Source organism: Dermacentor variabilis, chromosome 2 (genome assembly GCF_050947875.1).
Source record: "Dermacentor variabilis isolate Ectoservices chromosome 2, ASM5094787v1, whole genome shotgun sequence".
Taxonomy (NCBI): Eukaryota; Metazoa; Arthropoda; class Arachnida; order Ixodida; family Ixodidae; genus Dermacentor; species Dermacentor variabilis.
The window spans coordinates 161,204,122-161,276,210 of NC_134569.1; the positions used below are offsets into that span (position 1 = coordinate 161,204,122).

The following is a 72,089-nucleotide window of genomic DNA, read 5'->3' on the forward strand; positions in this document are numbered from 1 at the left end:
GCAATATGAAGTCCGCCACTTCTGCGCTCTTGATATTCCTCTTGGTTTGTACTATTGGTGAGTAAATGCCACTCTCGCTGCTATGTCTTGTGTTACTTATAGTGTGAATTGCATACACTGCCTATGGTGGCACATCGAGTATTTATGCGACTTCTGATCCCTCTTTATGTGCTATATTTACAGATGGAGCTCCTCCTGAAATGTGAGTATGAAGAAATTCTGTCTCTTGAAATTGGTCGAGGTGCTCTCACGCGTCTTTCTTCTAGAAGCTTTTACGACACCATGCCCATAATGACAGCATGCAGGTTGGGACATCAACACGTTTATGCAGATTATAGAACGTGCAGGCAATGCCAATCGAGAGCTTGCAAATGACAACACCGCAGTGAATTTGAAGTTGTTTCGAGAGCAAAGATCGCTTGCGTGCGGTTGGATGCAATCTGAGAAATTTCTTCGCCCACAATGTTTTTAAGATCACTTTGTATAAGCAAAGTCCCTACGGAGCAAAATTTTGCCTTGAACTGCCTTAAAATTTCCCCAGCGTATTCGCAGTCGCGGTAAACCACTATGCATGTTGTGGCCCTGCGTCAAACTTGTTACGCGGTTCATTAGCTCGAGGTAAACAGTGTGCTGACTGATTTGTGTCCTGTTTACACTTCCGGTCCCGACAATCCACGGTGGTTTCTCAACGACAATGTCATTGTGCTGCTGAGAGCGAGGTCGCGGGTTTCATCCCAATCGCGGCGGTCGATTTCCGATGGCGGCGGATTGCAAAAACGCTTGTGTGCCGTGCATTAAGTGCCCGCGAAAGAGCCCCATGTCGCCAAAATTATTCAAGCCTGTCCCCAGGTACGGCGTGCCTTAAAGTCAGACCACGATTTTGGCAAGTAAAATGCCTAGAATTTCTTCATGTGTTTTTTTTTCACGCTTCAAACGCCATGCATTAGGGCGGTACGGCGACTGTGTTCAATCGGTATCTAGGTACTTCATGCGTATCATCTTTTGGCGCCGAAGCGTTTGCACGCGTGCGCAACCACTGTACTTATTGGTCACGAGAAGAGGCAGAAAGTCCGAGAAGCATCGCGAAATGGTCTCTTACACTCCACTGATCCTGGGATTTCCGTGAAATAGCCAGTGCTTTTGAAAGACGAAGTAGATTTGCAAAGACGGCAAGCAAGAAATCACGAAAGAAAATTTCAACTAAATGTCATTCTCTTGCTATTTGAGGCCCCCTGACAAGAAGCATACAGTAGTAAATATTCGCAACAGGGTAAGACATGTGCCTGTTGCAGCAAAACTCCGAAGACGACTCAGATGGCTTTGCACGCACCGTTCCGGCAGAGAGCCTGCAGCCCCAGGAGAGGAACTTGCAGTCACCTTACTATGCCTAGAAAGAACGTGTGTAGTCAATTGTGAAACTCATGCTACTCGATCCCCTTGCGATGTAAGAGGGGTCTGTCTTGACGTTTTTAACTAAAAGAAAGTCAAGACTACTATGGGCATAATTTTTGTAACTTTTGTAAGCAGGATTGACTTGTAAAATTGTCATCCCCTGCAATGTAAAAATGTGTTTGAAATTGAGGGCGTGATGTTTTGACGCAGTGATGTTTTGCGTGGTTGCTTTTCTTCCCTCGATATTGTCACTTTGCGTCACAGGACTAAACGGGAAGCGGTACTGGGCTTCTGTTTGTAATCAACGAAAGCTGAGAAGTGTGTATGCGACCGGTGTCCAAGCAGGTAATGTATCGAGCGGTCGTGCTGAGAGCCTGAGTTTTTATTCTTTCATTAGACATGTGGTTCTTTTAAACCATTTTCTTTCATACGCTCGTCGCCATCCCATTGTCATCACGCGGTTGTTGTCGCATCGCCTTCGTCTTTCGATCAATGTAGTTCCTTTTTCCTTATTCCATCGTAATCGTGCTGTCGTCATGGAATCCTGCTTACGATTTTGTTATCGTGTCACGGACGTTTTACTGACACCGTCATACCTTCATTGTGATATATTTGTCATAATACCGTCGTGGGCGTTCCGTCATCGTCATTCGAAATTCTTCATCCAATTTTCTACGTCACGCTATCAAGTCGTCACGCTATCTTCCCGCCATTGTCGTGGTTATACAGTTGTGGTCGCACAGCCGTCTAATACAGTTGTCTTCACGCCATCGTCGCCCCTGCACTAGCCATCATCCCAACGCCCTCATGCTATTGTGATCACGGTGTTGTGGTTTCACTTTCGTCTCCATTTCGGAATCGTCATCCTGTTCTCCTCAAGTCTTCGCCAATAAAACGCATCCGTTTGTGCCAGTGTATGCTTAGAAAGTCGGCAAGCTTTCCATTATCGGGCAGGAGCGTAGTAGTTTAAACGAGAATGCTATAAGATATACTTTACGCTGAAATGTCATGGTAGATGCAGAACGTTCACCCCCTCAATCGGTTCGGTGAATTAGAGATTGTGGGCTAAAGCGCCTAGCTCAAACAAACGCCCCATTAAAGCCTAAACATTCTTATTACACACTCGTAAATGTCCTGTGTCTGTTTGCTTTATTCAAGATGCGCGAACCAAGGTGACTTACTTACCTACAACAAAGTGTCTCGTATGAGGTAAATGATTCTACGTATTATGTAGCGACTGACGCGACCATAGTGTGTGCAGTAGCCACTCACCCGTTCCCAGCCGCTTTACCTGCTTAGGTAGCTAAGCAGACATGGCCAAAGGCAAACTACAAGCCTTGTCTCCTGGTCGCCATGAAAAACTGCTTTTCGCATCTCGCGCGATCCGACCAAGCACATGTTTATCGGAAAATGACTAAACTTAGTAACCTAGTTATGATTTTGTGAATCGTGTTATATATGAAACATGGCGATAAATTCCTAAGCACTGTGCGCAAGTGCAGCTCGACGGCCAACGTGCGTGAGCTTCCGTGGTCGTACAGGTGCACAGGTATCGGCTCGTAGCTAAGGGAATGTTCATGCATTGACCTAAAACACCAAGGTCTGCTTATCGCGATGACACAAATATTTCTGACTCAACTGATGGTGCTTTATCTTTTTGGGCCAGAAGTACACACGGCCTGCAGCTGACAAATTCCACATGTGTCTGTTTGTTGTAGACGTACGACGGGGCATCTTGGTGGAAAACGGAAAGGGATTTGTGCCAACTACTGAGAAAGCGAAATTTCAGCATACCGAAATACCTTGCAACATTGCTAATAGCAAAAATGCTTTAACAACGCTTCGTGTAACGTTAGATATTCCACACATGATAAGCGCACGCTTGAGTCCTATTTGCGTTGACCGTCGGATAGAATTTATGTTGTTTAACGTACCGCAAATATATATACATACTTGGTTAAAACGGACCTTTAGTAAAGGGCTCCTCAGAAGATTCGACCACATGAGGCTACTCAACGGGCATTCAAATCAGGGCACGCAAGCATTATTGCATATGCGGCTGTGAATTGAATCGTCAACTTCGTGCTCAGCAACGCAACGTCAAAGCAACTAAGCCAGGTCGGCGGGTACGTTCGTCACTTTTTGCTTTGTAGATAAATGATGGCGCCCAGTTTTGTATCTTCCTGAAAAATTATCGCTACAAGTCTACGCAGAAATTACACAGGGATTTCTGTCAAGTAAAGAAGTATGGGGTTTCATGCGCCAAAAGCACAATCTGATCATGAGGAAAGCCACAATAGGTGACTAGGGATAAATTTTGACCACCTTGGGTTCATTATCATGCACGTAAATCTAAGTGCATCGGTGTTGTTGCATTGCACCTCATCACAATTCGGCCGCCGGGGCCGAGATTTCATCCCACGACCTTGTGGTTAGCAGAGTTAGTCAAGTACGTATATACCTTCAGATATGTACATACACTAGAGAGACAAGGGGATTATGGGTAAAAGAGGGGGGGGGGGAGGGGTGCGTGATCATCCCCTTGAGACGGCTCAACAGACTGTTTCATGTTCTTTTCTAGCGTATTTTTAAAAAGACAAGGTCGTCTTAGGAGACTTTGGATTTTTTGGGACCTCGGTGGTTGTCCACTTTATCACGTCAAACTAGACAATTTGAAGATTTCTTGAGCATGTAGGACACCAAAGAAAGGGTCACATGAAGTTTGAAAGAAAACGGATGCACGAAGTTAGCGTACAGCTACGTCCGCAGCAGTAATAATGCATTATTTAGCACAAAAAGGACGAAATTAAAGGCAGATGTGGTCTTTCAAACTGCGCACACCTAGAACCAAGACAACCGGAACTGTGGCCTAACAACAGAAACAGTATCGGCCCATCCTGGCGATAATGTCTAAAAATGTGCACCAATTTGCAATGTAGTGCAGCGTAAACAATAAACTCCATGGTACATAAGTGTCCCAAATAAGACGTTATCTTTATTCGTGACAACCGCTGTTGACTCGGATTTTTTTATAATACTGATTGGGCTCTCGCAATGACTGTCATTCATTGAACAATAGTTATTCATCAGGAATTGACCGTCTCCTTTGACCTACTCCACTTCTGTGGTTAAACGGCGCCATGTTAAATGCATCTCGTCTCATGAACGAGCTGTTTATATTCGCACTTAAAGTGGGTATTTCTTTCAGTTAGTTGCATGCATATATGAACACATACCGGGGATTTCAGCTAAAACTTTCGAAAATTCTTAAAAACTGGCAGTGGCAGATCGGACAATACTAGCGCTTGAGCTTGTCTACTTGAAGAGGCAGACATAATTTGCATGATAAAATGAAATCTATAGTCGAACAACTCCCAAAGGCGTACTATTAAGGTCTTAACTAATTACCTTAGTGCTCATATTGCGATTTACAAATTCCAGTTGTGGAGTTTGCAAGGCGGATCACTTGGAACACATTCTCGGCATGACACCAGTTTCGAGATATTATTTGTAGTGATACCAGAGCATCATTGGGAAAAGGCGATAAGGAAGCAGCAGCTGCGAAGAAGAAGAGCTAGGAATATGAACAAGACCTAATAAATCATTCAAGGCGTATTGTTTTTGCCGGTACTTTATATTTGGTGCAGCTGATAACAGTAACCAGAAGACGTGGGTAACCATCTACCCCACACAACCAGACGGCCATTCACTGATCGCAGGCAACGAGCTCTTGACGGTGAGAACTTTCGTTACAACACCGAAAGAGATGACTACCCCTGGTCGCATCGACGCCATCTCGGCGAGCGACAAAGAGCCGATCAACGACGTCATCACTAGAGGTACTGTGAGGGTCAACATAGCGCTCTCGGATTTTGAAACCTGCACGAAACAAAACGTCCATAAGGATTATCTTTCAAGCCATAATGATGCCAGCACATAAACGTCAAGTTCGTCAGAGACGTTAACCCAGTTGGCTTCATTGCAAAAGCATCAACTAGAGCAGCAGCGAGCATTGCTGACGGTACTTGCATCGGACAGGGCTAATCGCATAGCAGTAAGCCAGGACATCTTCGATGGTAGTTCGTCCATTGTAGACGATTAGTTCAACGTATTTTAATAGCATGTGAACAAAACCGCTGCTACAGAGACTCCGACAAAATATTCAAGATGCGAGCCTACCTGTCTGGAAATTCCAAAAAAGTGGTTCGACTTGCGTTTTGCCTAACTCATGGAACGCATGGAAGTCATGCAAAAAAAAAAGCTGTCTCAGTGCTTTCACAAAATAAAGTTCATTGTCTGTCTGTCAGTGCTTTCAGAAAGAACCCAGTAGAACTCTGGAACAAATCCGTTATGTATAAGCAAAAAGACGTTGATATATTTGATTATTTCTACGAGAAGCAACAACTGCTCTACAATGGGGAACCACCGCTTCCAGATTCATGCATCGCGCGTCGAATCGTACATGGAATGAAGAAAGGCTACCAAAAGCAAATACAAATAAAGGCTTCCTTAACTTCTGAGGAGCTGCTTCATTGTTTGAGGTACGTAAAAACCGAGTCCACAACTGAAGTCGTGTTGGAACAAGAAGGGTAATCCAAGCCAAATGAAACAGGGCCACTTAGAGAATTTCTGCCTTACGCGAATTACCATGCAACAAATCAACCTCAACATCAATCAAGTGAAAGGCACACATTGTCTCAAGAGCAGTCTTATTATTCACAGGGGCATATAATTAAAGAACAAGAGACTGTATTTACTGTAAGCCCAAACATACTTTTCGTTCCCATGGTTGTAAACAGTTGCAACGTCTCAGCGCTAATTGACACTAATGCTTCACTTAGCCTAATCAATGAGGAGATGGTCGGTAACGATGACAACATTCCAGGAAAACTAAACAGGGATTGCAGCTGGATGGAACTTGCACGGATTTCACGAAATGGATGGCGGCAGAAGTTACCTACAGAGACCAAGTAGAGCGTGTGAAGAGCCTCATAATGCCTTGTGTCAATTCTGTGTTCCTGTTATCCGACCCCACATGAAACTTTTAAAGTGAACATACTGTGGAATGATGTCACCACAACTAATAACACAGAAAGATTCTCTAATATTAGTGAAAAACCACCCAAAATGGTCACGTGTGCTGATGTAGTGACGTTGTAGTATCCTGAACTCATCTCTGTTGGCACCCATCCATCAGCTACCATGATAGAAGTGCCCTTTGAACTGCTAGACAAAAGTGTCCTCAGAAAGATGTCATATGTCACGAAACACGAGAACCAGATTTGGCTGAAACAGGATCTTCAAGGAATGCTGGACGCCATCATTAGACGGTCCACATCATCGTTTGCCTCACGGATTACGATCGTACCTACCGAAGATGAATCTTTGCGCTTGTGTACGTATAACCGGATCATAAACAGGGAAACCAACCTCTTTTCCTTTCCAATGCCAATAATTGACGAGATAATTGATAAAACCGGTTGGTGCGAATGGTTTTTAAGAATGTATTTGTGTAAAGGATATTGGCAAGTAGCCTTAAAGAAGGGGCAGAAAATGCATTCGTGACACCTTTTGACGTGTATGAATATATCGGCTCTCGTTCGATGAAAAAACTCAACCGCATGGTTTCAGAAGATGATGAGTGGTAAAAGATTTGATTGGGAACTTCTGCAATGAATACGCAGGCGACAATCTAGTTTATTCAAGGACCAGAGCTAACCACGTAGCTCACCTTTCAGTAGTACTGGAAACACTAAGCAATGCACGGCTGATGATTCACTCGAAGAAGGGTGAATGATTTTGTTGGATTGGGGTATTTCTCGACAGATGATTTAATGGAAAATCCGAGAGTACTAAGGAATTACGTGTGCAGCAGATCAGGTGTCTTGCGAAGCTTCACGACGTTCATTCTCTGCGGGTATCTTAGACCTCGCCGGGCACTTCCGGGCGTTTACTAAAGCCCATGATAAGAATATAAAGTGTCCAACAGCCTTAACTCAAAATGTCGTTTAATTCTTTTGGTCTGACGAACGCGAACGCTGTTCTTAGGAGATATTTAACGTCATCCCGTCTAACCCTGTTAACACTTCCCGACTTCATTTTGCCTTTTCAACTATCACTTAAGCTTTGCACTGTTGAACTGGGCCTGTTCTTCACCAGGTTGATGCCAAGGAGCCGACGGACAGACAATTACGAGTAATAGGAAATTTTTGTACACGTCTAGAAGGCCCATTTGAGCTACTGCACCACGGAAGAATATCGTTGGTAGTTGTCATGGCCTTGAGATATTTCTCAATATACTTGGAGGGCAGATGTTCCAAATCATTTACGGACAACAAGGCTTTGACTCATCTCCATGTCTCGCAGCCAAAGGGGAGAGTTTCAAGCTTAGAACGACAGAAAGCTGAGCTAGTTGGTAAGGATTCATTATGCAGAATAGAAGTGAGGCGTGCAGGCAGGACACAAGAGTAGAAAAGTGGACAACACGAACGCCGGCGTTCGCGTTGTCAACTTCTCTACTCTTGTGTCCTCTCTGCACGCCTCACTTCTATTTTGCATAATGAGAGTTTCAAGGTGGATCAGTGAGATGCAGCACTACACCTTCGAGGAATATTATCATTCTGGACATCACCAGGATGCAGATCCATTGTCCAAACTTCAAATACCTCTAGAGACTGGATCAGGGCATGTGAACCTCTTAAGCTCTCAGAAAAAACACAAGAATTGCTGTTAAAGAATGATAAGGTGCATGTGCTTGAAACAAAAGTGCGAAATATTCTAAGGCTCTACCAGAATAGCCCGAAATCTGGAGGACATGATGGATTTTGGAAGCCGTATAGAAAGCTTAGACAAAGATTCGCTTGGACGAACGAGAAGGCAGATGTCGCTAACTACATTAAAACGTGACACGATTGTCAGATCTACAAAGCGAAGTTCAGGGCACGAGGAAATAGAACGGTGATGCCTATGTATCCGGATGTAGCGTTCGAAGGGCTGCGCCTTGATCTTGTGGAAATTAAGGACAAGGGTGAAGGCGTAAGAAAAGCCCAAGCATTTTTTGTTGCTGTGGATGAATTCACACGATATGTGCATGCTAAAGCTTGCCATGAAGATGTAAACTGCGTAATTTCGATTCTCGAACGAAGCGTGTTCAAAGATGTCAAGGCCATTATTGCTGATAATGGACCCGCTTGCCGCAGTCTGAAGTTTCGAGAGTGGGCCGAACAAAAAGGCATCAAACTCCGCCTTCCAATGCCATGCCACCATGAAGCTGATGCCATAGCAGAAAAACTGTTGAATACCTGAAGACGTTCCCTTCCTTCTATCGAGACATCACAGGCGGATGAAAATGCGCCATCGAGGCAGCCGTGTCTCATCACAATCGCTCATATACAGCAGGACTTGTATTCGGCCCCACCTTTTAGGGCTTCCGGGAAAGCATGTTGGTTGCCAGCAGAGAAGAAATTGACTTAGTTGACATAGCTATCCTGAAAGAAAATCCTATAGCGGACGAACACAAGGAAATATATCGGCAAACAATCAAGATGAACCTTGATAAGCGTCACCGTACAGCCTGGAAACATGGCTTTTGTGCACAGGGGCCTTAATTCGAAGCCTCCATTCACAGGCCCTTACTTCGTCATGTAGGTCGCGACAGAGCTGAGATACTAGAGGCCGTCTATAACCAGGAACCCCGTGGCAAGGTCGAAGAGGCGTCGCTTACGTATGTACTCCGTGATGAAAACAGGTGCCCTGGAAGATGTAGTTACCCCAGAGAATCAGCGGGGAAAGCCGATAAAGAAGCAACAGCTCCGAAGAAGAGCTAGGAACATGAACAGGTCCTAATAAATGGCTGAATTCGTATTATTTTTATCCATACTTTATAATAATTTCCGAACTTAGCGAAGAAATACATTGGCGGTCCAGTTACCTTTGTGCTTCTATGCAGAAAACGACGTTTTGTTAAGAAACTAAAGTGGAACGACTCCACTTGTACTGTAAGTTTGATTGCGAATATCTTGAAAATAGTGTCATCTGCACAACTTTTTATGTGACCTTGCGGCGACACCGGCTACAATTTTTAAATTGCAATATGTGCCATAAGGTAAATAGGTAACAACTTAATTAGTCAATTTTGTCATTTACCTATTGTGCAAATCAATTTATCACTTAAATAAAGTCCGCCTCTTCGAGTAGTCCAGATCAAGGGCTAGAATAGTGCTATCTGTCAAAGGCAATTTGTAAGAATTTTGAAATTATTCGCTGTACCACCCCGTATATCACGGCTCCGGTCTATAGAGGCACTGTGCCCGCATAAAACACATAATGCATTTCATGAAAATATGCATCTCTTACGTACAACAACCATGCGTGGGAGAGTAACTCGTGTTATACAGATGTACCAATGCATTCTTTAGATGTATTTCACGTAGCGCACAAAGCATATTTGGTAATTAGCTATTAGTATTTATTATGTTACAAGCAGAAGAAAGAAACAATGTTTAAACACAGGTAGAAGAGTAGCTAGTCCAAGATGGCCTAGAGTGCAAGTACCTTTGAATGATTACTGCCCCGGAATGTCGCTTGTCCAATGAGCATGATAGAGAAGGCTGTTTATTTATAGAAGTTCAATGCCCCGAATTTACACAGACTTTTGAGGCACGTCATAGTGGATGGCTCCGAGAAGATTTTGATACCCTTACTTCTCTAGATACACTGAAAGGACGGTTAAACATCGTTGTTGTGTTTCCAATTTCTTGTACTCTACCACCAACATCGTGGTGTAGGCTTCAGTAGCTAATTGTCATGGTCACTAGTCACCGCATATAACGGCGCACTGTGCTGACCGAAAATAAAATCTTGGTATACACGGAGCGCATTTGACGTTGCAGTGGATTGCGTTACCATGCTTATATGCGCAAACTTGTGCTTCCATGCAATTTATAACTCCAACAGCTTTCTAATCCCAATATACCTGAAATAATGTATTTTATATTTACTATATTTCAGGCGACCAGAGGAGAAAAGTGATGGTGAGTTTATGATTTCTTTCATCATAGCAAATTTGAAATTGCTAACAAGAAACATTGACATTCTAAAGCAACACTGTGGTTCGTAAGGTGTGCCACTGAGTAGCGTGTCGCATAAATTTTGCACATGATTACTAGTCCTTAATTTTTTTAATTTACCTTCACTCAGTATCAAATTACCATCTTCCAAAAGGAAATATTCCGTCCTGGGGTGCTGTGCGTCCTGGAAAGCAATTTATTATGAGCTAACATTACCATAACGATATCGGTGGGTATGCTTGCGACACACATAACTTTAGTCCTTAATTGGCACCGACAATATTTATCATTATACAGTAAACTCTCAGTTGTACGAACGTCAGTTTATCGAATATTTCAGAATAACGAACTTTTTAAAAATCCCCGGCTGTTTTCTTATAGATTCTATGCAAATATGTTTCACTTCAACGAATTTCGGAACAGTCAATATTTGAGTTTAACGAACTCGCTCAGAGGACCAAGGCTTATTTTTACGATCAGAACCGATGCCCGCCCTCATCAAACCGCCGCTCCAGCGGTAATGTAACGCCGCTGGCACTACAGCGACCCTGCAAAGGCGAGGAAAACGAAGAAGAAATGAAGGAGAGGCGAAGAAGACGAAGAGACGAAGAAGAGGCAACTGCCGAGCCAGTTTGAAGCCCTATAACTCTAGCTGAGGTTGTATGGTACATTGGAAAGCAAAGAATTTGTGTCTCAAAAGCAAGTTGTGCCAGAAGAAGCGTACAAAAACATTGACTCTTTGGACAGTTTTCTTACTTCCTGTGCTTTAAAAGTACAAGTGCAAAAGCAGATTACAGATTTTTTTTCTAAGTGAGAAAGGCAGCATTATAACTGTTATGAACCTTGTGCTTGTTGATATGTACAAATTCCATTTCACACATTTCTAGGACTCTGGATGCCATGTCTTTTGCTCCATGAATTGTATTTCAAACTTTTGGCTCTGTATGCCATGTCTTATGTTAGTCTAGTGAATATTCAGTTTAGTGAACTTTCAGTTAAGTGAACTATTTCCTTTAGTCCCTTGAAGTTCACTCAAGTGAGAATTCACTGTAGAAGAAATCAAAGCGTAGTAGTATACGAAATTGTGACAAATGTTGGACCTAAATCAGATCAAAATCTTATATGAGTTTCCGTCTCGCGTCTGTCAGGGCTTCACTCATCGATTATTCTAGTTCGCCAAATACTCATTGTGGTACGTTCAAGTGTTGTGAATCATAAAGCCCTAATACTTTTGTTAAGTAGGTGCTATGAGCCGGTATCGTGGCCAGACCTTATGGCTATGTGCCTGCCCATGCGCTCTCAACTTAGCGCCAGGTTACGGTGTGCTTATTGCGTATGTGATTACTCTCGGTTCATAGTTAAGCAGCTTCAATGAAAGTCTGAGCCATATGACAGCCCTATACGACATAGTTCTCCTTAGTGAAGTTACAAACGACATTCCAGCGTGAGGCCAGTGAGAATGGAAATGAGAATCGTTGCTTCGCATATCACAGTGAGACATTATCTAAATAACAAGCATTCAACAACTACTGACCTTGGCGATATAAGCCCTAACACAGTTTATAACATTGGTGTTGAAATTATTGCCGCAGGGCAGAGACGCATGATGGATGTTTCGGGAAAACTTTAAGGTGTACCTATAATCCTTTTCATACATAACGTGCAACGCTACGATGGCTAGATGGACTTCTCTAACTTAAAGCATTGGAGATTAAAAAATAATAAATCATTTATGAAATAAAAAGGCACTGTAATGCGTCCCGTCATTCGATGTAAGTGTAAGTACTGAACCTTTATGTAACAAAATGTAGTGTATTTACAAGATGGAATGCACCGCAGATCTAAAGCTATCACCGAATTGAGGGGGGGGGGACACTTTTCTGCACTAGCGGTGACAGTGAAATCTTGGTGCTGACGTCTCAAAATAGTGCGGCGCATGCCGACAGCAGCAAAATGCAAATAATAAGTGACGAGACGACCTGACGTCGAAAAAGTTGCATTTTTGAAATCTGAAGAAGTTATTCAGTAAAAAGAGTTACAATTAAAACTCTACGACTGGGCGAAACGCGCGCTCCGAGACTTGTATGGCCAGGCTACTTGCACAGTTTCCGTGGCGTTGCGTGCTAAGAAACGGAGCAACCTTTCCCTTACTGCAAGTACTACATCCTTTAATTTATGATTATATAAACAATTATAATATACACATACTGAACACACACATGCACTCACCTATATACATATATCACGTACTTGTGACGCCTCCGGCAGAAAGGATGTTCCACATCCGCCGCAAAGGTTTGTGAGTGGTGGCGCTGGCTAACACTCCCGAGGCTTGTTCTAGTAGTAAAACATAAATGCCCAAGAAAGTGAATGGGAAAACAGCACCGCGGTAGCACAGTTGGTTAAAGCATCCCACGCGTAATGTGATGACGCTGGATCATTCACCATCTGCGGCAAGTTGTTTTTTTATGCCGTTTCAGTGTCATTTATTTATAATTTCGTTAGTTCAGTTAGTAAGAACAAGTAAAATTCGTTATGATGCCCTTGGTGTCTTTCTTTGTTGCCTTCTTATGATAAGACTAATGAAAAATAAATCGGGCCCATGGGTTAGCCTGCTTTCTTCTCACTCACACACATGCACGCATACATACGTACATACATACATACATACATACATACATACATACATACATACATACATACATACATACATACATACATACATACATACATACATACATACATAAATACATACATACATAAAAGCCTTTGACGTTGTCGCAGATCGCCGTGGGATTTCGAAGTATTCTCCTCAATTAGATTCTCTTACACTAACAGGGATTCGCAATGTCCTATGAATCGTCAGCATTTCGAACTAGCTAATAATTATTCCACTCGTGTTTCACACATTTACTTCAGGTGCGCCACAAGGCAGCGTTGTTCGATCGTTACTATTTCCAATATACCTTGATGACTTACCCAATAACATTTCCTCACGTGTGCAAATTTTTGCTGACGATTTTATTCTTCATCGTTTCAGTAAGCGTGCTGATGATGGACTAATCTTCTAAAAAGATTCAAAACTTATTTTCTTTTGGTGTAACACTTGGCTAGTAAAGGTTAATATTTTTGAATCTAAAGTTAACTCTTTTAGCGTCAAGCACACAAACTGTTGCTGATTTATCACATGAATAAACGACTATTTTGCATGATACTCAATACAGATATTTTAGTGCTAAGCTAACTTCGACGCCTTCGTGGTCAACTCACATTGCAAACATATGGGCCATCCCTTGCAGATCACTAGGGTACATACGCTGCAACTTACATAATTCCACTAAAGATACAAGTATTCGTAAACTAGCTTACCTAACATTTGTTTGACCTCAGCTCGAATACGCAGCATCCGGCTTATCTCCCCATCAGAATTATTTGATCGAAAAATTCGAAGCTAATAAGAATAGGGGTACATGTTTTATATAACGCTTTTACGACGATAACAAACGCATAACACAAATTAAAGTCGACCTCTCACTACAGCTTTCGCGTAAACGTCGTGATATAGCCCAGCTATAGTTATTTCGTAAACACGTCCATTAACACAGAGTCATCAGTTTTGCTTCTTGAAACTCCTCATTACAGGCCTCTGCGTCAGTACAACTGGTTCAATTTTATTCGCATCTATGCAAAGACTAAAGCATTTATCTGTTGTGCTCTTCCAAGAGTCATTTCCCTTTGGAACGGCGTTCGTAACTCCATAGTTTTTAAGAGTGAGTAAGAAAATCTCCGGCTTCTTCCAGCAACGTATTATCAAACTCAATGTAACCTAACGTATTAATTGTTCGATTGCCTTTCACGTTAATAATGTGTAACTGCGCGTTAAAAACTGTTCTGTTACAGTCTAATTATGTCCCGCTCGGTCTGTAATTCTATTGATTATATTTTACTGTTGAAAAATTTATCGTTCAATGAGCTGTTGCGTTGAAAAGCGAGCGGTTAGTTCGTTTGCACACATTGTAAGAATATATTACTACATATTACTGCATTTCTGACTCTATATTTCTTATTAGTATTCACGTATGTATTGTAGTTGCATACGTTACAACGAATGCTTGAGTGTGCTCTCCTCCCTTACACAATACCCCTTAGGGCCTGCAAGGTATCTTTAAATGAACATACATACATACATACATACATACATACATACATACATACATACATACATACATACATACATACATACATACATACATACATACATACATACATACATACATACATGCATACATTGTATATACACAGGGTGTCCCAGCTAACTTGGACCAAGATTTTAAAGATACCCAAGAGCTCTAGAGAAATTGTCCCGACTGCATAGTAGCCGTAGTCGTATGTACTTACGACCACAACTTGTTGCATCCCGAAGTATTAATTATTACTTATGATTAGTGAATTTTTAATTATTGCTTTAATCGCAAACACACCAATCACAAATTTGTAGGGCGCCTTAAATAACCTCCGAATGAAGCATTTATTTCGTGCTGAAGTAGTCGTGGTTGTTTTTTCCAAGAAAAAACAAAAGCCCGCGAAATACGCGAAATACGAAATAGATGCGCACTCGCACGCGGCTACTGAAGCGCCTACAAGCAACCAGTGAAAAATATACGGCTGCATCCTCTTATCGCCTCATCGTACAAGGCTCCGCAACGCTTATCGTCAGCGGCGTGTTCTCTTGTTGCCGCGACCATGACATAGCGTGAAGCCCTGTATCGAGCTGCCGCCGATAGTAAAGCCGTATATCCGTGGCTATTCGCTTGGGAGCGCTTGAGTAGAGGCACGCGAGCGCCTATTTCATGTTTTGAATGTTTCGCGCGCTTTTGTTTTTTTCTCGGAAAAAGCAACGAGGCAAAGCTTAGCACTAAACAGATGCGTGATTTGGAGGTTACTAGAGGTGCCAAACAACTTTGTAATTGATATGTTTGCGATTCAAGCAATAACGGACACAGTACAAGCTCATAAATATATGACTTTAAAGGTGCCCGTCTGTGTTCACCCCTCTTCCCCGCAGAGTAGTTGCAGGGAGTACTCACACACGCATATATATATATATATAATGTGTGTGTGGTGTGTGTGTGTGTACTCCCTGCAACCACTCTGCGGGGAAGAGAGGTGAACACAGACGGGCACCTTTAAAGTCATATATCTATGAGCTTGTACTGTGTCCGTCACGAGCTACACGTGCACCGACCCTTCTTACTCGCCTAGTTCAACTCTCGAACGAAGACTGCTTGTGGGACCATGTAAAGCTAATGTGACGGCGACGAAGATGCCGCTTCAATTGTGAAGCTTTATGTACTATAACACTTGGTCACACCCGCCGTGGTTGCTCAGTGGCTATGGTGTTGGGCTGCTGAGCACGAGGTCGCGGAATCGAATCCCGGCCACGGCGGCCGCATTTCGATGGGGGCGAAATGCGAAAACACCCGTGTGCTTAGATTTAGGTGCACGTTAAAGAACCCCAGGTGGTCGAAATTTCCGGAGTCCTCCACTACGGCGTGCCTCATAATCAGAAAGTGGTTTTGGCACGTAAAACCCCAAATATTATTATTATTAACACTTGGTCACCACGCAGGCACTTGCATTTGTGTATCTGATAGAGACTAAATGCCTTCTTTGTGCGACGAAATTCTCTTCCAGACACAAAGGAAGCGTTCACCGAAGACAGCATTGGCGACCACGACCGACCGTCGTATGCAGTTGTAGCTGGTCGTCCGTGCGGTGGCACAGCCGGAGGGCCCTGCTTCGCCATTCCCTGGCGACCGTCCATTATCCGCCCTCCGCAGCCCCCGCGCCGTCCACGCCCCAACATGAACAGCATCGGATGAGAACGCGGCTTTTATTTGTTGACGCAAATGGACTCTGCTGGGGTTGCTTCACGTCTCATGGCACGCACACAACTCAGCAGTTATGACGTTTTATTTTGAACATCTGTGGTATTGTAGTTCTCGACCGAAGAATAGAGGTTAACGCGAACCGTGCCACTGTCTCAAGGCCGTCAGCCGTGGTGCACCTTTTAATGACATCATAATGTAATCCATTGTTTTCCACAATAAAGGTTCCAATTCCGTCATAATTACCTACCATTTGTTTTTATTCACCGCGAAAAAAATTATGTACTTCGCTAGTTTTACTCACTGTACCAGATTCGCAACGGATTCTCATATCTTGCAATGGCGACTTTCGGAAGTAACTAAAAAGAAAGAATTCCACCTTTTCTTGCCTAAAGAATGTGGAACTCTAATAATGCGAGTCAAAATGGGCTAAAAATATAACATGTTTAGAATGACTAATTGAGCATAACGACTGATGATGATGATGATGGTCGCGGTGGAAGTACTTCCTACTGGCTTAAGCTTCCAAATGGCAAACAAAGTGACGGCAGTGCCTTTCACCCCCTTTAAATCCGCATTAGAAAAGTGGAGAGAAATAGGGCTTCAGTTCTAAGAGACAGATAATTGCATATTTGAAAAACTTAAGCGCGCGAGGATGGCGCACGATTTGAGACTGAGCACATATAAATTGTATACGGTCAGGGCCACTGTGTGGGGCTTGATTTGCAAGCACACATTCTGTTTGCCCGGCTGCTAAGCTCAGCGTGCTTGGTCTACGTGAAAAAAATTCTACAACTCATAAAATGGGATATATCGTAGTAAATTTCTTGTTTTGTTCACCTTGGTGGGGTATATGCGACACTGTCTAAGGGGCATAATAATGCTAACCTGTAATGTGGCACATACGCGGTAAACTTGTGGCCACACAGACTATGGGGGACGTTGTTCAAGATATATATATATATATATATATATATATATATATATATATATATATATATATATATATATATATATATATATATACATATATATATATATATATATATATATATATATATATATATATATATATATATATATATATATATATATATATATATATATATATATATATATATATATATATATATATTACATTCTCCGAGAGATGTGTGAAGCACGGTATAATGCGGCGAAGTCACACCTTTCGCGAGCACAATGCCGAATGCACTATTATGTCGTGACCACACACCAAAATTGCTTACGGTGAAGTGCAGATAAACATATCTTGACTAAATGGAAATGTCCGAAGAATGGGACGAGGCTACCAACTTTTGATTGGCCATGTATAGCAACAATGTTATCGAACTTTGCTCAATTGGAACGCTTCCTATTGTGAACTCCGTTTAAACTGAACTGGAACAGAAAATCTACCTGCCTCATCGGCTGTCAGACCTCATGAGAAAAAAAAAGATCAAGTCGACAAGAATTTCAAATGGTGATGCTAAATGGCGGAGAAGCTCCAATGTATCAGTCATTTACGCTGTCCTGGCATCAGCGGCTGCTCTACGGCGTTGACGTCGTCTAGTTTTTTTGTTTTTGCGTGTGTTCCGTTGTGCATCGTGTTGTCGACTAAGAAAATCCGAGAGCGCATGAGGAACTACGTAGTGCGAAAGAAGCTGTGATACTTCAACCAGAGTACAATAATGTGTTATTTTCGCGGCAGTGAAATTAAGACACTTGAGGCTTTTTAAATAAATCATTCTTTGTGGTAATTTCTGCGCCCCTCGTATAAACGAAACATTTCAATGAGGGAACTCTATTTTCTTTTCCTTCGAGTTCCATTTAGTTGAATGCTGTTACTCTGGACCGTCATTCACGCCTTCCCTGACCCGCCTTGGTTACTCAGTGGCTATCGTGTTGGGCTGCTGAGCACGAGGTCGCGGCATCTAATACCGGCCACGGCCGCAGCATTTCGATGGAGGCGAAATGCGAAAACACCCGTGTGCTTAGATTTAGGGGCACGTTCAAGAACCCCAGGTGGTCGAAATTTCCGGAGTCCTCCACTGCGGCGTGCCTCATAATTAGAAAGTGGTTTTGGCACGTAGAACTCCATAATTAAATAATTAATTAATAATAAATAATTAACGCATTCCCTGAACGTGAATGCCAAGAAAGTGTGAGGGTTTACCACTCAGGTACAACTGTCGGATAGTTGATTCCAAGGCTCTACATGTTTTTCACATAGGGTTGTGTAACTATATGTGTTATATTCACTGCGCAACCATTCTATAAGACCAAGCGGCCCACCAAACTAGGATTAATTTCGCGAGTGCTATCATCTGTTTTGTTTTACAGGAATTTCGCTTTTCCATGTGCTTCCCCATTAAGAATTTAAATACCACAAATTCCACATGTCCGATATCTCCTATGAACGCACGAGACCACATGTGTTAATCCAATCATCTCTTATGAGAAGACTGGATATGCGGATTACGTGCCATTTTATTATTGTTTTGTTTGTACAGAATATATGCACTTGGTGCCTGATGGAGTGAGCACAATATTTGTGACGGTTGTTCATCTTTGGAACTTTTACTTGCTTTGTGGTTCATGGCGGTGCACGTATCTTTTGAGTGAAACATTTTTGGTAGGTTTTTTTGGTTGATTTCCTTGTCCTGGATAGCGCACTAGTTAGGATACGTAGAAGAGTCCCCGCTTGCCTAATTAACCTTGCTATGGGCAAGAGTGGCAATCATTGAAATCTTATGCTGTTTAGGTAGTTCTTGAATGAAAGTTTGCATTCAGTATTTTTGATAGCGCTCCGTATTTGTGGTCTGGTCAGGACATTTCGAATTACGGCTGTTCATGCGAATGGCTTCGCTATGCGCAAACTTGGCACTCATTGAAATCTGACTTTGAGAATATACGGAAGCGCTATGAACTTGGCGATGGCGCTGTGGCTTCAAAATAAAAAGAAATATCGCCTTCTCATGCATCAGCTTTAGAGCACCAGTGTACGGTGATATATATTGAAACGGGACCACCGCAGATAAATGCCGCTTCAGCATGACTGCCGTGAACAGGAAGAAGACAAAGTGGTTCCAATCCCTGTCGATCGTCCATTTGGTCCCACTCCAACTAACACTGTAAATGAACCTTGCAAATAGATTTATATGCGCGTTTCACGTAACAGGATTGATGGAGTTGCCGGCGTATTATTTATGACGCTTGCTGTATATTGATAGGAATACCGTTGAAGAGCATTGAGAACGCAATCTAGGGAAACTACTCCGTTTAGTAATAACAATGGTGGGCTTGGCAAGAGAGGCAAGCGATTGCAACAACTGCTATGAATGTTTGTTGTGCACCCCCCCCCCCCCTCCGCAATTACTTACACATTATGACAGGCTTGTTATATAGGCCTTGTGATTGTGCCGTGGAAAGCACATGAAATTTTGTTATTGACGAGATAAGCCGCATGGTATGATAGAGCACCGTGCGACTTCCGTTCCGTTGTCATGTTACACGCCTTTTAGTGCTTCACTGGTACTGTGTGCAAAGTAAACATCACCGTGTCGCCGAAGATAACTGGAGATAAAAGAAACAGCAGTTATTTTTAGCTTTAGTTTTCTTGCTGCACGGCTCTGTCTGCTAAGCATCCGGTCATGAGCGAAAACAGTAATGAGACTGAGTTTTATTGGTGCAAATAATCTTGCTAGCCGAAATGTATGAATAAATTATTAGAGGCCGTAAAATTAGGACGACACTAGAAAAGGCATAAATAATGACAAGCCAAAAATCAAGCGCTATCAGAATTGATTACATTCTGAAGTGACAAAAAACCGCCAGGGGCCAACTATAGTGAACGGGGAATTTCTTTCCCTTTGTTGCGACAATGACAAAAGTTAAGAACATTCCATGAAACATCTACACATGCGAGGAGGTTGTCTTTTCAATTATGAATACGCATATTCATTATTAGGTACGTGGAAGTTTCTGACAAGTGTTCGCCTGCTTTCGGAGCGCAATTTCGTATTATATAAATTTGACTTTTAGATAGGAATATTTCTGAATAGCGATTGCACATCACGTTTTTTAACGCCTCTTGGCATATGTTACGTCTTGCGCACGCGCTCTCGCCCTGGTTCCGATAATCTAAATTCAAAGGCTACCTGCATGGCTTCAGAATAAAAGAAAAGCCATACTCTCTCCGAATAAAGCTTGTTATAAGTCTTGCGAAATGCATGAGCAACATACCGTTCACCTTTAGTGAACGTCCTGTTGCTCAAGTACTGCTTCGCTTAAGACTCTGGTATGTTGAGCAACTGTTGAAACGCCAGCTCAGCAACGCCACGGCCGTGGACTTGAGACCTGGGTGTCTAAATAAACTTCCAGAGAAATATCTTGGGAACGACCCAGAAGGTGCCACTTGTCGGATAGCGGGTACAGTGCAGATGCCACGTATTGCAATTGAGGCGCGTGATGACGTTATCGCTGTTTGCTCTCTGAGAACGACATTCGGGTTCCGCAAGCGAAGTGGGTCAGGCGAAATCGCGGTTGCTGTGCTCACGTGAGTGTGTGCGTGCGGTCATCGTCGGCTAGCGATACGTTTCCCTCTAAACATTCTAGACATCTGGATCAGCAAAAGAGATTATCTCGTTTGTTGAATATTCACCAAGCAGCGCCGCTTCGTCTGGCTGAAAGTAGGGGGCACCGATAATAGTGCGGTTCGCCGCAACTCTTGTCCCAAGGCTCGCGTCGGTAGACGATCTTGGCCAAACATTGGCGCCACTGAAGACAGAGTAAAAAAAACCTATAGGTTGCTTCAACGGCGGAAATTTCCCACGAGCCTTTCTATCTACGTGCATCCCTGTCGATAAGGCCGAACAATGGCGGCTAGCAAGGTGCGCAGCCAGCAGGTATAAATGCGGTGCTTGGCGGGGGTGTGCAGCCTTACACCTAGTGTATTTCTCCTGTCTCTTAGCAGCACCGGAGCGAAAAAGTGAGTAATACATGTCATGCTTAGTACTGAGCTTGATACACGTTGCACGTGGCCCCAAGTTGTGCAGCTATAGCGTCGACTAGCGAGTTGACCAGCGTGTAGTTCTGAGAGCGGGGATTACACTGCCTTTGACGTCGAGTCGGTTTACAGTATGTCACAATGTAGAGAAATGCAAAGTTGCAAATTAGTGAAACAAATAAATCAGCTTTTCTGTGTGGCTAGTACCTTTCGACGATCCTTTGAAGCTTGCGTCTTTTCGCTCTTATAGTAATCCATCTAGGGCCTCGGAACGACGGAAGTACCTTTATTAATTGGTGAACGCATTTTTGCTTTTACTGATTTGGTCTATTCATTTAGCTACCGATGTCTTGAAACTCGTTGTCATACGCGTAGTTTTATGTTGGTTGCATCCACATGTGCAGAGTCCTAACCGCGGGGCGCGTGATAATCGGCTTTCTTATGCGGTCATCTAAATGAGGAGAATATTTGCAGGATAATTTAGGCCTCACGGTTTTATTGAACAATAGGGTAAAGGTTAAAACTGAGCGTGTGTTGGATAATTTCCTACTATTCGGAATGTGTGCTGTAAACACGTTAGAATCTCCGGGAGTGTAGGAGTCGGCTAGGTTTGTCCAATAGGTAACACCTAACCACTTAGGGGATAAAGCCGAATCATTGATGGTGACAGTCTTTTTTTTCTTGGCAACATCTTTTTTCGCAAGTAAACATGATTGTACTTGCTACAGATAACATAAAAACTGCCTGAAATAATCTGTAATAAATTCCCCTGTCAAACTCTCGGGTCCGTTATTTCATTGAGCACCAGGTGGTTAGAATGGACGCACCGTTTTATACGCCGCTTCTCTTATTGCGGCTGAAGTTTGAGGCAATTACAGTCCAGGATAGCTGGTATTTTTACAGCGAAAGCTGTATATGACATACTTTCCGTAGTTTTTTCACCGTGCGGCAACAGAAGAAAAGGCTCATGTGAGCTGATCCTGGTGATTGTGCAGAAAGGGTCGAAGCTCAATGGCACGCACCCCTGTGGTCTCGGGAACCTGTAACGCGCCCTTTACCTATCCTTGCACACGCGGGACCTAAAGAGGTCGGAAGGACACGGGTAAGAACGGATGTCTGATAAAAATGTTTCGTACAAATTTTTCCAAAAGGACTGCAACATTCCCGGCGCCAACCGCGCAAACGCGCTAGGCATACGGCTCGCGCGTTGGTCGTCGTCGCCTTCAACAGCTGGCTCCGTTGCCGCTCATGATTCCAGCGTAGAATTCACTTCTGTTCGGACGTCGTAATTCTGAGGCCGCGTGTACGGAGATATGAGCCGATGGTTAAGGGGTTGTGAGCCATGTATACCTATATCACCCCGACGACCACAGATTAGGATGATAAATATGTCCGTACCCTTGTCCAATATTCTGGTTCACTTATGTATCTCGCGCTATACAACTTCGCTGGTCATCCGCCTTCAAAGAGTGGAATGGCTGACGAATTTTTTCTATTTCATCCTTAGCGTTGGTAATAACAGCAAAGTTATTGTACGAAAAGCAATTAACCATCATCAATATTTTCGATAAGCTCGAGCAATTATACGAGCATAAGAATAAAAGAAATGGTAGAACAAAAGATCTTTTTCATTCAACTTTTTTCATTCATTTAACCATCCTTATTCACCCCCATCTCATAAATTATATGCCCGGAGGCATTCATCTTTTTTCATTCATTTAATCATCCTTATTCACCCCCATCCCATAAATTGTAAGCCCGGAGGAATTTACCGACGCATACAAAAAAAAATATCCTACGACTGCACAACGCTTTGACCACCTATACGTATACGGTTAAATCACATCCAACTGGAGAAGGTGGAAGCAGTACGATTCCGGCTACACCATTTCATGTGTGTTGTGCTCGCATTATCAATGGATAAACTAAAATTATTAAAAAGTAAATAAAAGGCACACTTTAGTAGGGTAAAGCACCAACAGCCCAATCAAATTTAAACATCAACAACGAAAGCAACTCGTATAAAAAGTCATTCTCATTGAGCGCCCTTCCATATATTTAAAAACGGTATTTCGTGGCCATGGCAGTATACGACCAAAAAAAGTAAGCACTGCTTATGAAACGAAACCCATCACGGTGTAGGACAGTACCTATGACGTTGCATTGCGGAGCTCGAGGTCGGAGTTTAGATGCCGGCCGCAATTCAATAGAGGTTAAATGCCAAAACGTACGTGCACTTAGATTTCTCTGCACGTAATCAAGCATTCATAATGTAATATAAACCACATAACCATAATCCTAATCCATAAGAAAGGGGACGCCGAAGACTTCAAAAATTATAGACCGATCAGGTTACTGTCGGTTACCTACAAAGTATTTACTAAGGTAATCGCAAATCGAATCAGGAACAGCTTAGATTTCCGTCAACCAAGGACCAGGCAGGATTCCGTAAAGGCTTCTCAACAAAAGACCATATTCACACTACCAATCAGGGGATAGCGGTATGTGCGGGATATAAGCAGCCCTTATACATAGCTTTCATTGATTATGAGAAAGCATTTGATTCAGTCGAAACTTTAGCAGTCATGGACACATTACGGAATCAGGGGGTAGACGAGCCGTATGTAAACATACTGAAAATTGTCCATAGCGGCTCCACAGCGACCGTAATTCTCCATAAAGAAAGCTACGAAATCCCCATAAAGAAAGGCGTCAGGCAGGGAGTTACGATCTCTCCAATGCAATTCACAGCGTGTTTACAGGAGCTATTGAGAGACCTGGATTGCGAAGAATTGGGGATAAGAGTTAATGGAGAATACCTTAGAAACTTGCGATTCGCTGATATTGACGATATTGCCTTACTTAGTAACTCAGGGGACCAATTGCAATGCATGCTCACTGACCTTTAGAGGCAAAACAGAAGGGTGGGTCTAAAAATTAATCTGCAGAACACTAATGTTTAACAGTCTCGGAAGAGAACAGCAGTTTACAATAGGTAGCGAGGCACTGGAAGGGGTAGGGAGTACATCTACTTACAGGTAGTGACTGCGGATGCGGATCCTGAGACTGAAATAATCAGAAGAATAAGAATGGGCTGCGGTGTGTTTGGCAGGCATTCTCAGATCATGAACAGCAGGTTGCCATTACCCCTCAAGAGAAAAGTGCATAACAGCTGTGTCTTACCAGTACTCACGTACGGGGCAGAAACCTGGAGGCTTACGAAAAGGGTGCTACATAAATTGAGGACGGCGCAACGAGCTATGGAAAGAAGAATGACAGCTGTAACGTTAAGGGATAAGAAAAGAGCAGATTGGGTGAGGGAACAAACGCGAGTTAATCACATCTTAGTTGAAATCAAGAAAAAGAAATGGGGGGGGGGCATGGGCAGGATATGTAATGTGGAGGGAAGATAAGTGATGGTCATTAAAGGTTACGGACTGGATTGCAAGGGAAGGGAAGCGTAGCAGAGGGCGGCAGAAAGTTAGGTGGGCGGATGAGATTATGAAGTTTGCAGGCACAACATGGCCACAATTAGTACATGACCGGGGTAGTTGGAGAAGTATGGCGGTGGCCTTTGCCCTGCAGTGGGCGTAACCAGGCTGCTGCTGCTGCTGCTGCTGCTGCTGATGGTGATCATGATGAACCAAGCCTTCTGTGGCCGAAATGAATCTGGAGTGACGCACTACGGTGTGGCTCAAGTTGATGCCGTGGTTGTTGCAAACAAAGAAGATACCTGATTTTTTTTTGGAGAGGACTGAAGTGATTAAAGGGAAAAATAAAAGACAAATATAAACAAGGAGTGTACTTTTCCGTGGCAAAAAAGTAAACTCCTCTAACACTGCAACATAGCATTTGCCTTTGGCTGTGGTCACCCGTGCGGAAGGTCTGTTATCTCTTCATTATCGCCGGTCGAGAGAGACTTGCTTTCGTTTTTATCGGCAAAAGGCAGGCGTTAACAGAAAGCATCCATGATTGTGAGCCAGTCGAGGGCAGTTGCCTTGTCGTGAACGGCAGGTGATACCGCGCACCTTAGAACTTTGTCTGGAACACAAAACTCGGCTGCGACTGGACCGACGACAATCGCTTGGCTGAGTGACGCAAACAGAGATGGCGTGAAAGCAGAGAACAGTGGGTAAGCGTTTGACCTAAGGACTTCCGGCAAAGCGACATAATTGAAAAGAACATATACCTCTATTTACTGAAGTGACTTTAGTACCACATCCACTTGTTAAGAGATGGCGCTGACACACTGCAATTTAACTACGTTGCCAGGTATTCTACCGCACAGTTTTGTTAGGTTAGTCGTTGCATAACATGGTTTATCCAAATGAGCAGTCAGGTAGATTCTTGCGAAGAATTGACGACCACGAAAGGAATACAAGCATAGACGGGACAGCCGTTGATTACGCCTTTAAGCATTTAAGGAAACAGGATAAACGTTGCAGTCTCCCGCGTGCTAGACACATTATTCATTACAAATAGAAATAAAAACTACATCAGTAACTTTACACCTTTTTCACTTCACGCGATGGAAGTAATGTGTATCGTCTGTGCACGTGGCGCAAGCAATCTTAGATAACGATTGAATGGTGCACAGCCCCTCTACCCTCAGTATGCTTGCATTGCGCAAAAGCTACATACTTAATGGCGTGCTTAAACAAATCTTGTAGCACAATCTTATTCGAAATACGCTTTCGTTTCCGCAAGGAAGACGCCTCTTTCAAGGTCAGGACGATGAGAACACAAACCTCACCACTTATTAGTGGCCCAGTGTTACGGATGCAATCTTTAACAACGAACTGCTATTGGCGACCGCTACGAGTTGCCTAACAACAGAGTGGTGAATCTTGTCGCTGAGGTGCGTCGTGACTTGCTCAAATATTCTGTCCGCGTGCGTACAAATGGAAGGTACTCCCAGTAATTTATGAACCCTTCAGTAAACTAAACAAAAATTTTTGGAACGATAATACTTGCGATAATCGGTTTGTTTCATTTCTTAGAATAGTTAGTATCCTTATCGCGGTACGTGCCCTTGCGAAGCATGCAGATTGAATGCTTGATCATTCTTTGTCTCGACACAGAGCATCATAAGTGGACAGCAGTGTCGCTAACTTAGCGCGATGTGCATGTCTAACCTGATGAGCACGTGGTTTTTGATCATCTGAAGAAAGTAGATTGATTAAAAGAAATCACTCTGTATAGTAAGTGTATTTATTATTTGTCTCACTTCATCAGAAAACATTATATTTTTTTTTTCGACGTCGTCTTTCAGATACAATGAAGCTCAGTGGATCTCTCGTGTTTCTGGGCGTTGTCGCTGGAGCCTGTAAGTTACAGCTACACTGGCAATTTTGCATGGAAATGTCAGCTTTCATTTATATTATTAGACATGGAGCGGTAACAGATTTTTGCTTTGTTTTTGTTACAGATGGCGCCGTCTTCAGCTCGTATGTAACGTTCTCTTCATGCAGGCATTCTCAAAGCATCCATGGTAGTTAGTGACTTCGTGTAGAATAAAGCATGCTTTTCAGGCAGTGTAGCAAGGGCAGCGGTAATTTCGAAGAGCCTAATTTCTTTCCTAATGTATGCCATATAAGAATGCTCAGTATGGGTGCTATGAAATGGATTTTCTAGCGAACGTAGCTATCTGAGCTCCCTGAGTGCTCTCTGGTGCTCCCTGAGCATCGCCACCTTCGCTTCTTGACAGCTGTAATTATTCTTGTCTCCCCGCAAAAGCATTGCAGAAGCTGTAGCGCTTCCTATTCTGCTAACGTGAGAGAACAGAGGGGACGTAGATAGAACTGTACAGAAGTGGAAGGAGAAAAGGCAGTTCCCATACAAGGAAAGGGGGGGAGGGCTAAGCGACATGAGAAGGCAAGGAAACCCTACTGCTAACAACAGCGTTTGCGGGGAAACTGGGTAAGCTTAAGCCCAAGGTACGGTACAGTACGTTCCTACTGTTTCTGTAAAATTAACACCACGCAAATATGTCAAGCGGACAAATCATGCAAGGCGTGAGGAAGCAGAACCGCATTTATTAAAAGGCACCGCAGGATACAGGCGAAACTACGGAAGCGGTTGACCGTTAGCTTTGTGGGTATGGTATTGCTAGAGGCCATGGATTTGATCCCAACCACGGCAGCTCCATTTCGACGGGGGCAAAATAGTAAACACACGTGCACGTAGAGTTTCGGACATGTTAAAGAGCATCACGGTATTAAATTTACTCTGGAGTCCGCCAGTACGGCGTCCCTCATAATCCGATTTTGGTTTAGCACGTACAGCCCCGTAATCTAATTCAAGTTTATAACTTCCGCCACAATGCAATATGCGATGTAAGGCAATGACAATGCTCAGCCGTCTCAGATGTTATGAACATCTCATAACGTCTGAGAGGGTTATAACCCTTTGAGAGGTTATGTTTGCCTCTAGCAAACATCTTTCCTTGTGTGTTCTGTGTACTACGCCGAAAAACAGCAGTGGTGCACGAAAGGTAATGTTTAAATTGAACTGACCACTCTCGTGTTTGACTAAACCTTCAAGAAATTAAGCGTTTGCCATCAACATCACTGCTAATTATCGTCAATGAAAGCAACCAGGACAAAGCTTCGTCTACATCAATTCCTAGAGTGCGTGGGATCTGCACAATTTTTTTATTTGCACATCTGAGAAAAATAGCTTCTGTTCTTTCCCGACCCTAAGCACAAACATACATCCGTAATTTGATTGTCTTTGAGAACACACTCTGGCGGCGTTTTTAAGTATATTGTGTGGTTGACCAATACCTGGGTCTCAGAAAAAAAGACAGAAAAATAATTTTCTATCGAACAGAATTCTCAGTTCAACCTCGGCTTACGTTGTTATTATGTTAATACTTTTTTCTGATAGCAATTGTGTCATCCCTAGCTATACAATTATGACAATAGTTTGCCGCTTTTATGCACATTTTCTCGTAAAAAGCTTTCTAATGCAAAAACTCAATAAATATTTCCTTTGTGCAGCAATGCACCAGAACTATTTTCCTTATCAGTTAGTGTACAAAAAAGGGTGACATTTACATTCTGTGCAAGCGCGTCCTCCGCCGAGATTTCGATTAGCGACAGCTGCGCCAGATTATATGGACAAGTCTTAGCGATGTGACGAACTTTTGATCATAAAAAAAATATTGAGCTAAAAAAAAGCATGCATATTTGTAACGAAGATGAAATCTGCCTGTCCTCGAGCGAAATGAATTGCCCGCGTACGCTCCTGCCATGCGAGCAACGTAGATTTCGTCCATCATTTAGTTTACCGTTCGTCTTCGAATTTTTTGTGTCCAGTTTAGTCGCATGCTGGAAGGCCTACCCTGCATAGTAAATGGGTCGCACACGTAGGACGCACTCCGGGATTTAAAATATATCTAACTACATTATCTCGGGAACATGCTGCCAGACATTTATTTATTTATTTTCAATACTGCCAACTCCCATCAGGGACCATAGCAGGTAGACATACAAAAATGAAATACATGGTAGTGAATGTTAACTATATTGGTAATAAATAACACATGGTGATTTAAAGTTGAAGTTGGGGGAATTCTTCGAGCGAGTACCGAAACATAAAGAAAACTGCAACGGCGCCCGCAACTGAGTGCGTGACCTGTCTGATGCACCGTATGCCGGCTTTCTTACAGAAGGCACCGCGACAACGACTTTGAGGGTAAGTGATATTCGCCGTCTTGAAATGATGCTTTCAATACTGTTTGGAACCAAGCCTATCAGATGCAAATGCTACGCAGAATCGTTTTTTTTTTCTGAAGTAAGGAATCTGCAGAATAACTCATGCTTTCTGTAAACACTGGAGGAATATATTGCAACACGAAATCTTTTCTATTGATATCTTCCGTTCAAATTGGGTTTAGCTTTGTTTACATATTTATGAGCAGAATTTTGAAATCAACTACGTGCCCACTCATCATTGAAGTAAAGCATTCAGTTGGTTGAATCCCATCTGAAATCAGAGTACCTGCAACGATCTTGCACACGTTTGCCACTCATCATTACTGCTATCAACTGCTTCTCTTTGCCACTTACTTCGCCGGCAAGCCGTTTAGGAACTATAAATTAGAATTTTTTAATGCGTGCAACTCTAGCATTCGCATGCGATTCGCATGCCGACAGGCTCTCAGTACGATCCACCGGACGATATCGCGGAAGTTAGCTTTCATATTTTTGATATTTACACATTCGCGAATTCAGTTTCAGGAGTCTCCGCAGAGGCTGAGCAAAACGGGCACGATCTCTCCAAAGTCACGTATCAATATTGATTGCACCGAAAATTATGATGATGTCACGGTTGTGAATTTCCGTTATTTATTTACGGTGTACAGATTCGTATACTCGATTTGGTTTTGCAAATTTCGTCCTGCAGTGCAAATAAATTTTTTTCTTCAGCTGTGGCTAAATTGGTCCGTCTGCTCAGCAAATGCCACTGCAATCCACTTGAGACGGCATTGTATACGCGCGACAACTTTACAAAAACCACTACCATGTTTTACGAGATGTTACGCGCCGAGTTAGGTCAGTGATGGTGAAGCAATCGCATTCAGTTCCTCCGTTGTTTAGTTCTTTTGCTTAACAATTATCTTCTGTGTGTGCTTTTGGTGAGTGATTAATGCATTTCTATATATAAATGCGACATGAACGACTTTCGACAAAAACAGGTCCACCAATGCAAATATTGACCAGCCTTTCTGAGGCCGTTCCGCCCTAAATATGTAGCTTCTATATCAGAGTGTGCTACTCTGTCTATCAGCGCGTTCTTCATTTTCAATAAACATTAAGCGGACATTTCACTTCTCTGTAATTTCCAGGATTCACTAAAAAATTTAGAAAAGATCATCCTGCTATCTAGACTTTTTTTGAGTATGCATAGAGTCGGTCGCACCTCCATATAAATTTCTATGGCTTTAGCAGACAATTTATGGATAGTGCATTATAATGAAATCAAGAGTTCGACGAAAACTCGTCTGGTCGGGATTGCTCATTGTCAAGGGTAAAATAGATGCTGACCAAAAAAATTTAAAGCAAGACGTTCCAGCTCCCATAAGGGGCCTTGTTCACAATGAAAGTAAAAGAAAGAGGGGTGATGATTATGTACATGTGAGTAGATGGCGCAAACAGTGGCAATAAACGGAAGGAAGGCTACCGTCATTGCGGTTCAGCGTGGTATCAGTAGTTTGGATAAGTAAGGACGCGGGATGCAAAGGCGAGGTTAGGTTACTTGCAGTGGCCAGCACATGGGCCCTGACCCCAGTCATGTCCTTCTGTTCCCGACTAATATTTCTCAACTGCATGAATTATACTACACTGTTTACTACGACAAACTTCCCGGCAGAGTTAAAAATTCAGTGCATGAGGCAGTAATATTTGAAATGAAGTTAATAAGGGGATGAATTTTTTTCGGCTCAGCTGTCGATCCAGGTATTTGTCTTTTTAACTAGAACCATCGTCCTTGCACGAAGGTAGGCCGCTATTAAATCAGTGAAATTAAGACACATTGCTTTTATCAGGCGTTCGTAACGCAGAGGATACCTTTCCGCAATTTCGAATAAGTATAGAGTCATGCGCCCGTAAACGAAGCAAAACATACGATAGGCAAATTTTTGCTAGAGACGTTAAGACGCGTTTGTTTTGTCTAGCTTTCTATCCTTTAAAATTCATCAAATGCTGAGACGGAGATTTTTGTTTCAATTCAGTTCCTTTCTTTTCGCGAACTTTCTATCATGATAGTTCATGCGGTAATATCAGCCATTTTAACGTTTTCAAGCTTTAAATGCGGCCTTTATGTTGTAACATTGTTTGCTTTCTTTGACTTGCACTGATCATTCAGGCATATATCGCGCAGTTTCGCCATGCCCGAGTACAATGGGCACGTTGGTATTCGTAAAGTTCTTGATATAGGCTTTATTTCACACGTCCACCCAGCCTACCTGTTCAATTAACTAAAGTAACTTTGCTGCGCCAGTTAACACAATGTTGTGTGCAACTCTGCACTCGCCTCATGTAGAGTTTTCTGTACCACGTTTATTTGCGAACGTAATTAAATCTCCCTTGGTGCATTGAGAGCGCTCGTGGCATCAGCTTCGGAGTGCCAGTGTACATAGAATGCTCCCGGGGGAGCTATCTCGTATAGCGTCGCTTTTTTCCTTGTGTTCCTTTTGTTGTTCCACATTGCGTGACATCAAGCGCGATCGTTTTCTCCATGCGGCGTTGTTCTCAGATGCAATGTCGATACACTACCGCATCTGGGGCGAGAACCCCTGGGACTATCCGGGCAACCCACCTCCCTTCTTTCCGCCGGATGATTTCCTGCGGTACTCGCAGATTGGCCGCTGGTGGAATCAAGGGAAACCGTGGGAGAACCCTTCGAGGGAGATGCGGTACGTGCGCTAATACCCACGATTCCTTTTGAAGTGAACGGCACAGAAACGGGACGAGCGAATGGGTGTCACAAGCGCGAAGCGCTGAGTGTTTGTGTGTGTGTGCTTGCATTCGTGTGTGTGCATGTCCGTTTGTGTCCCAGAAACAACAGCGCTTCAAGAGGGGACAGAAAGAAAAAAGCACACACAAACTCCTCCGCTGATCGTCTGTGTGTGCTTTCGTGCGTTCCCTAAGCTTTAGTGGATGGAATGGCGTTTAAAAAACTGCATAATTTCGCCCTCACTGCTTGAACACTGCTATTGTTGGCAGACCTTCACGCGAAAAGGGCTTTATATTATTTTGATTTAGAGTGACATTTGCGCTTACTCCGTGAAGTGTTGTATGGAGGGCCGTGTTGTCTTTGGCTATTCACATTTCAATCAACGCAGCATAGTTCGCCTAGAGCTTATGGAGCTTCTGTTGGTTCCAGGATGCGCGGTGTTAGCGGAAATTAAACATGGAAGGAAGCTGGTCGTCGGGCTTTTCTTTTTTCTGACCTGCATTAACCTGCATTAAATTATACATTACAATAAATTTACTCGAGCGCCGCAGATTCGTATCTGGAAACACCCAGCCTGCCAATGTATGTACGTTCTTCCGCTCAACATACCGATTTCGTTAGATCCAAACTCCATAGCCAACTTGAATGACAGCTAGAGAGAGAGAGAGAACACAAAGTAAGGAAAAGCAGGAAACTACATGACCGTTCAGTTTGCTACCCTATGCTTGGGGTAAGGGAAATGGGGAACATATAGAGGAAAGAAGGGAAACGAAGCGAACGAGCCCTGCACGCGCATAGAGCGCGACATACAGCCATCACAGTGCCATCGGAAGCCTACCGGGTTTTCTAATGGGTAGGGATCTACCACTCGGTGGCGCCCAGTTCTTAATACGGGTGCTCAAACGGAACGGGTCCCTATAGAGATTTGCGAAGGTCTCTGGGAGGCCCTTGTCCGACCACAGCTTTGGTGCAATAGTCGAGCCTCCGCCGCTGCTGTGGGAGGCAGACGAGTGCTGGCGCCGAGTGCCTACGGTTCAAAAAGGAGCACGCGCGTTTCCGACCCAAGCGCTCGGCAACTGCGGGAATCCCAGACGATTGGAAGGACGTCAGTGCGTTATTATGGTCCTCTCTTGAAACCTGTAACGACTAAGAGTAGTTTGCGCCATTTCTGATAACATATTAATTATTTTTGCGATAACAATACTTCTATAGAAGAGGTATAACATACTTGAACAGAATGTCCAACCTAAACAGACGAGAGCCCAATAAACTGGACATTTATCTTCCGCTGAATTTCCCTGCCTTTCGCTTCTGATCTCTCTCTCTCTGTCTCTCTTATGAAAGTGAAATGAAGAACACTTGTGAGTTAGCAATATTGCTTCGGAACGTATTACATCCGAGGTCCAAGTTACAAGGCAAATGCGGGTTTTCACATTTCTCCTTTACCAATCTTCGCAACATTCCTTTGCAGAAAAACCTGTACGAATAGTTTTTTTGCAGGTGACAGTGAGGCTAAATTGCATTTTTACCACGTCACGTCGCCTATAAAACGGCGACTACCTTTTTCGTTCCTTTCTGGTATTTTTCTCCTATTTGCTTTCTCTCTTGTACTATAATTTTAAACTACATCTGCGCATCTGTGGGTGTAAAGTAACATGTTTACCTCTAAATAAATAAAAAAAAACTTAGGCACCCTTTCGATTTTTAAAGCGAAGATTATTGTTCTACCTATTCACCCGGACTTTTCTAACCATGGATCTTGTGGCTGTCTTCATGAAGCGCTCATACTGAAAAATAAAATGCAACTGCGGGACCAATACTGTTATTGTACCTCGGTCCCTCAGAAGAACAGCCTGATGTTCTACCCCTAAGGCCACAATTGCAAGTACAATTCTTACACGTGAACTTCAACTACCTGTTTGATATAATTGTCGGGTGCCACAACGGGGGATCGGTCAAGAGCCAGGCAGTACATTTCAAGCAAATCAGAATAAATGAAGAAATACATGTCACTGTAACAGTTGCCACATTGCATAGTTCGTGTGCGCCAGTACGAGTTTCCGTTAAGCAAAGGAATACAATGCAAAGGCAAAGGAATACAATGGGTACAATTATAACACTTCCTTAACACTTCACGTAAGGATTGCTTCACATAGATTCGGAAATTTGCGTTGCATCTTGATAATGATTGTTCTAGAGCTGTCTTTTTCTCTTTCCTCTAAAACCTTGATTAAACTAAGCAAAGTTAGTTGCTTAAAAGCTTATGAGGACAAGCGGGGTACAAAAGAGTGCAATCCCCGCCGTTCGGAAAGTGTCGGAAGACGCTTTTTGATCATTACCGAAGCGTCATTACCATTTAAAATGTTCGTAGCCCGTCTCTGAGCTGTAGCTTCAATCAACTGTTAAAGTTTATAAGTTTGCGCATAGGCATTTATTCTTAAAACACACATCACTGTTTGTGACGTTACGTTTGAGCTCCTTCTACGAAAAAAAAATATCTCGATTGTGGACACTTACCAAAGAAAGCAATGTGAACGCAAGAGAATGCTTGTGAATTGTTTGCCTCGTGGCGGGGAATCTAGCCATCGGTACGTGTGCATAGTGATAATAATTTGTGTGGTTGATTTTGTACACATGTCGGTGATAGTCCTCAGTGTGCCCACAACAACAAATTATTAAAAAGCTATTAAGCCCGAATTTCGCTTGACTGCAATAGATTACATGTCATTGTTTGTAATTTATGCAATCAAACAAAATTCCGCAGAGGGATAGAGCAGAAATCGGTAACGGCTCTCTTATCGCACATAACGTTCGCATTAGCTCGCGTTGCCGAAAGAAAACACGCGGGTATTTGAAATTTGGCACTTACGGAACAGTTATTATGTGTATCCTTATGAAGAACTGAAGTGAATATCGCTGTACTGAAAAGCCGCCCGGCACTTTCACCAGCCTTGAGCGCGTTGGAATAAATGGGCGGGTGAAATTGCCGCACGTCTTATTAAGAAGAGTAGGCTTCAGGGCTTAGTTTTTTTGCTGTGTCTAAAGCTAGTGAAGATTACTCCGTTTATAAATGCCGTGGCCATACAGAAAACAGCGTGGATTCCGTGTTTGTGTAAGCAGGTGACATTCGGTCACGCTGTTGTCATGCAGGAGATACATTGAGTCTGCTTCTAGTGCTAAGGCTTTAAAGTAAATATATGAACCTTGTTCGTATAAAAATTGGACGTGTAAATTAGTCTGATTCCCAGTGTACAGTACAGGAACATACATTGTTGTCAAGCGCACTCCACGCCACCCCTGTGATTGAAGAGCTAAATAAATAAAGAGATAAACAAACACAAATTCATAGAAATATTGCAGTAAACATCATTGCCTTGTGTGAGGTCTAACGTCATGCGCTTTTTTTTTCCATTTTCAGGGATGCCCTCACGGACAATAAAGGTGATGTATATTTTTTGACTGGCTTCTTTTATGAGACATTAAGGTCCATGTAGTCACTGCTTGCGGTAAACCGGAAGGTTAGACTGATTATTTCACCCATTATTACAAAACATTCCACAATTAGCACTATCCTATTATATTGCATCTAGTTCGGAGACAAAAATGATCTGAATTTGCATTACAGCATGCGAGGTGCTAAAGTACTTTTTGTGAAAAGTCGCTTAATGACAAACACAAAAAGTATATAGCGCAAGCAGTAATATATGCGTTAAATTAAGCTATAGAGATTACCTGAGCTTTGAACATGCTAAAAAGTACTTATAAGATTTAATCACAAACATACGACAGGTGGAAATTCTCAAAAAAGGATAAGCACCATGGTGGATTTCAGGTAAAACATTTTCCGAGATATAATTAGAGGAATTAGTTTGATTATATCTTTGCATTCATATCTAAGCGACGCATCCTAAACATTTTTCTGTTACGCGCTTATAACAGTACGAGGACCTATTCTTTGTGTGTCCCCGAAAATGCCGACTATCCATAAACGACGTGAATAAGCAGAAGATTAAATTGATGGTCCTTTTACGAGAAACACCGTAAAATCTGAGGACAAGTGTGCAATGAAGAGCAGAGATATGCGTAACAACTAGAATACTGTAGTTATGCATGTGACTGTTGCAACAAAATCTTACTGGTGAGGTACATTTGGTTGCACGATTGAAATTAATATAAATTAATTTACATCGTCAATGGTAGCTTGCAGGGAGAGATCACTAAGAGAAGCTGCGGTACGTTTGTGTTTTTCTATGTCAGTAGCAGCAATAAGTATATAAAGGAAATAAAACAGCAAAGGCTGAGTGAACTTTGTAACGAATAATGAACTTCGAAATTTATTTTCCTTAGCTTCATGTAATGCGGATTATAAAAATGCGAAAGGGAACCAATTCTAAAAAAGAAGTTACTAATTATAGGCCTATCTCACTTACTTCGATTTCGTGCAAGATCATGGAACACATAATATATAAGGCTATCATGGGACATCTAACGGACAACACATTGCTTATAAACAGACAACACGGATTTCGCAAGGGGTTTTCATGTGCGACACAACTGATTGAATTTTATGATGAACTGACGTCTGTAGTTGATATGGGTGGACAAATAGACTGCATATTTCTGAACTTCCGCAAAGCATTTGATACTGTTTGCCATTCTTTACTACTTCATAAACTTCGAATGTTAAGTATAGATTCTAGTGTTTTTAGCTGGATAAAGAACTATTTGTCAAGTCGCCGTCAACGTGTGGTCCTAAATGGTACTAATTCAGATTATCTTGAGGTTACATCAGGCGTCCCGCAAGGATCTGTTCTGGGGCCTCTTCTTTTTCTTATATATATTAATGATATTAACTTAGGTATTGACTCTAACATGCTGCTCTTCGCAGGCGACTGTATTGTGTATAGAAAAATCGATAATGAAGATGATGTTCTCAAACTGCAGGCCGACCTAGATCGTATTTGCGAATGGTGCTCAAAGTGGAAAATGAATTTGAATACCGGAAAGTGCGTCCATGTGCGGTTTACTAATAAAAAAAAAGTAATCGATGCCAGCTACAGTCTAATGAATAATATATTAAGTAATAAATCCAAGACTAAATATTTGGGCGTGATGCTGTCGAGCGACTGCTCTTGGTGGGCACACGTGGACTATGTAGTTGGCAAAGTGGCAGTTGCTTTGAATTACATTCAAAGAAATTTAAAATGCGCAAATTCTAACCTTAGAAGCACGGCGTACCTAACTTGTATACGACCCATTTTGGAATATGCTTGTACCCTATGGGACCCGTCACAGATATGTCTTATAAACAAACTAGAAAAATACAAAACAGAGCAGCCAGGTTCGTCTCGGTTAGGTACGGGAGGAAGTACAGTTGCACAGCAATTAAAACAGAGCTCAACTGGGAGTCCCTGTCGTCTCGCCGAAAGAAGCTGCGGCTAAAGCTTCTGTATGAAATCTATCACAACAAAACTGGAATTGACAGGGAAATGTACATAAAACCACCAAACTATATATCGGCACGCACTGACCACCAGTGCAAAATTAGAGAATACCGGGCTAGGACGGGCCTGTATGCCAATTATTTTTTTGTAAAAACTATCGCTCAGTGGAATAGACTGTCATGTGAACAGGTGTGCAGTGAGAATCAAGATGTATTCTATTCATGCTTGTAACCCCCCTGCTGCAACGCTTTCGGGCTAAGCGGGGATCTGTCTGAATAAAGAATAAAGAATAAAGAAAAAATTCGCTGTCGATGAATGCGACACAGTAGATCTGGATGTATACATAGTAGATAACAAAAAAAAATATAGCATGCGAATGCACCAGGGTAAAAGGTGGAAGCGGCAAGCAAAAGGATTGGCGTAATTAAATCGCAGCTGCCAAGACAATGCTGCTTTCAGTTTCCGAGCAAAAGAGGCAATCTTATCACGTGAGGTCGCTGCTGCATTTAGAGCGTCTTAGCTTAGCCGTGATTGTAAAACATTTGCGGAATACCAGTTTACCCGGAAATTGACGGCAGTAGCAACCCTGGTAGAAACATCTGGTCACACGTTTCCCAACTACAACGCGTTGGTATTGCTTCTTTGTTACATGGGTCTTTTCTTCGGAAAGACAATAACAAATAATCAGGAGTGTGTATGTCAACGATTGGAGTGGCGCCTGACACCGACAAAAAACAACTGCCGAGAGCAAGTGGGACTACACTATTCCAGGTGCAACCAAACTAGGAAGGCCCACTAAGATTCTATAGAGACATTGCCTCACCAGAACACGAATTGGCCTCTCGGTGCAGTACGTGGTCACTAACTCCCTCATGACTTTTGCAATTACACCAAGGCACTCAGTCCCCCGCGGTTACGGAATACCTGACCAAGACGGCGGTAAGACCTGCGACCTGGCTGAGGGTGCGCCGAATCACTGGATCCGTACAGGCCGCCACTGGAAACATCACCTGGCAATGTTTAGCACTCGAACTCTCTCTAGTGAGGCTAGCTTAGCAGGGCCCTATGAGGAATTATCAGATATTGCCTGGAATATTATTGGCTTTAGTGAGGTAAAAAGAACTGCTGAGGCTTATACAGCGCTGACTAACGACCACGTCCACCGATGAATTCCGAATAAAATACGGAGTACGATTCTTAATCCATAATAACATAGCGGGCCATATTCACGAATTCCAAAGCAATAATGAAAGGGTAGCACCTGTAATAAAACTAAATAACATATATAGAGTAAAGTTAGTACAAGCATACCCTCTAACCACCAGACATAGGGCTAAAAAATATAACAAATTTATGAAGATATCTAATTAGCCGTGAGAAAGGTACGACTTTAGCATACTGTTGTTATGGGGGACTTCAAGGCAAAAGCCGGGGGAAAAATGGTCTGGGGAACAAGCAATTGGCAATTACGCCAGCGGACTCCAAATAATGAACGCCTTCTTCATTAACCACAGTATTAGGAAGTGGAGCAGGAAAATCCCTAGTGGAGGAAACAAGAAATTAAATAGATTTCCTACTCTCTGCCAATACGAGCACAGTGCAGAATGTCAAAGCTTTAGGTATGTTAAAGAGCAGTGACCGCAGCTTAGTGAGGTCAGGCATTTTTAGCACTATGACTATGAAGAGAGAAAAAGCAAAATTATTCAAGAAGGAACGGGGTGACCTAGACGCAGAAATGGAAAACCAGACAAATTCAGGCTGGTGCTCACAAACTAATATGCAGCTTTTGAACAGGAAGATGAAAACAACATACAAGTAATGAATGAAGCTACCACTATAGACAGGCCTCAGAAGCTGCAGTTCAAATGGGAGGTAAGGCGCCAAGGCAACCAGTAGGTAAGCTGTCGCACGCAACAAAGGACCTAATAAAGAAAAGTAGAAAGCATAAATGTGTCTTACTCGAGAGATCAGGTAGAGTTGACTAAACTTTCAAAAGAAGAAAGTAAGGGATATTCGAAATTATAACATGGCAAAAACAAAGAAAGCAGTGCACAATTACCGCAACATGAAATCAGTGAGAAGAAAACTTGGCTTAGGGTAAGGCAATATGTATGCAGTGAAAGATGATCAAGGTAATGTAACCAGCAATTTTGACAATATAGTAAAAGCAGCAGAAGGATTCTATGCTAACCTGCACAGTACCTAGAACACCCACGCTACTTTCATTCAATGTAGTGATGAACCGGGTATATATTCTCCATATATAACTATCGATGAATTTAGAATGACCTTGCAATACATGTCACGGGAGAAAGTAGCAACAGAAGATGGAATACCAGCTGATTTATTCAAAGACTTAGGATATATTATGGTTCGGAAGCTTTGGGTCTTTATACGCAATGCCTAACGACTTAAAGTGTGCCAGAGAGCTGGAAGAATGCCAACATTATACTAATACACATGAAAGAAGACGTTAAACACATAAATAAATATAGGTGAATTAGTTGCTTCCATTACAGTGAAAAATATTCAATTTATTTTCCAATAAAATCAGGCCGAAACATGACTTCAATCAAGCCAGAGAACAGGCTGGTTTAGGAAGGGATAATCTACAGTGGACCACATCCATGTCATCATGCAGTTAACTGAGAAATATGCGGAGTAGAATCTCTTTTTATGGCTCTCGTGGGTTATAAAAATACATTTGGATCATGTACGGATACCAGCAGTAATGAAGGCGATGCGTAATCGATCAGTACAAGAGGCATACGTAAACACATTGGGAAATATACACAAAGTTCCATAGTTACCTTGCTTCGGCACAAGAAAAGTAGAAAATTACCTATCAAGAAAAGCGTCAGACAAGGGTACAGAATCTCTCCTATGCTATTCACTGGATGGTTAGAAGACATATTCCAGTTATTAGACTGGGAAGGATTAGGAGAGATAATCAACAGAAAATATCAGCAAACTACCGTTTGCAGATGACATTGTCCTGTGCTGCAACACCGGAGATGAATGGCAACAATTGGTTGAGGACCTTAACCGAGATAGTGCATGAGTCGGGTTGAAGATTAATATGCAGAAGACAAAGGTAACGTTCACTAGCCTTGCAAGCAAACAACAGAAGTTTATCTAAGTCAATTACTCACAGGCAGCCCTGTGAGTAGGTGCCCGCAAACTTGAGATATTTTAGTTCACATTTGGGCAAGAAAGTGAACATGGACAGGCGATGTAATGCGTAGTGTAGATTACTAGTCGTCCATTAACTTTACAGAATGGGCGGTAATAGGAAGAAGCGCAGTCGAGGACGGCGGAAAAGTAGGTGGAGTGATGAAATTAGAAAAGTTGCAGGCGCAAGTTGGAATCAGCTACCGTTAGACAGGGGTAATTAGAAATTCCTGGGAGAGGCTCCCCTACTGCAGTGGACCTAAATATAGGCTGATGATGGCGACGTTAACGATTACATCGCTTGCGACGTTTATAGCCAGAGTTGAGTGTTAGTTGCTTTACTGAACGCTGCAATGTCGCTCTGTTTCTTCTAGGTTATATTGTGCGCCACATCATGGTGCCAATAAATCAGTTGTTCGCACCTACGTCCCTGATAACGCATTATTTAGGGAATGGCACTCCTTTACGGTCAAGGGAAAACTATTTTATGCTTTGCAAGATACATTGCAAACTGCAGTGTTCAGAAGAAACTGAAGTGCAGACTCATATTTTAATCTATTGCATATAATTTCAGAACTTGAATAATTTAGAGTGCATGTTTATCATAAAGCAAAAGCTGAGAAGCGTGAAAGAAAGCATACGATTTTTTTTTTGTGTTCGCAGTGATATTTACGTGTTACATTATTTACCTCTTCCAGATGACGATACTGATGAATATGGCATGTGGGGAAAGTTTCCGTGGGAACGTCCTGGTAACCCTCCTCCGTTTTCACCACCGGCCGACACAATGACTTTCTCACAGATTGGTCGCTGGAGGAATCAGGATGAGAACGCAGAAAAGCCTTGGCGGTCCTTGAGGTACGTGTCTAATTTGGATGCATCCAAAGCGTACCTAGCCTAAGCTGCTCATTGTACACGCGAGGAAGTGAAAATCCACGCCAAATCGAATATATAAAAATGAGCAGAGCGTTGAATTCTTCGCAACTAGGCTGGTAATTTAGCGCCGAGAGGGAAGTTACAAATATGGTCTACTGTACACTATGGTGTAGGTGGGCAGAAGGACGACACATTTCTGCGAAGACTGAAGGTGGTACACAAAGTATCGCTTAACTGGCGGTGTTCTATAGTAACACAATTAGTTCTAAACGAAAGAAGGACAACTAAGAATGGCGGAGGAATAAATGTTTCGATCAGATGGCGAAAATTATACGCAAACGAGGGAGTAGGCTCATGGCAACAACCACATAATCAGACGGTATTAGGAGACGCCTTCAACTTCAGCAGGACATGTCAATGGTAATATTACTAATTCTACATCTAAATGTCACGTGCCTTCTTAGAGTGTCATTTCCTTTGAACGCTGGAGTTAGCAGAAGTTTCGGTAAACTGACTTTTCCACCACCTTAGGAACGAAACGCATGGAAGCGATAAAAGGCCCCATGGAAATATGATTGTGCAGTTCGCAAGGCTGTTTTCGGTCCGGTAGAAAATGAAGTAATTCTGTCACTAAACACAGGGAGTGGCACATCTGCAGTACACGAATATTCGCTGTGTTATTACCCTTCCGGCAATGCGGTCACTACACTGAAGCATCCCGTCGATTTGTGTCTCGCGAAAAGTGAACATACCACGCGTAGGTTCCTGCAAGATTGACATATTCAGACTATTTATCTCTAAGCGCTGGTTCTGTGGCCTTGAAACGTTAGCAAACGTAATTGAATACAATAAAACAGTACACCCAACTAAAGAATTTGTTAGTAATGGTCAAAAGCATTTATTTCAAGTGAGGGCAACTTTCGAAATATACTAACGTTAGAACAAAACTCGAATTAGAGACGATAAATGCAAACACACCATCGGAAGCAAATCGTGCAGACAAAACATGTTCCTGCCTTACAGTCGCGTTGTAAATCTGTCACACACTCTCCTATCAGGCACCTTCAGCATGTGGCAACTCATGTCTGCTAAAAAAGCATGATCGCTGATCCGAGGAATTCGTTTCCAACTGGTGGGTATGGCCGCTGAAGTGTAACTTTATGATGCATTCTTCGAAAAGAGTCTACATGCCACGTCAGTCACCCCAATATTCCATCGGCATATGACGAAGCCAACTCGGTGGCTATTGCCTGACATCCGGTGTGGTTACAGACATCGCATTGTTCGCAGGACTGAAGACGAAGGAGAAACATACCAACGCCTCGCCACGTCGTTTCCTCTTTTTTACCTAATAATTGCGGTTGACAAGCAAAGAAAATTGTTTCTGAAGATGCGTCCCCGTTACACGCCCTCCATTAAACCGATATTTGTTTTGAAGAAACACTTTTAAACTTTGTAAAAGCGAACACTTTTACGACCATATACAGAGACAAGACCCCCGCTTCCGGCAGTAATTGAGCTGCTATTCTAGAACAAATATATCTTTCTTACCTCTTTATTGACTATTGTTGCCTAGTAACAGCATATCACAATTTTTTTCTAGTCGGGCATTGCTATTGGCCTCGAATTTCTTGGCTACATGTCTTCAGCCCACACTGAATGAGAAGTAGCAAGCGCCATTTGTTGGTTTAGAACAGGAGCCCAGGAGGACGACGAATAATTTTGGCACACTAGTAACATTTTCTTGAAAGCATGATTAGACGAGGAAGACCGGTACAACACCTCCGGCAGCTGGGCTGTCCCATATGTGTGGTAGAGCAAATGAAATACACACCTATAGGTTTGGCGCTGCTTGGGGTTGGCCGGTGATGGTTCTCGAGGTGAACAGTGGTGGCAGCGGACGCTGCACAGTGAAGTGCTGGCGGACCGACTCAGGGCTGTCCAGAGGGCCCATGTGACGGCAGAGGGGCTCGGCCTCTCTGTAACGACGTGGGAGCGGCCGCATCAGTACCAGACTGATCCCTCAGGACCTAAATAAAGTTATTCATACCATATAGGGTGCATATGATGGGATCTATTTGCACAAATTTCAAATGAAGGCATAGGTGGCTTGGAGTAAAGCTCAACTTCAGGGTTTTTTTTGTTTTTTTTGCCTTGCGTTTCCCCCTTCTGTTGAAAAGCATTACCTTATTAAGGCTTATTCTCCAAGTAATTTGCACAATTAGATAAAAAATGCTTGTCCACGGGTATTTTTATGCTCCGTGAAATGTGCTCCTTTATTCAGGGTAAGTGAATTTAATGAAATGTTGATGGGCGTATGCTACGCCAGTGCTTCCTCTGATCGGACATGGTAGTTTTGCTCATAAAGTTCTTTAACAAAGCGTAAGTTAGTAAAAATGCAACAGGCACTTTTGGATAGATAAATGGCGCTGAAAAATATAGATGTCCATGCAACATGGAATATTTGTACAACATTATTGTTAACCAACGAAATTATTTCGGGAGGTTGCAAATGAGGTCCCCCAGAGGGTCTCTTTCCAAGCATAACGCCATGATACTCCGGCAGAAGAGCCACAGAATCATGAAAAGACAAGGAAACACATTAAGAAGAATGTGTACTACCTTAAAATGAGAGAACAACGATACGAGCAGGACTAAAAACAGGGATAAGAATCACGAGATTAAAGAAATTGCTATCTCACCATGACTTTGACATTATTTTTCTTCTAGAATCGTATTACTGCGGTAGCCGCATTTCTGCATAGTGTCCGATAGCAGTGCTCCTTAGTCACGCAAGAGGGCTTTTGAAGAGGTGTTTTAATATTTCGGTCTTGGCTTCAATGCTAAAATCCCACACGAAAGGGCTTACCGTTGCAGAAAACTTTGTTAAGTTCTAATGGTGTTCCGTATTTCTATATCACAATGCCTGTAAAAAAGCACCACTAATTGATAATCTTTAAGCAGAAATTCGCGAGACAAAATGAGAAAAGATAAATGATTTCTCAACTAAAGTAGCCGGCCTTATCTGTTGAAAAAGGTTGGTTTTGTATCCATCGCGGTATTTACCTTACTTAAAGTACCCCGTGCACCGTGGGGAAGCCTGGATCCTTCTCACAAACATTTAACAGACACGCTCGTGCTCACTGCAGATGACAAGTATATAACATCAGTTTGCAGCCATTCGTGATATTTTTTTTTATAATCTGACTGGTTGCTTTGATGTTAAATTCAAGAAAGCTGCACTTGGAGCCACTGTTGCAATGCTCAGCCACTCCTGGTGCCTGAAATTTCCCTAAACCCATTAAAGATGTCATCACGCAGGGAATCGCAGTGATGCTGCTACAGGTAGCTGCGAATTCATTTTCCAGCGAATAACAGCCTTCTATACCTAAATGGATACCGATAAATTTCATTTCAACTCTGCTGTTGTTGCTTCCGACAAACAGCTGCTTGCGCAGCAGGCTGGTATTCCAATAGGGTCCAGAGCCGCATGATTCTTTAGCGCAATATTCCTGCGCATGCATACGCCATGATGACAATTAGGAAGGCGTTATTTTCTGTTTGCCTCCCACACTACTTTCACTGATGTCTTGTTTTGTATTGGTATAGGCAGCAACTTGGGCAAATGTCCGATGGAACATTTACTGTCATCGTACTAGGTGTTTCCTCTGTAGCTATGAAACTTGGACCAGAGGTTGTATTATTTTACTAATCCGGAACTCCGTCTGAAAACGAGTACCACCTCATATGCATTTGTAATCTTCATTATGATTCCTGCTTTTTCATTTATTGAGCATCGACATTCAGTGCGTCTGCACTCATACATTGAAACAACTGTAACTACTCGGGAAATAAGTAAAGAGAAGGAAGAAAAATTGTATTCAAAGGTAACTGCGTGGGCAGCCGCGGGAGGCACAAATCCTACCGCTGGATAACTCCATAAAACTTAAGCATATAACCCAGGTAGATACTGTTTCTCTTGACAAAGCACAATTCTCATTCTTTGACTTAAATTATTACAATGTTTGAAAACAATGAAAGGTAGCTGTTCTTGTTCAAAAAAGAAAGTGTTAACCCATAAATACAGTGCAGACATTTTGATTCTACTGTTAAATGTCAAGTGTCTAGTATGTCAGAATTTTCTCTAAGGTTTAATCTTATACTTTCTGATCTCTTTTCCCAATTATAGGCCGTTCCTCTCGGAAATTAAAGGTAAAGTACTGCCTTTTCCTGACCAATTTCATAACTGGGCAATCACTGCTACTGTCCTCAGAGAGACAGACAGACAAGGAACTTTATTGGGTCCTAAGGGACTACGTTGTCGTAGAGGAAAAAATCACGGAATAGAATACGTTTATCACGTGCTTGGTATTCTGGTAATGCATTGCAAAAACTGGAAAGTCTTTAAGGGTTCCCGAATAATAAAAAAACTAGGATTTCGCAACAAAACATTAGTGCTGTGCCCTATGGCCAGGGATATAAAATTGGACGTATGAATCATTGTTTTTCTGTTCTCAAGCATGTTGTGTGAAATAACATAATTGTGAGGAAGCAAGCGTAGACACTGTTTTCGTGATAGCAAGAGCGTCATTATAAAAGCATGTGGTAACGAATAGAAAAAGAAAAGAATAGGGGCAGCGGTGCATGAGCTCCCACTACTTCCTTGCCACTTCAATTTGTCCCCAGATATTTTCGAATAGCAGCCACTCTGGAAACTTTGCAGAATAGCAGTGCTACTCTGTCTCAGCGATGGACTGAACGAAAAGCCCCAATTTCAAATATGGTGCCATCAATAGATATGGAAAGACGCATTCAAAGTTAAATCATATAGACATAAAAATAGGCTTTGGGGATATGCATTGTAACTTAATTTCGCGTGGTATTGTGTAACTGTTGCCTTCGTATTTACGGTGCACTAGAGTCCTATGTAGGGAGGTAATTGCATTTAAGTCAGCGTGCCATACGGTTGTAGCGCAGCGGGAACTTCCAATCTATTGGGATGTTTTCGTCACGGTTGCGTAGCCTCTTGTAGAATTCCGCACGGAGGTCATTATAATTATCCCGGTTACAAGGGGTGTTTTGTCATGAGACCAAGATAATGTTAATTTTCTTTTTGGTGGTAGCATTTCTATAGATTCTATGCGAAATTAGGCTGTGAAGGCGCCGTTATAGGTGGTTACTATAGCAACTGTCGGCCTGAACATGCTCCATAAAAATATAAATGAAATGCCACATTCCGACTATCTGGCAACACAACGCTTCCCCACTAAATGTAATGTATTACTGAAAGCGCATTTCCGCGAACGAACATGTTCAAGAATTAAGAGCTAATAGCAAGGGAAAGCAGAATCACCAATAAGTAAACAAACTTGCTTTGTGGAAAGTTAGCGTATGCGTGTCTAAAGTGAATTGCCTTAGCTTGGTTTCGACTATTACATTTTTGTATAATAATATATTCTTCGCAATTCTACTTTTCGTATGTGCTTTTTGTCTCTCAGACGAGGATGCCGAAGAGTACCGTCTGTGGGGAAAATTTTCTTGGGAGCGCCCCGTAAATCCGCCACCTTTCGTTCCACCGCCAGATACGGCGACGTTCTCACAGATCGGGCGCTGGTGGAATCAAGAGGAGATTGGCAAACGCCCTACGAAGCTTTCAAGGTAGGCGCAAGAAATAGATCCGACGAGTTCATGCTGTGCGCGATTGAATGACTGGATTAGGCTGCCGCGTTCTCGATACTTCTTCATTGAAAACTCTGCAGAAAAACTCAGTGTGCTTTTGTAAACGATAGTGAACTTCATTTCAGCTGTGAAATGGGAAATGGTGGCACTCGAGGATACAGTCTCAAAGTTTTGCCGTTCTCTTTAGTTTTGGCTGAATCAAACTGAGAACCATTTTGCCATTTTAAAACAATGTCACTCACATCGTTAATGGAAAGCACTATAGTATACGCTCTATAGAACATTCACCAGAATGTATGACACTGTGTTCTTTGGTGAGACTTGCAGGAAGGAGTAACTGTTGTTCATCTGCTGAAGCAGATGAACAATAGATTATAATTTCTAGTTTTATTTTTTATTCTCTTAGGGAAAATGCCAAACCGACTTTATATCATGCACAATGCTGAAATGTACTGCATCTGCCGGGTTGTATGATATTGCGACTAAGCTAATGATTCTGCCATTTAATTGAACTTATACACCATATTGTGCATAAACAATCACGGCAATGACGACCAGGGAATACATTAATTAGAACCAGCGATTAGAACAACACCGAGTACTAGTTACTATGTTTCAGTCGCCGCTTGTTGATTAAGCAAGGCAGTTTTCAAAGTTATTATGTCCTGATAGAACGTATTCGTTCAATTCCAGAGGGTGTTTAGATCATCATCAACCGTCTGGGGTGTATTGAGTTAACATTCCAAGGCGAGTGAGGCCCGGTAGTCAGTTGATTGAAAAATTTATACATCGATACATTGGGTATACTTGATACATTGGATATATCTACAATATTTAGGCGTTTCAAGGCAAGTACCATAAATGGATCGTTGCGATGGCTCATAACTAAAAACCACGGCGTCCGGTCGAGTGGTACAAAAATATCATCATCAGCTATGGCTTATACTCCGTTAGTGCAGAGGGAACAAGCCTTCAGCAAAGTGAAGAGAACAGTGCATACATTGATTGAAATCAATCAACGGCACACATTTCAATAAAGAACAAGCTCTGAAACAAGCATTCGAACTACGAATAAAGCATTGCACACCTCCCTCGTAAGGACAATACGACCGCGGCGTCTTGCAAGCGAGAAACGATGTCCGACACATGGGAGCAAGGCGTTCGACCCTGAGTCCCGCTTTCCCCGGCATAGAGAGAGAGAGAGAGAGAGAGAGAGAGAGAGAGAGAGAGAGAGAGAGAGAGAGAGCGAATAGAATTAATTCAGGAACCCCAGTCTGGGTTCGCCCATTTAGTTCTTGTTATCTGCCAAGCCGAGTGTCGTGATGATGCAACGTAAAATAGAAGAGAAACGTCGTTGGCGTGAGTCTGACATCGCAACACGAACGAGCGAAGCCGCAGTTAAGCGTCGAAAATGAACAGAGGGAGCTGAACTGCGAAAGCAGCAACGCGATGATGCGAGACAACTTGGAGAGGAGGCCCAAGCTCGCAGACAATGGCTTGCTACACGTTTACTTCACACTGCGGATCGTTATATCTTGCAAGAAGCCTGACCCCTCCGATCATGTAACCTAATCCATTACCAACTGTGCAGCAGGCTTTCCTCTTTACGTGTTACAGGAGTGTAACATACTGCCGAATTTTTTCCTTCTGCTTAGTATCTACCTACGAGCATGATGTCATGTGGTGGCACATTACTGAAGAATACTCTCCAGTGTATTGCAATCAGATATACTGTATATTATTTATTCACGATCCTAATGAAACCTGGGAATTTTAAGGTTTCTGTAACTGAGGTCGGTTTTGCACTCTCTGAGAGACTGAATCTCTCAGAGAGTGCATACATTTTTATACGAGCGCGCTGAATTATCAGCATGTTGCGCATGCTTTCAATGATGAAGAAGTTTAAACTAGTGGCTTATTAGCGAATTCATTGTTTTTTAAACAATGATGCCTTTATAGTGCCGAACAGTTGTCGAAAACTACAGCAAATGTTGCAATTCACACTTGTGTTCTTAATTTGGCAGCGTTTGAGTTTGCACTGAAACCGTTCTTCGCAATTCAATGCATCCCGCTGTTGAATTCTGCACGCTATCGGCACTCCAAGGTCTGTGAACAGCAGCTATCAACCTGTATTAGTAGATCTTATAGAAGATCGCGTTGTGTGATGCAGATGGCGAACGCATCCCTGCTTACCGCTTTAGTTTCTGCAAATGTCACATGTATTACTTCGTGTAATGAAACTTTCTGCCGGCGTTTGGAATGTACTCCAATAGAGCATATTCTAAATTATGCAAGTGCGCTTCCCCGCGCACACAATTTGGCGGACGCCACCGTAAAAGTGGCCCTAAAGCTGCAGCATACGAGCTGGTAGCGCGATTATTGCAATCGTGTCGCCTTTTATAAATCCTCGCTTTTTGCAAACCTACCTTCAAATCAACGGTGTCGTGAGCGGGAAATCGGCCGCTTTTTGTAGGGCAACGAAATACTGCGGAAAACTTACTTCCAATATTTCGCATATCTCCGATGTTACAAATAGGAGAAAGCGCTACATATTTCTGTGCAGACATATATTTTGTGTTGCCGCTGTAACTCCATTTTTACGGATCTGTCTGATTATATGTAATATCTGTACAACTATGGAACAGGGCAGGCTGGGAAATTCATTTAGATTTAAATAGATTTATCTACTGTGGGTAAAGACCGTGCGCCACACACGGCTATGAGATTTTTCGTACTGAATGTATCTGAATTTACTTTTGCTATCTTGAGCCCAAAGACGGGTGCATAAGACGGGTTTCCTTTCACTAACAAGCTGATTTAAAAACTTGAAGGTGTTCAGAGAAAGGCGCTCAGATACATTTTTAACAAACATAGGCTAGCAGACTCACCGACAGAACTACTCAAACAAGCCGGGATGCTAACCCTCCAAAACAGAGCAGAACCAGCGCGCCTTAAAACCATTTACCAACTCATAAATAATAATTGAAATCTGGATACCTCACGATACATAACGAAATCGCAAACGAGGAAAACATGTCATGTCCCCCCACACACACTAAACGAGTATTCATTCCGTACTGACACTTTCAGGTATTCATTCTTTCCACAGACTATACGCGATTGGAACGCTTTGAATGTGGGCTCTGTTAATAGTTCATCAGTAACTACTTTTATCACGCTTGTTGAAAACGATATACTTGCACCTCAGTAATCTTTTTCGTTACTGTCTGTATCACTTTGTTACTACCTTTGTTTTACATTTTAACACAATTATCTGTCCAACCCAAATCTTCCAGCGTGAACCTGATTATACATTTTTTACTTCTGCTGATGTATAAGTTTATTCTGTGTATTAATGTCTATTTCTAAACCGTTATCATTGTCATATTTGTATGTCAGTGTACATTTTTGAATGCCCTTTTTGTTACGATCCTTGACGGGATTGACAGTATTGCATAAACAAATATATATTACTTACTTCTTCGACCACAATTACAAAATGGTAACGGCTTTCAGTATTAAAAGTCCGTCACTTGCTTTGCAGTAGAAAAACACCATCGCTAGTGAACACAACTGTGAAAACGGAAGACACCGATGAATACAAAACTGGTTGCCATCCAACGCTTACAGAAAAATTACTCTGTAAGATACAGCTGGCGGGCCCAGTGGGCCTAATTCAGTAGCTGTATTGCGTGGCTGCTATCCGTCTTCGTCAATATATCATGTCGGGCAGTGACACTTATCGCATTAGTGTTCAACATGATCCTACACATGCGTGAAAGATCACGTTTTCTATAGCATAACCAATTCAGCCAAGCTTCAGTTAGTAGCGCGTTGATTAAGTTGTGTGATTCACATCAACAGCGTTGCACGCTTGCTATGAACCATACCTTACGCTACAATTCTATATATAGGCCGAAGGCATGGAGCGTGACCGTTGGCGCTCGTATTCGCACCGGAATTCTCTCCCGAGCTAGGCTCTATTCTAAAACCCTGAAGTCAAAAATATCAAAGGAACAGTCAAATGTAAAAATGGTTTTTTAGCTCTGATTATGAGGAATGTCGACCAGACGAGTTTTCGTCGAAGACTTGGTATCAAAGGAGTGGTCACCTAACAATGCATTAGTCAGATATTGTACTTTATCCTATAAGAAAGCGTGTGAACCTATTAGCAGAGTGTAACACGCTTGAACTAAGGAACACTGTCTAGTAAACTTGTGTTCAATTTCGGAATTAGCGTACATAACCGATCTAAACTAAAAAATAAAGATCCACTGATGTAAAACTACGTTTTTTTTTTAATTTTCAGGGACTCCGTTGAAGAGCGCTATGGTAAGTATACTTCTATCTAAAAAAGAAAGAGACAGTTTCGTCGCAAAGGCGAAGTACCGGTTGCGATAGCAAATTAGCAGACAGCGGTACGAAGTAAGGATAGTGGTTTTATCGGCCATATAAACTTGGAAACATTAGCTTACAAACTGAATTAACAAGCAGGGTGTCAGCGCACACAAGCAAACATTACCACATCACGCTCGATGAGCACGGCACTCGTTGTCAGCACGAGCATGCAGCAGCGAGCGAAAGGAGATTCGTGCTGTCTGTCACTTCAACCCAAGAGAGGCAAGAACACAGAGCACACAAAGGCATGAACCATCTGCAGATCCCTTTAAGATAGGGCGCGTGCGCCGTGCAAAGTACGCACTTGCTGACAGAGTCTAAGCCCAGCCAACTTCCTCCTGCGCTGCCACCCCGCTTTCCTCCCTATTGCGTGCGAGATTCAGCCATGATCGTCAGTTCCCCTTGCGCGCTCTCGGGAAGTACGCAGTTGCTGCACAGCACCACCCCGCCTCCCTTCCTTCCTCCCTCCCACACGGCCTCGGCCGTTCGCGCGACGGAGGACGGCGCGTTTGCTCTCCGCTTTCCTCCTGCGCGTGCGCCTCAATGAGCCACAATCGTAGGCTACCCTCGCATGCTTTCACTTTCACATATAGCATACAACATATGGCACCCGGTAACGTTGTTACCGCCCTTGGACAATATACGCAGCATCACGGTGACGCCTACGATGATGGTGTCGGCGGAAGTTCGCCTGGAGTGTACACACAATGGCTATCGCAATAATATATCAAACTGTATATTTGGTGCAAAATGGAAAGTCTCTTAGCCTATAGCATCCAAGGTGCGATAGTTATACATACACAACTGGTGGATTTTACTAAAAGGTGGATTGGGTGCTTCTTGAGGGTGAAAGACGGATCACAATTAATAGGCATTCCTAACCCATTTTAAATAGGTTATACCGGAATAGTGACCTTTCAGCTTTCAACTAACTGATAAAGCAAAAAAAAAAAAACAGGCAAGGTATATCTAATGAAGACCAAGAAGGGGCTTCACTGCAACAAAAATATGTTTTCCGAGGTAGAAATACTTACGTATATTAAGCCGCCCACAGAGCAAACATAAATGCTCCTGTCAGCAAAAACCATCATAAGGAGAAAGAAGGTTGGTAGCTCTTCATTTCCTATTACTCCGGGAAGCACTTGGCCAAAGATTTTTTTCTGCTACTATAATTCGTTTGCACAATGATGACCATAGGCATCTTAAAGGATCACAGCTCTACAACCAGCGCAGTGAGTGAAATTTTGCTAGCTGCAAATGGTTTGTTAGATTATTTGCATATAATTTGATGCCCATAACTTGCAAATACCAAGAAGGAAAAGAGAGCTAGGCAGCGTAAAAAAAAAAGTTGAGGGTAGGCTTATCTGGTCAGCGTGTCCGGTTTGCGCAAGGGGAAGCCTGGGCTCTGTGACGAGACTGATTCAGTGTACACTGCATCTATAGATACTATAGAAAGGAAACCATGCCTCATGGCAAGATACTTAATAGGCGAAAGGAAGTTACACAAATTATTTTAAAAATTTAAACATAAATGAATGTGCCACCAATACGGTACAGAGGGAGCATCAAAATTCAATAGAATAATTCGTTTAGCTTCTAAAGTAGCTTACTATTGCGTGTTTCTTTGATGTTAACGATTACAGAGCGAGTATACGCAAACCTAATCAGGCAGTACAATGTGAAAAAAGAAGAACCTTACAAGTCAGAGTAGAAGGGTAATCTCACTGCGATATTTCACGACCTTGCAGTGCTGCTGCAGGTGTTTTATCTCATCTGATTACCAAAGACATTATTTCATATAGCTCAGCCTATGTTCAGTTTCCCTGAGACGTTGATATAGAGAACTAAGTTGCCGCCCTCACCACATTTAAGTCTCTCATGTATACAGAGGTACTTTTCGAAAGCAGTTGCTATTAATCGCTTTAATGGCACCTGCTTATTTCTCTGGCAGATGAAAAGGAGTTCAAGCAGAGTCCTACACAAAATGTTGAAGAAGAGCGCGGCAAGTTCCTAGCCTTGCTTCCATCGAAAGACCACAAGCTGAGGAGGGTTGCGCGCTCCGTCTGGCAGAACAAACCTTGGGAGAAGCCATGGAATCCACCCCCCTTCCTGCCAGGACGCTACCCTCCCCTTCAGTAAATGGTTCCTGTGTGCTGAAGACTATGCATCCACATCGAATACACAACAAAGAGGCATTCAGGCCGGGGAAGGAATGAAACCGTTTAACAGTTTCATTTTTGTGAGAGCTCCGGCCAGTATTCACAACGGCCGCTCACCAACATACGTGGCAGACGAAGACACTCAGCTGTATGAGGCAGCGAAAGAAAAATAAACGCACGTGTTCCCGTCATTTAAAACAGTAGCGCTGCGCATCCAGTGTGCGATGTAGCTAGTCCACACTTCTATACCTGAATTGCGTCCAATCATTGCGAGTGCTGACGAAGAGCGCTCTCCTCGCGCACCATGACCGCTGGCTTGTCGTCACTTGAACAAGTTCGTGAGTGTGAGCTTACATGCGCGTTCGCAAAGCATTCAAAGTGTCAAAGATTTCGTCAAATTGTTGCAAAATGGTTTATTTTCAAATCAATGGTCCTGATACTCGTGTGACTTAGATTTCAAACCTGCTTTGTGGATTACGAGGGATGACAGTCTGGGATGGTTCCGGAATAATTTACTTCTACGGGGTTGCTTTGCGTACACTCATAGCTGTTTAGACGTGCGTGATTGCATTCTGCATCCACCGGGAGGCGGTCGCTGCGCCTCGAAATAGAAGTCTAGTCCTCGTGCTCAGTCGCACAACGTCACAGCCACAGAACCAATGGGGCGTAACACGTGAAGGCGAAAGCCTACTGCACGCGTGGTAATGCATTAAGTTATGCGATCGGAGTGGTCACACTTCTTGCAAGGCATAACGATATTAATTGTGAAGTAAACGTATGGCGCTGGTGGTCGACCTCCACAGCGACACATGCGAGTACCTCATGCAATACCTAAAGGTTCTTTCGATCTTTCTTTCGTCTGTCTTTCTTTCCGTGGTTTTTGCTTTGTTTCTTTCCTTCTTTCGTTCTTTCTTTCGTTCTTTTGTTGTACTTTCTTTTGTTCTTTCCTTCGTTATTTCTCGAACTCGTTTCTTCATTCTTATTCAGCTCTTGCATCTTTGCTTAGCTCAAAGCCATAACTCCTCTCATTGATGGAGACCAGGGCACGCACTGCAGCGCAGTGTTTGTCGTGCCTCGCAGTGCTTGTACTTCGCGCAGTGCGTCGTTTTTACCCCGAATTACTTACTAGCGCAAGCAACCATCCTTGTACTGCAGGTCTGTAGAGTCCTCATAGTGACTGTCTTCACAAGTTCCTCTCATTTGAGGAGATTTGCTGACTGAAAGTGAAAGCGCTCAGACCGAACAGTGCCTCAAGGACACTGCGCACACTGACACAAAGAATTGCCTGGTTTAACGGCAAAATCTGCTAGTAATTTGTGGCCGAAGAATTTTCTGTAAATAAAGAATGGTCATTTCCGTAGAATGGACAGCCGTAAAATAGAGACCGTAATACACAATACAAGTGTTTTCATATTTAGAAAGCGAAAGACTGTATGCTCAATCTGTACTATAAGGTTCAACCATTAAAATACAAGCGCTTTCCGTATTCAGAAAACGCAACAAACTCTGTATGCTGAATCTGTAGTGTATGGTTGAACCATTCAAATACAGGCGCTGCCCGCAATATATCTTACAGGGCATATTCATTGTATGGAGGCTGTACTTTATCTATATAGAGAGAGATGAAGAGGAAAGGCAGGGAGGTTAACCAGATATCAGTCACCGGTTTGCTACCTTAAATTTGGAATGGGAGATAGGGATTAGAAAGAGAACAGAGAGGAAAGCGTAAAAAAAACACGCGCACACGAAGACACACAAACAAAAGACGTTCCAGTTAAAGACGTTTACAAAGGCCAGTAGAGAGAGAGAGATGCAAATAAGAGAAAGGCAGGGAGGTTAGCCACAGTTAACACCTCCGGTTTGCTACCCTGCACTAGGGCAAGGGAAAAGAGAAGTAAAGACGGAAAGAAGAGCGGGACAAAAATAAACGCGTGAGAAAAAAATATGAAGAGGGATGGAATAGGGTCATTATAGTCTTTATAATAGGCCACTGCCACGTAAAAAGGTCAAGAAAGCCTTGACAGACTTTCAGCGTGACGACAGTTCATGTCAGCATTTCATTACTGAAAATTCTGAAAGTGGCCTGTCGTCAAGGCGTGCCAACGCGGTCGCTAGTGACAGCCGGTGCGCGCTGTATTGAGGACACTGGCAAAGTCCGTGTTCGATAGTCTTCTCGCCGCCACAGTGAGTGCAAGCCGCGCTGTCGTCCATACCGACGCGGAAGGCGAAAGATCTTGTGTAGGCGACACCAAGCCATAGTCGGCAAAGTACTGCTGTTTCAAGTCGAGAGAGTCCAGATGGGGGTCGAAGTCGAAGGGATGGGTCCAGTCAGTGTAGACGTGTATGCTTCAAGCTTGGTGTGTTCCATAAAGTTTTGATGGCTTCATTTGCAAGCACACGAATTTTCATTGCAGCGTCTGTTCTTGAGAATGGAATGGAGTCTTGCAAGCCTTCCTCATATGCAGATCGTGCTGCTGCGTCGGCATGTTCATTGCCCATTATGCCACAGTGGCTTGGAATCCACTGTAACGTGATGTCGTGTCCTTGCTCGACGAGGTGGTGAAGCAGCAGTCTGACTTCTAGAACTAGTTGTTCGTGGGGTCCTCGGCGCAAGGCAGAAACCAAACAATGAAGAGCAGCCTTGGAGTCACTGGACGCGCTCCATTTCTTGGGTAGTGCTTCAGAAATTGCACGAAGTGCACAACGAATAGCAGCAGGCTCCGCGGCGGCAGTCGATGTAGTCTGGTGAGATAGTCGAATATTTATGGTGGAGGGTTTTGTAGGAAAAATCCTGCAGACGTCTTCACCGTGGTTGAAGCGTTGAAGGACGGTAGATCGCAAAAAGCGCAATAGTGCTTTTACGGCCTTCTTCTGTTACGTTAGGTCCTTAAGATGGTGTAAAATTCTATGTTCTGGTAGCGGTTGGTCGTCCAGCTGGTCAAGTTCGTGACGAAGGCATTCCCCTCTGTGGACTGTACTGCGGGCAAGCGCACAAAATATGGTCAATCGATTCTTCATGGCCGCAGTGGTCACAGGTTGCGGTGTCGGTCATCCCTATGCGGAATGCATAGGCTTTGGTACCGGCAACGCCCAACCATCGTCGATACAAAAGCGTGGCGTCTCCACGGCCATGCTGTGATGGCGCTCGAAGACTTACTGTCGTATCAAGGGACTACAGTGGCCGATTTCTTAAATGTGGCTCATTCCATTGCGACGTGGTGCACTGCCGAGCAAGCAGGCCAAGCTTCCATGCTGCGTCAGTTATAGAAAGTGGAACATGTACGTGGTGCTCCTCAATATGGGCTGAGCCGGCCGCTTGATCCGCCCTTTCTTTGCCGATAATCCCGCATTGACTCTGAAGCCATTGGAAGGTTGTTTCATGGCCTGCATCACTTACATGGTGTAACATCTCTGTAATGTGAAATATTAGCTGCTAGTGTGGTCCGCGACGTAAAGGTGACAGTAGAGATTGCAGTGCCGCCTTTGAATCGCAGATTATCTTCTATTTGTGTGGCGGTTCGTAACCAATGCAATGAAGGGCAGTAAAGAGCGCTGCGAGCTCTGTTGCTGTCGATGTTGTCGCTTGAGTCATCTTAATTTGATTGTGTTAACTTTCGCTGGTATCACGATTGCCGCCGCGGAGCTGTTTGGCAAGACAGATCCATCAGTGTAGATATGCGTAGAGTCGCGGTAGTTCTCGTACAAAATAGTAGCGTGAGCAGTTTAAGGGCTGCTGATGATAGACCAGCTTTTTCGCGAAGCCAGGTATTGTTAGGTTGATTATTGGTTGAGCGAGGCACCATGGAGGAATCGAAGGTCTCGCAGCCGAAGCGAAACAAGCTGGCAAATTATTCATCATATGCGGTTACCGGTTGGCTGAAAGATGTGCGTGGTCTGTCCGCTGGTAGAGAGGCTAAGTGGTGACGCGGATTCCTGGCTAGATGCCTTATATGGGTCCTGAGCACTTCAATTTCAATTTGGGTTTTGACATGGTAGTTTCTAGCAATTGCTATCGTAGCCACTGTTGAAGCACTCTGAGGCAGGCCTAGACATATCCGGAGCGCTTGGGCCTGAAGACTTTGTGTTGTGCGTAGATTCGTTTTACCTGCGTTGGTTACTGCTGGAAAGCTGTATCGCAGGAAGCCGAGAAAAAGCACCATGTACAGTTGTAACATGGCACTTGTCGACATTCCCAAGGTCTTGCCAGTGAAAAACTTGCACAGGTGGCATATGCCTGTCAACCGTTTTTTCACGTATGGTACGTGAGGGCTCCATGACAAGTCGCTGTCGATTATGACACCTAGAAAATTGTACGAACAAAAAAATTGTATTATTTGGCCATTTGCCATTACGCTGTAGTTTGTCATGGGTTTGCGCGTAAATTGCACTAGTGCGCATTTCTCGGGGGAAATTTCCAGGCCTCGATTACGGAGGTAGATAGCAGTTTGGGTGGCGGCTCTCTCAATTCTCCCACGCAACTGTAGGCGTGTTACTGCAGACGTCCTCATGCACATGTCATCCGCGTACATTGATAGCCTGAGTGTGGTCGGCACGTGCTCAAGGAGAGCAATTAGTGTTAGATTAAATAACACAGGGCTAAGTACGTCGCCCTAGGGGCGCCGCGGTAGCTATAATGTAGAGAGGTACGGCCTTCCTCGGAGCTTACAAAAAAGGATCGCTTGGAGAGATAGCTCCGTATTCGTCCAAACATGCGACCACCCGCTCCTACCTCTGCGAGAGCAGAGAGGATGGCTTCGTGCGTAACGTTGTCATACGCCCCTTTGACGTCGAAGAATAGAGAAGCGCAGATACGCTTACGGCATTTCTCGTGCCGAATGTAGGTGACCAGACTACTTAGGAGACTCTACTATAGAGGACAAAAGTGCACAGGACTCGCGAGCGTGAACCGAATTTTATCGCTGCACTATCTGCCGGTATCAGCAGCGTCATTATCTGCATTCGAAAAGAGCATTCGTGACCCATCGTCCCTGGTGGTGTTGAACGAGGATGATAGCGTGGCTGAAACGGAAGGATGCATTGCATTGGAATGCAATGCGGTCGACGCTCCCGCGTCCTGGGCACTTTTGTTACTGATAGTGCATATCCTTTAATGCACATGTCATGGAGGCAGCTCATAGCGGCAGTAGCAGGTTGCTATTGGGAAAATTGTCTGTCCAAACATTGACATAGCCTCAAACGTAGAACACTTTTTACTTTGTGATATGAATGAATTGCTTATTGTATATGTATATATATATATATATATATATATATATATATATATACACGCAGGAAAGAGACGACGAACTTTTTGGGAGACTTCTTTTTCTTACTTAACGTTTTCGGCTGGTGGACCAGCCTTCGTCAGAGTACACTGTACTCTGACGAAGGCTGGTCCACCAGCCGAAAACGTTAAGTAAGAAAAAGAAGTCTCCCAAAAAGTTCGTCGTCTCTTTCCTGCGTATTTTACGTCGGGTCCTGCGTGCTGAACTTTGAAGAAAACCCCTATATATATATATATATATATATGTATAGGTGCAAGAACTCAGTGGTCAAGCGCTTTAGATCGCAGAAGCAATTTTATTTTCTTCAACCACTCGTATTGCGCTCTTTCCTCTTGAAAGTTGTTCTTGAACACACATGCATTCCAAGAATAAACTTGCTGCTCTTCGGCGAAGCAAAGAGTGTTGTTGAATTCCCATCCTTGAGAAAGCGACAATAAAGGATAATGACAGAACAAAACAGAGCAGTGATTTAAGCGTTAGGAAAACATGACCATAGATACACATTGTTGAAACAAGGGATGTTGCTGTAGCCGACATATCAAGAAGCATACACATCATCAGGGCAGCAACTGTTTTCCTTGGCAACGTTTTCGTGTGTGCATCGCTCACTGGCCCCTACCCTCATTGGATGAAGTGAAGCTGGTGTATATAGTAGGTCAAGAGGAGCCGAAGTGGTAAAAGAAATGCAAGAAGGGTGTGCCTAGGAGTGATTATGATGGAGCGGCTAGGGCACTGCTGCAAGTTCTTACAAAAAGTAGGGGTTATGAAAACAGAAAACGATCAGCGCATGTAAGCAAGCATTATACTAGCAGAGCGAGTCTTCCCTAAAATCAAAGCAGGAATTAAGATAAGCTGTTTGGACATTTACAGAACAAACAATAAAGATCAAAGAAAAATGAACTTTGTGTCGAGATGTGATTGGTTAAGGTCAGAGGAAACTGACAATGAAGAAAGATTATGAATACACAATTTGTTCAAAGCCGATGAAGAAAGAGAGATACTGGCCAAAGATTAAAGAAATACGAACATCAACGTTAAACTGGGTATGCCCCAAAATAGCAAAGAACATCCTGTGAAAAAAATACGCGGCAGGCAATATGATAACAACGCGCAAGATTCCGAAAAGATAAGCGCGGTTTATATTCACGCTACTGTTGACGTCTTCAAGTTTCTGTGTTCCGGTTGAGCCTATCTTACTTAAACAAAAAATGAGTGATTTTCCAAGAAAGTCCAAGTCCAGATGGTGTTGAAAGCTTCAATTTCATTTTAAGGAAAAAGAAAAGGCGTGAACAGTTCTACTGGGTGGGCATTCATTGAGCAGTACCATCTACAGGTGTAAGTTTAAAGTTGAATCGTCTCAGTGTACCCTAGTTACTGACAAACCATTAGCTGTTTGTTTTTTTCAACACAGATGCCTTCACATTGCGTAGTTTAATATGAGTGCTAGGAAACTGCATTATACTTGTCGCAACAATCAAAATTGAAGTTTGATAACAATGAGTGAAAGAAACAAACAGCACTCCACAATACTTATCCAAGTCGTCAGAAAAAGCTACTAAAATATTGCACCCTACCCTCCCTTACATACCCTTACCCCCATAACTGGGGCCGCATCTAATCAATTCCACGACACCCCTGCAAACACCGCAGCAGCATCTAGGGTCGTTCAGACCGCCACCCCACGACCAGACCAAAATAGGCAAATACGGTAAAAGAGGCGCGCTGACGATATCGCAGTGCAATTGCAGGAGTTATTCCGCAAAAAAAGCGGTCCTGCAACAACACCTTAAAAGCAAATCAAAACCCAGTGCAATAATGCTACAAGAAACGCACGGATTAGCAAAATTACCGGGTTACCAAGCCATTGGCCCCCCACCCGGGGAGAAACAAGGGGTAAGTACTTTGGTCAGGAAAGGCTTAGTGGTCGTTCGTCACGACATTAAGGTTGCGCAGATTGAACAAGTATTTGTAGAAATTATACGCAAAAGCAAGAGCCAATGCAGCACGTTTATCTTCAATATATACAGCAACCCTGCGCACATACGACAGCGCTTCTTAACCCTTTTTAGGGGGGGGGGGCACCGACATTGTGGCTCCCATCCCCTACTAATCGGTGGAGATTTTAACGCCCGCACGGAGCGTGGGGCTACGCCTATACGAGAGCCAAAGGCAAGGCTTTATGGCAGGATATACAGGAGACAGGCCTGACCCTCATCACCGACCCCAGCTCCTCCACCAGAATGGAAACCGTGCTGACAAGAGACACCACGCCCGATCTAACATTACTGAAGAATTCGAGAGGTGCGAGTTGGAGTAACACGTTCGAAGACCTTGGTAGTGACCACAGAATTCTCGAAACGAAATTATTGGAGAATTTAAAGATCGACCCCAACAAAACCTTCAAATGGGCGGACTGGGACCAGTTCCGCAAGAATTGAGCTGGAGTGACGCACGCGCCCATCACAGACATTCAACAATGGGCTGAAAAGGTGATAGCTGACGTTAATATAGTAACAAAGACCGTGACGCCAGAACTCCCCATCGAGAAGATCGGCAGCCGCCTGGTACACATGTGGGAGGCCAAACGGTCGCTTCAAGCCAGGTGGCAGAAACAAAGACACAACAGGAAGTTGAGGAAACGCATAGCGTTACTCAACAAACAAATAGAAGAGCACTGCAGAACTCTTAGTAAACAACAATGGGATGAGATCTCCAACGAGATGGATGGACGGATTGGCACCGGTCACACATGGCGCCTGCTCCGACACCTGCTAGACCCGACCAAGACCAAAGCAACACATAGGGAAACCATGCGCAAGCTAATACACACACACGTCAAGGATGAGGAAGAAATCCATTCCGAACTCTGCGACAGATACGCCCCGCATAGCCCGACTACTCAACACGGGGAATACACGGGAAAACCCAATTTCTCTCTGGACAGAGACTTTGGCGAGGTGGAAACCCGGGCCGCTTTGCAAAAGCTCAACAGCAAGTCGGCCCCGGGACCGGACGGCTTAACTAATAAGACCCTTTGTAACTAGGACAACGAGACCATCTCCGAACTGACCAAGTACATTAATGATTGCTGAACCCGAGGATGCATCCCTGACCAGTGGAAAAGAGCAAAAATGGTGCTCATCCCCAAACCAGGGAAACCCCCAGATCTGGCCAAGCTTCGGCCAATATCCCTTACGTCGTGCGTCGGCAAGTTGATGGAGCACGCCTTGCTCACCCTGATCAACGCACACTTGGACGACGTGGAAGCCTATCCGGACACCATGCTCCGGTTTCGAGCTCATCTCTCCACGCAGGATGCAATGTTGCAAATCTAGCACCAGATACTCGACAGCAAGACAAGAGGTACCAGGGCCAGTCTAGGGTTAGACCTCAAGAAAGCCTTCGACTACGCAGCTCACGGAGCCATACTACCCAGCATTGACGCACTGAATCTAGGAAGCCGAGCATAGAGCTATGTTAAGGATTTCCTCACAAACAGGAAAGTCTCCTTAACGCTGGGCGAACTCTCATGCGAAGACAGGAACATAGGCAGCGTCGGCAACCCGCAATGCTCGGTCATCTCGCCGATGCTCTTTAATCTCATTATGATCGGCCTCCTCGAGCACCTCAACGCCATCGAGGGAGTGCATCACAAAATATACGCGGACGACATTACGATCTGGGTGTCCGAGGGAAGCGACAGAGAAATTGAACAGCGGTTACAGACCGCGGTCGAGGTGGTGGAAGAGTACCTTGTCAGAACCGGTCTCGTTAGCTCGCCAGAAAAATCGGAACTCCTCCTCTACCACCCGACTCTTAGAGGAAGACCCCCCAAGGCGTACATCCAGCATGCTGCATACGCACCAAAGACGGACGAGAAATACCCGGGGTGAAGCAGATAAAGGTGCTTGGACTCATCATAGAATCGAGCGGAAACAATGGAGAAACGGTCAGGCATTCGGTGACTAAGATCACGAACATGATGAGGCTCATCAGAAGAATCACCAACAGACATCAGGGTATGTAGGAGGCCAACGTCGTCAGACTCATACACTCCTTCGTTATTAGCCACATTGCTCGAAGAGTTAATTATTAGCCACAACATGCTCGAAGAGTTAATTGAGGCACACCAAATCTCGCAACTCGAGAGACTAGCGAAGACACGAACGGGCAGGAGCATTCTAGACAAACTCGGGATAAGTTATCACAAGCAGCACGGCTACAAGACATCCCTTCCAAGCGCGATCAGGGAAAAGCTGCAGGTGGCTAATATACCCAAGAACATGAGCCCCGTATTCAATCAGGGGCAAAGAGAGAGTAGAGCCAAGGCTCTACTCCAAGCCTTCGGTAGGGACAAGGAAGCGCTGTTCGCAGACGCTGCAGAATGCGAGGATCGACGTGCTTTCGCAGTGGCCGCCCTCAATACGGACAAACAATTGGTCAGTTCTGGTAGTATACGTTGCAAAAACACCGAGATAGCGGAAGAGGTGGCGATAGCCCTAGCCATCGTTAACCCCAGTTGCAGATATATACTCAGTGACTCGCAGACGGCGGTCAGAGACTATGCACAAGAGAGAATTTCGCCGAAGGCTGAGGCTATACTGAAAGCCAACGCGAACTATGTCACCTCCTAGGAGACGGAGGAATGACACATTATATGGTTCCCGGCTCACACGTCCCCCGACACCCCCGTACCCAACCTCAACGAGGAGGTCCATTGCATCGCGCGAGGTCTCACATTCCGCGCACGCGTAGAAAGATCCTCTTTTCGTGTTAAAAATCCAAAGGAGGCATGGACAGAGAGGGACAGAATGACCAGGTACTGTGATATCACTAAGTTTTATCAAAACTCCAGCTGTGTTTATCCGCCCCCTAACCCCAAACACGACAGGGGGCAAGCGGTAGACTGGAGGCAGTTACGAACAAAGACCTTCCCCAACCCCGTCCATCTCAGGAGGATATATCCGGACATCTACTCAGACGGTAACTGCAAACTATGGGGCAGGGCTCACGCATCTCTTATACACATTCTCTGGGAATGTGAGTTTGCATGAAGAGGAAATGCAGTTTCCCCAGATGAAGCTGCGGCGCGATGGATGGCCGCGTTGCGCAGCTCAAAGCTCGAAAATCAACTATGGATCATCCAGCAAGCCCGTGAGGCGGCGAGGAGACAGGATCTCCGGACCTCCTAGGGGGCGGCCTAGGCCCAGGCCACGAATTTGCCGGATTATCAATAAAGTTTTTACCACCACATTGAACCTCGTGGTGTCAGTCATGCTATTAGAACACTAGGCATTAGGTGAGCAGATTAAGTGGGTAAGAGGGCTCCATTCTTTTAGTCAGAACATCAAATGTGCCTTACAATACTGTTGCATTCCAAGTCCAAAAGGAGCAGTTTATGAGATAGTTACCGATGCATGGGCAACTTCAGAACATTCTGTGCATGAGGATGTTTCCGACAAGGTGTCATGCACAAAAATAGACTTGTTCATATAAAATGACATCGTGCAGTAAAACCTTGTGCCAAAGTGCCATCTTTGGACTTCGACAAACACCACAGTGGAAGGCAAAAAGTGTTATATGCGTTTAAAAATAATAAAAATTCTTTGGATGTTCAATTTTGTACATTATAGTACGATGCATTTTATTCACGTCCTGAAGATCAACCGTTAGGTTGAAGCTGGCGGCTCCCACATCCGAACTGTAACGTTTAACCTTTCCGCCGTATCGGGGGCCTTCTGGACGGCCTGTACTTGATCTGAAATAACTCTGCTATGAAGGACTCGTCGCCACCAGTCTCTTTCCTTGTCACAGGCTGTGAAAGACACAGGACACTGTCAAAGCATATGATCCAGAGTAATGATGCCATTACACTTTATTACACTTCTCGCAATTGATTGGTACCCCTATTTGTGGATATAGCTTGTTAATAATGTTTGGACTCGGATAAGTTCTTGTCTGTAACAATCTCAAAGTCACTGCTTGAGCTCTATTGAGCTTAGCGTGTGGCACTGCAAATTCCCTTCTGTTCATGTAATAACGCTTCGTGATTTCATTATATGTAAGTAATTGGTCCCTGTTATCCTCCTGTATACTATTATGGTCCTGGTCACGTAGTGCACGGATAGTTAGTCATCGTGCCGCTGCGTTAGCCATGTCGTTCAAATTTGTCCGAGATGGATCAACAGACCCCGTGTGTGCAGAAAACCAGCGGATTTTGATCCCTTGGCTGTTCATCTCACCGATCAGCTGCACAGCCCTTTTGGTTACAAAGCCTTTGGCAAACTGTCTAATAGCCATCTTAGAGTCACTGTATATTCGCGTCCACTTATTATTATTATTCAATATTGTGACGTAAATAAAAAGTAGGCAAAAAGATATTAACAAAATACATATAGAGAAGTCACATCCATGACGTCAGAATAACCACAACCACAAACGAGCCCTTTCGATAGTCCTCTTCGTCGTCCTGCCGAACGCCTTCTTCAGTATGCGGGAATGGCCTGTAACATAACCTCTGGTGGTCGGAGCGCCGTATCGGCGCTTCGACGAAGGAAGCGCTGTATACTGAAACTTAAGGCTTGAAACAGGACACACGGACTACATCGGTGGGGGCCCTGAAGATGACGAGTGACCATCCAGCGCATTTATCTCGTATGTGACCTCGGCGAGCAGGCGCCCAACCTCCTAGGGCCAGGAGTAGAGGGAAAGGTTTCGCAGACAGGCCCACGTGGGGGCAAGGAGACCAAAGAAGGACCAAGGAGCCTCGTTCGAAGTGAACGGCTCTGTGGTGGCTATCGTAATGGGCCTTTTCAGTCAGCTGTGGGGCAAACAGACAGTCGCGTGCAATGTGACGAGCCATGGCGGGCATATTCAGTAGCAGCGTGCGCGGGTGATAAAAGCAGTGTCTCGATGGGCAGTGTGGTATGGTGGCCAAATGAGAGATAAAAGGGGAAAAGCCAGCAGTGTCGTGGCAGGACGAGTTGTATGCGAATGTCACATAAGGCAAAATTTCGTCCCAATCACGGTGACCTGCTGAAACGTACATGGATAGCATCGTGATAAGCGTGCGGTTGAGGCATTCTGTACGTCCATTAGTCTTCGAGTGGCACACGGTGGTTAGCTTGTGACGTGTGGAACAAGAGCAAAGAATATCGCCGATAACGTGGCAAAGAAAAGACCGACCAAGTTCTGTCAGCAGCTGCCGTGGAGGATGACGTAGCGAAGCAGGAAGTCAGTAACGTCCGTGGCGCAACTGGTCGACAGTGCCCCTTTGAATGCGTATCGCATCGCGTAATCAGTATAGCTACAGCGATCAACTCGTTCCCCGAAAGAGAAGTCGGATATCGCCTATCGAGATGAAGGCCGATGTGGTAGAACAGGCTGAACTAGCGGACATCTTTATGTGGCCATGAAAGGAAAGCTACGGAGCCAAAGCGCGCACAAATGAGGGCGCTTCAGAAAAGAGCCCCGTGTTTTCATCCACGTTGGTTTAAGCTGGGGAAAAGAAAACATAAACACCTTATTACCTACATTTAAATAAGATAACACACACCACTGAATGTAAAGGTTTACTTATTTTGTGGCTTTTCTCTTCCGCATCTGGGCAATCAGGAAACCGTTGCACCTGAGGCTGCGTCAATTCAGCGCCTGTTCCGAGCTACCAAAAGTACTGCCAAACGCTGGCGGACTACTTGGCGCCGTAACACATGTGCAGCAGCCACGCGCCTGTAGCGTTCCCTTCATTGCCACAGAAAGTTGTCCGCGATACCTGGCGACTTTTTGTGGCCCTGCAGCCAAGGCTATGGAGGCGAGTCACACCTGTTTCGCTACGCCCCTGCATGCACTTCCCTACCGAATAATATTTACGCTATGCTGGTTAAAAATCAAAATAAGATCTGAATGCGCCGAGAGGAAATTAAGGCCAAGTATTAGGCCTTGCGGGCAATAGGCAATCACGGTAGCTAGGGCAGCAGTGCGGCGACCGGCGATGCTAACGCGAGTTGTAAACGTTCCGACGACATGAAGAGTACCGCCGTCTGAAACGCGGGCGGCGTGTGTATATGGAGGGGTGAAGAGCTTTCTATTTCATCGCCGGCAGGGAGCGCTCCTAATGGAGAGGTGGGCACCTGTGTCAATCAGCGCAGTAATGGCAGTGTTTTCAATGGAAATGTTTAGTAGGTTATGGTTTGTGGGAAAACTGAGCAGAAGATTTGAGGGCCATGTCGACATCGCAGCTTCACCTCCAAAAGCTGCAGTTCCTAATTTTCAGGCAGGAAGTAGGGTAGAATGCCCGGCGACGAGAAGAGACGGGCTGGGCCAAAGAGGACTGACGACAGTCGGGGCAGGGGCGTCAGTGGTAGTACGATCCTGGAGAGAAGCATAGAGAGGAGTAGGTGCAGAGTTACGGAAATATGGACCGTTGTATGTCGCAGATGGAGTTGACTATCCGGTTGCGCAGTGACGAGCGATGTGGCCAATGCAGCAGCAGTTGAAACAGTATGGCTTTTCGTCACGGGTGCTCCGTTCAGAAGGGCGGCGGCATATGGTGGGACAGGATTTTCAGGGACGAGGAGGGCTGCGATGGAAATGATGCACGCTAGGTTCGTGCGTTGAGCGCACGAAGTTGAAACCCATGTATGAAATTCCTGTTGGACAAAGGCTGTATCATAGAAATCGTGGCTTGCGAATAATTGGTGGACCTCGCGGAGTAAGATGGCGAATAGGTGGCCTCGTGCTCGCGGCGAATGACACGAGTCACGTTGTCATATGGTGTTGGCTGGCGGGAATGATCCTCGCAAGTCGACGTAGCAACGGTATTCCGTAGGTGCATGATGTCGGGCGTGATACACCGGCTCTTGGCTTGTACGAAGGGGCGGAACTCTTTCGTGATGGCGTCAGTAGTGGAAAGGTTGCCGAAAACCAGCAAGTTGAAGGCGCCATCTGTGTTGCCCATTATATGTGCAGCACTCTGTCTGAGACATCTTATCGTGTCATCTTTGCGGCAAAAAGCCAGCACGTCTTGTATGTGTGGGACGTAGGGTTTACTGGGGCTTTGAGCACGGCTAGAAAGTTTTTTTTTTTTGCGGACACCGTGCGCGCGAAGGGGTCGTCAAACAGTCCGCGATGTACTTAAAGCAAAGCTGCATATGGCTTGCCGATTTGTCCGTCCGCCCATCTGCCGCCTGTATGCCGAAAACCCCTCCGGGCCAACCCTATGCGAATGCGCTAAAAACATGAAAGAGAGGCGCGTGATTGGATGCGCCAGTAGTGACACCATTGCTCTCCATCGCAGCCCAGCGCGCAGGCCAGTTACTCGCTGGTTCCACAATGGGTAGGTCTTGCGTCATACGTACTCCTGAGGAGCAGGCATATTTCGATCAGCAACGCCTCGAGCAGAACCGGGAACGAGCACGTATACGCCAGGCCGGTGCTGCAGCCGGAGCACAAAAACAGGCTCGTCCAGCCCAGCGCAAACAGGAACTGCGTACTGCGGATCCGGCAGCCTACTAATCCTTCGTTTAATGGACCGTCGGGCTTCTATTCGTAGTTCTATTCGCCGCTTTTTCACACTTTCCCGCTAGTGCCAACTTTATTGCACTCATGACTGAGCTGTGGCCGTTCTGAAAACAGCTTGCAACAAATGACAGGACTATATATAGAAGTGCAACCAACATAGCTAAATGTTTTTGGTAGCTTCTGTATCTGGCAGTATTCGAATGAGGCACGTGTAGCGGTATTCCAGCTCAGTAAACTTATTTGCAGTTATCTTACTGTCAGTGTGGAAATCGCTGTCAGCTTGTCTGGAAAAAAGATTTCAAAGACATTTTTGCTCCTGCTTATTCTTTGAATTCTTTAATCACGGTTGGGCACCAGCAACCCATTTGCACCACGTGCAGAGCTCCGTCTGTTTAAAAATGCCATAGATCAATGCACAATATTTCAATTTTCATAATCATATCATGGTACTGTTATTGGTGGCTATGGCTACTTCGTCATTTTTTTTCACTAAGGTGCAAGCACTTTTCAAATTAAATTGTGTTCCCGCAAGGCTATACAATCCAGAAAATCAAAAATTAAAGGTCAAGTTGTGTTCACTATTTGGAGGTTTAGGTAAGCTGAGGTTAGGCTACATACAACACCTAATATACATATCAAACTTCACAAGATCAACTGAATGAGAAAACAGTTTTGAAAATGCAGCAAAAAGCCACCAGCTCATGCGGAGTACATTCCTGCTATGTACCTCAAACGAACAATGTTACCCTAATCCTTGAACAACATACGAACGAAAGGATCAACAACCTTGAGCAGCTTCTTAAGACCAATAAACCACTCATACTTTGAAGAATCCGGATCTAAAGCTATCAAGAAGTTGTTATAGTGTTTACTGTGTTGAGCTCATTCTGTGTTCCCAAATTCCTGCTCTCTGCAAGCAAGCTCGCATATACAATTTATCTAAAGTCCACATCAGCTTCCTGAAGATAGGTATGGCCTGTAGATAAAGTGGATAATGCTTGAAAAATATCATGAACACCCATGTCTTAACTGGTGGACTCACTCTTGCAGCCATTAAATTATGAGATGCAGGTACGTTATATATTAAAACTGGTTTAATGAAGATGAGGCCCGTGCGGCCGCGCGGGCCTCATCTTCAAAGCGATCTGCGATGTTTGCAGAGTGCGTAGTGCCGGTAACTTCGTATGTGCTGTACTTTTGAGGTTTTGTTAGCCTTGAAGCGAGGAATGCACGAAGGTCACTTCGCTCGTTGCTGCTGCCGCGATTCCTCATTCCAGCACATCAGAGCGAGTTTCCGCCGTCATCGAGTGATATTTCTTCATCTTTACGTGCACGCGGCTGACACCATGCTTGGTAATTTATTTAGTAAGCGAATGTTTACAAGTCTATAGGGCTGATAAAACTACTATTCTTACTACGTATAGCGACATACTAATTTGCTACCTCAATCGGAGCTTCGCCTTTCGAGCGAAAGGGCGACTTTTTTTTTTCCTTTAAGATGGGCACGACCGTGACTATGCGGCATGCTCGCAATCACAGTTCACAGAGTGTGGAGCGTTTTCGAAAGTTTCAGAGGCATGGTCAGTTCGGCAGTTCTGGGAACTGTGGCCAAAACGATGGCATTTGAAACATCGAAGAGCGCAAGCGCTGTTTTTTCTGATGTGCATTATTTTCAAATGCTTCCTATTACCATTGACCTTGATGGCGTTGTAAAGTTGATACAGACCTCAAAAGTTTCTGCATGCAGTGGAGTAGATGGTATCAACACGAAATTTCTTAAAGGAACTATTACTTATTCATCTATAATTCTGAGCGAAATCTTTGCTCAGTCACTTCAAACCACCATCCTTCCGAATGATTGGAAGGCAGGGATGGTGATTCCCGTACATAAGTCTGGCAGTCGGTACTCCCCACTTAATTACAGACCTATATCCCTAACCACGGTTCCCTGCAAATTAATGGAGCACATAATTTACTCACACCTGGTTTCATTTCTCGAGTCAAATTTATTTTTCACCCCCTATCAACATGGATTTAGAAAACACTATTCCTGCGAAACACAGCTTTTGTCATTCACTAATTTATTCCAGGTGATGGATGCTAACATTATTATTGACTGCATTTTTTTAGACTTCGCCAAAGCATTCGATACTGTTTCACACGAATTACTTTTAACTAAATTAAGTAACCTCAACATTGATTCTAACGTGCTTGCTTGGATCAAGTGTTTTTTGTCTAACTGTTCCCAATTTGTTTATGCTAACGAATACTTCTCTTCCACTGGTCGAGTAACCTCCGGTGTACCGCAAGGCTCGGTTCTAGGACCATTATTATTTTAAATTTATATTACTGACCTCCCAGACCAAATTAAATCATCAATTAAGTTATTCGCAGATGACTGTGTTCTCTATCGTGTCATTTCTAACTCTGGCGACTGCGATACTCTTCAATCAGACATTGGCATAGTAACATCATGGTGTGCTAGATCCCAAATGAAGCTCAATTCTAATAAATGTAAGGCGATGCGTGTGTCCCGTGTTGTAAGAAATACCACCTTTCCTACGTACAATATTAACAACATACCTGTAGAAAATGTATCATCATACAAATATCTTGGTATCTACATTACTGACAATCTTACATGGAGCATTCATATAAATTACATTTACGGTAACGCTAATCGCATGCTTGGGTTTTTACGGCGCAATTTTTCATCGGCAACTGCAGCAGTCAAGTTATTTCTGTACAAATTCTTAGTGAGGCCTAAACTTGAATATGCATGCTCCATTTTCGACCCTTCTACTCTAAAGCTAAAAAACACCATCGAATCCATTCAAAACCGAGCTGCTCGTTTTATTCTTTCGAATTATTCTCGTCATGCAAGTGTCTCATCAATGAAACTAACCCTTGACTTGCCTAACCTAGAGTTACGTCGTAAATACTTTCGCCTATGCCTTTTTCACAAGATTTATTACTCTAACGAAACACTTAAGGATGAACTAATCTCCCCGCCATCATACATATCGTCACGCACGGATCATCGTTTCAAGGTTGAAGTTCCAACTTGTCGCACCAACGTTTATTTTGATTCCTTTATACCAAGAACGACGAATGACCTGGAACCGCCTGCCTGCCTCCATCACTGCCATTTCTGACGCCACAAACTTCAAGAATATTGTTAACGAATATGTTTGTAATAATCACCACTCCTCTCTGTAATGCCTCCGGGCCTTGAGAGTATGACAATAAATAAATAAATAAATAAATACGGTCTGACCTGCAGCTTTAGCTCGATTGCCTCGGGCAGGATGACTGAGCCAAAAGTAAGTAGCAGATACTTCATTTTTGTATCCTTGCCGTGGCGTCTTAGCATAATTCATTTAACATTGAACACGTTTTCCTCTTTCGGCTCTTGCAGCAGTTCAACTTCTGTCAGCTCATCAGGTCATCGTCGCAGACAATACCGTGGCTGGTGTTTATAGTTCGGTGCTGTGATATTGTGACTGGGATTTCCCCGAATGACACGAAGTTAGGAAGCCTTTCATGCTGTTTCGCCGCGCGGAGTTCCAAAAAGGAAATGCCGCTAGCCATTTTTAATGCTTTATAACCTGCAACAAGGACTTCGGTTAGACATTTTGACTCGAGGAGGTGTGCCACCATACTCATTGTCTTTTCAGGGTTAACAGTATGGATGACATGACATCGGGGGAAATGTTTCAATCTGTTGCCATGAAATTTTAAAAT

The 72,089-nt window shown here is 43.7% G+C and overlaps 1 protein-coding gene across 2 annotated transcripts; it reads left to right on the plus strand.

Annotated features, from left to right (window-relative positions):
* Positions 1 to 21,226: 21,226 nt before the first annotated feature.
* On the plus strand, positions 21,227 to 53,739 carry LOC142572887 (uncharacterized). 2 transcript variants are annotated; one of them, XM_075682325.1, is made up of 11 exons: positions 21,227 to 21,335; positions 26,626 to 26,679; positions 26,782 to 26,800; positions 29,026 to 29,051; positions 31,614 to 31,773; positions 35,233 to 35,255; positions 41,128 to 41,287; positions 45,495 to 45,517; positions 46,804 to 46,963; positions 51,294 to 51,316; positions 53,334 to 53,739. In XM_075682325.1, the coding sequence occupies exons 2-11, from the start codon at positions 26,631 to 26,633 to the stop codon at positions 53,519 to 53,521; spliced, it is 831 nt and encodes a 276-aa protein (XP_075538440.1). In that variant the 5' UTR covers positions 21,227 to 21,335; positions 26,626 to 26,630; the 3' UTR covers positions 53,522 to 53,739. The 2 variants fall into 2 exon arrangements, with proteins under 2 accessions (XP_075538440.1, XP_075538441.1); XM_075682326.1 differs by lacking the exon at positions 21,227 to 21,335 and adding an exon at positions 25,379 to 25,485.
* Positions 53,740 to 72,089: the final 18,350 nt, after the last annotated feature.

Bases quoted from the DNA above. Each gene is read 5' to 3' on its own strand.
- LOC142572887 (XM_075682325.1), top strand. From the start codon at position 26,631: ATGAAGCTCAGTGGATCTCTCGTGTTTCTGGGCGTTGTCGCTGGAGCC. The intron at 29,052-31,613 runs GTAAGTGATATT...CGTTGTTCTCAG, and splicing joins CCGCGACAACGACTTTGAGG to ATGCAATGTCGATACACTAC. The intron at 45,518-46,803 runs GTAAAGTACTGC...TTTGTCTCTCAG, and splicing joins GTTCCTCTCGGAAATTAAAG to ACGAGGATGCCGAAGAGTAC.